This window comes from Mixophyes fleayi, unplaced genomic scaffold, assembly GCF_038048845.1.
Source record: "Mixophyes fleayi isolate aMixFle1 unplaced genomic scaffold, aMixFle1.hap1 Scaffold_458, whole genome shotgun sequence".
NCBI classification, from domain to species: Eukaryota; Metazoa; Chordata; class Amphibia; order Anura; family Limnodynastidae; genus Mixophyes; species Mixophyes fleayi.
In genome coordinates this window covers 1-62,500 of record NW_027448144.1, presented here as the reverse complement: position 1 = coordinate 62,500, position 62,500 = coordinate 1, and the positions used below count along the sequence as shown (strand labels likewise).

Genomic DNA, 62,500 nt, shown 5'->3' with positions numbered 1-62,500 from the left:
GGAATGTTCTTTCCTGCAGAAATTAAGACAATAACCTTTTGTAAAAATCAATACCGTCATGTAGACATTTTGATGTCAAAAAGAAGATGATAGAATCCAGTTGCAAAAGGTTGTTTTAGATGTATATCCAAAGCACGAGAAAAAAATGCATCCACCTTAATTGATAACTACATTTGTTTTTAAGTACATTTCCACTTGCTGGTTAAAATGTAATAAAGTCCCTGCTGTTTATGTCAGAACAGAGACTAATGATTTAGCCACTCTGTTCTTTCCGCATAATACCTTGAGCCAATGGGGAAATTAGTTGTTTCCTTGACATGTGATGCAATAAGAAAACAATTCGTGGAACGGTAGCGCAGCTTTGAAGTTGGACAAGATTTCATTTTCTGGTTGTATAGCAGAGACGTTTCAAGTACAGAATGGGGGATATGAGGTTTTCAGAAATGTCAGACTCCAACATTAGAATCTTCAAAACAGTTTGTATTATGCACTGTGAGTCTGATAAGCTGAAATCAAACCATGCATACTCGGATTTTATATGTAATAAATATATATAAATAGATATATGGATATCTATTGAGGTAGATGTACAGGGATATATATATATATATATATATGTATGTGTATGTGTGTGTATATGTATGTGTATATATATATATATATATATATATATATATATATATATATATAATATAATATATGCATATACATTTTGGGCAGGCCAAGGCCATACATCCTTACAGAATTTTTAGACATTTAAAACATCAACTCTAAACTCAAGAATCAATTGCTATTTGGGGCAAAATAATTTGCCCCAAACAATTTAACATGTTTAAAAGATGCATGCCTTTATTGGACTCCATTTGCATGAACACCCCTTATCCGCCTATCCAGGGGATACTAGTGAGCTCAGAATCCCAGGGCAAGGTGTGGGCATGTAATAAAGAAAAACTCCTAGGCGCTGAACATTCAAACAATCAAACAAAACACAAATAGCATGTAAAGATGATGTGTAATATACTAACATTAGAAATGCTTCTAGCCAGATAACATACAATACAATATAAAATACAATAAAAATTCAATAAAAACAATTATTGTGGATCCGGAACAAAAGGGAGCGAAAAAAGGGGGGGGATATTTCCCCTAAGTCTCCAATCGAAATCCCTCATAGTCTTTCCCGTCTTAATCCAAATAAAGGAGGGATCCGTTACCCCAACCTTCCAGCACAGTATAGGTAAAGTGTAAACTAAGTACTTACAACCACCTAATGAAAGTCCAATGTAGAAACGGATGAACGGATCAGCCCGCAACTCCTGCGGCTGTGATGGATTTGTGTGAAAGTCTCCACCCCTCCAGAACAGCTGATGTCGTAAAGCCTGAACAATCCGATGGGCGGTAATGATAAAGTATAATGAACTGCCGTAATACAGGAATGAATGCCAGATGAGTTCCGATCCTCCCGATGGAAAGAAAATACATAAAAAAGTGCATGCAAAAATTGATCGATCAAACAGAATGTATTAGTCCACGCCTACGCGTTTCGCCTGGTAACAACCACGGTTTCGTCAGGGATCATAATATGGAGCAGTCTAATAAACAAGCGCTTTTTATAGTCTCCTCCTTTCAACAATGATCTGTAATTGGTAGTCAGGCCAACGGGGGTGTGTTCTTTCAACACCAATCTGCAAATTTCAATCAGACCGACGGGGGTGTATTCTTTCCAAGACGGAGAGAAATCAGAACGGATATAATCAACGTAATTACAGCAAAAACATATAAACGTGAATGACCAATAATAAACAGAACAATAAAAATTAGCTGTCCCCAGATCGAGATCCACATTGAGACCCTTAGGAGATAGGGTGCCCAAATCATAAATCCAACGAACCTCTTCTTTGGATATTCTCTTGATAAAATCCCCACCCCTCCAATCTTTAAGGACTTTCTTTATTCCCACAAATTTTTTTATTTTTTTTTTTTTATTTTTTAAATTCTTTATTTGTTAGAAAGAGGAAATATAGTAGTACATAATACCAATTATACAGTGTGTATAAGCATAACGTTACAAATGATATAACGACACAGTGTCCATCTATCGGTAATTATAATAAAGCAAACAAATAAACTCACTGTTTCCTCTTTTTTTTTTTTTTTTTTTTTTTAAATCTAAATGAACAAGCTTTGACAAAGGTAGAGAAGGGAAATAGGGGGTAAGACAAAGACTGGACAAGGGATAAAACAAAGGTAAGAAAGGTAAGGGACAGGAAGAGGGGGAGAGTGTGAGAAGCTCTTCAGACTATTTTCAATTACTTCTGCAGGGAATGCTAATAGCTGAAAAAACATGTCATTAACTTATATGGAATTTGGAATTCAAGGAAGCAGTTTTTAGATGTGAGGCCCTCCATCAACCAGGGTGGGAGTGTAAAAGAGAGTCTTAAATTCTTCTGTTTCCTTAAACTCCAACCATTTAAACCATATGGCTGTGTAATCTGAATATTTGTCGTTCACAGAGAAAATAATATCGTCCATTGACATATAGAACTCCACTCTGGTGAACCAATCCTTGACTGAAGGGGGAGCACGAGATCTCCAGTGCGTTGGAATAACCGCTCTAGCTGCATTGTTTAAGTGTTTTAAAAGTGATTTCTTATATGTTGATGAGGGAATTTTAGACAGAGATAAGAGCCAGAAACCCGGATCTTTGGGAACCTCGCAACCCACGATGATCTTAGATAGCCTGATTACTTCCTCCCAAAAGGGAGCAATACGAGGACATTCCCACCATATATGCACCAATGAGCCAAAGGCCCCATTACATCTCCAGCATAGTGAGGACATCTGAGGGTGGAATTTATGCAGTGTGGAAGGGCATCTATACCATCTTGTTAGAAGTTTATATTGAGTTTCCACAACTGAGGCACTCAAGGAACAACCATGTGTATTTTGGTAAATCTTAGGCCATGAGGTTTGCGTTATATAAGGTGCTAAATCTCGCTCCCAGGGACCTGTGTAGGATGGAGCCACTTGAAATATATCGTTCATTAGAATTTTGTAGATCCCTGAAATGGTATGAGAGGGTGCATCTCTGGACAGACACAAAGCCTCAAAAGGAGAAGGCTCCCTAGTCAAAGATCTGCAACCTCCCACTGACTTGACATAGTGCGCTACCTGCAAATATCTCCAGTACTCATTTGAAGGTAATGAGTATGTAGACTGGAGTTCCTGGAAGGAACAAAGTTTCCCATTGACCACCAGCTGGCCGAGGCCAAGAATCCCAGCTTTAGACCATCTAATAAATGAGATTCTAGACAAGCCAGGAGGAAAATCTGGGTTATACAGGATAGGAGTCAAAGGGGAGGGGAAGGCCGCCACGCTACTCCAGGTGCGAAGTCTATTCCAAACCAACAAGGTGGGTCCAACCGTAGGGTGATTAATCCTAGGAATCTTAGACAACCAGAGTAAAGCACTCAGGTAATTTCCACTACTACTACCCTCTAATTCTACCCATTGCTTAGCATCACCCCCTCTGGTCCACTCTAGAATTCTACTCAAGTAAACTGCCTGGAGATAACTTTGAAACATGGGCAACTGAACGCCCCCTTGGTGCTTTCTTCTGTATAAGATAGAATGTTTGAATCTAGGTTTCCTCCCTCCCCAGACAAATTTACTGACCAGTTTCTGGAGATCATCAATAAATTTCTTCGGGACCTTAATTGGTAGAGCCTGCATAATATATAATACTTTGGGTAATATGTTCATTTTTAGGATGCTCATTCTACCAAACCAAGAAAACTTTGGAAGAGACCATGAATCTAGTTCTCTTTTAATTTTGGACAATAACGGGGAGTAGTTCAATCGGAATAGATGTTCATTATTTTTTGCAATGGAAACTCCTAGGTAGTGTATGTGTGATGTTTGCCATTTAAAAGGGAATGCTCCCTTAAGACCTGCAATCATTTGTTCTGGAGCGGAAATATTAAGTGCATTTGACTTGGAATAGTTAATTTTAAAGTTAGAAAGATGGCCAAATCTTAAGAATTCTGACATCAAATTAGGGAGAGAAATAACTGGGTTGGTGACTATTGCCAGCAAATCATCAGCAAATAGAGCTAAACGATATTCTTTTTTCCCTATCTGCAGACCCGAAATGTCTGGATTACATCTAATCGCCCTCGCCAGAGCCTCCATGCATAAAACAAAGATTAGAGGTGATAATGGACAACCCTGACGAGTTCCATTAGAAATTGAAAAGGAATCAGATAACATACCGTTTATTCTGACTTTAGCTGTGGGAGAGTTGTATAAAGCTAGAATTCTGTTTAAACATGAGGAGCCCATTCCCATATGTTCTAGAATCCCCCTCATGAAACACCAGTCCACCCTGTCGAATGCTTTTTCGGCATCTGTTGACAAGAGGACTGTGGGGATCGAGGAGATGGAGACTGAGTGTATAAGATCAATTAATTTGGTTGTGTTATCTCTCGCCTCCCTTCCAGGAATAAATCCCACTTGGTCATTGGAAATTAAATTTGGCAGAAGTGTTTTTAGCCGATTAGAGATTAATTTGGCAAACAATTTGATATCTATATTTAATAGAGAAATCGGACGATAGCTAGGGCACAAGGCGGGATCTTTCCCTTCCTTGGGGATGACCGTGATGTGAGCTTCTAATGACTGGGGTGAAAAACCATTTACACTTGAAACATCATTGAGAGCATTTAAGAGAATGGGGCCAAGTTTTCCCATGAACGCTTTGTAGTAGGAAATCGAAAAGCCATCTGGGCCAGGGCTTTTCCCTAGAGGAGAGGATTTAATGGCCTCTAAGAGTTCCGCAAGCGTGAAAGGCGAATCTAGCATATCCCTCATTTCTTTTGAGATCTTGGGGAAACTAATATCTTTCAAATATTTATTTATCTCTTCTACCCTAGATTCCTCATTATTTCCCAAGTGTGCGGAACGAATGTTATATAGATGAGAATAATATTCCCGGAAGGCTCTCGCTATAGTTTTGTCAGTATGCTTCAGGATTCCCTTAGTATTCTGGATCGAATGAATATAAGTAAGGGATCTTTGGGCTCGTAAAGCTCTTGCCAGTAGACGTCCCGGTTTATCACCCCATTGGAAGTATTTATTCCTACATTTTCTCCAGGCTAATTTCATCCGGTCATTTAACAATTTATTTAAAGTTGATCGTTTATTTTGTAGCTCCGCTAAAGCCTCAGGAGAGAGGGACTTCTTATGTTTAGTCTCCAATTTTTTAATGTCTAAGAGGAGAGCATCCCTGACCTCCGCCTTATGTTTTTTAAGAAAAGTACCTAGCTGTATGCATTTACCCCGGATGAAGCATTTATGAGCCTCCCACACCACCAATTTAGAGGTCTCGCCGTTATCATTTATAGAGATAAATTCATCAAGAGAGGACTCTAATTGGGCTTTACAATAATTATCTTGTAAAAGTAATTCGTTAAACTTCCACATCCATTGTCTGGGAGGGGGAACAGACATGTTGATCGTCATATAGACTGGAGCATGATCAGAGTCCGTCACTTGCCCTATCCAAGAGTCATCAACCCAGTCGAGAGATTTATGATTGATAAAAAGATAATCAATCCGAGAGTATGATGCATGGGGGTGAGAGAAAAAGGTATAATCCCTATCGGAGGGGTGGAGGATACGCCAAGCATCAGCCAGCTGGTGGTCATGAAACTCCTTTCTAACCCTACGAGCATCCTTCAGGGACATGCTAGGTGCACCAGTAGACGAGTCTATCTGGGGAGTCAAAGCCCAATTCAAATCACCACCCAACACCACTACTCCTTCTAGCTGATCCCCGATTCGCGACAGGGTTCTGGATATGAAGGAAGCCTGAGAATCATTTGGCGCGTATATGTTAACGAAGGTAAACAATTGGTTGGAGATTTTGACTTTAACCATTAGGACCCTACCATCTTCTAAAATGGTTTTAGAGAGTTCTGTTAGTCTAAGGCGTTTAGCAAATAGGATCGCTACTCCTCTCGTCTTACTGGAGGAATAATTATTAAAGACCCCTGTTGGATAATGGTGATTACATAGTTTAGGAGCGATATCTTTTTTGAAATGGGTTTCTTGTATAAAAGCTACATCCACCCTATCTATGTGTAGAGTGTGTAGTAGGGTAGATCTTTTCTGCGGGACATTTAAACATCTAACATTTTTGGAGATAATTTTTAACTTATCCATTGTCGAGTCTTTTCGGAAAGAGCAACATCAGTTCATGCTTTCCAGGATTCTGGTAGAAGATCCTACGTAAAGACGATCTTTTTTCTTCATAGTGTTTCTGAAATACAGCTTCAATAGGTAGAGGGGGGAGGAATGAGGGGGAGGAAAAGAGGGGAAAGGAGGGGTAAAAACAAAGATAGACATGACACATATAGAACACATAAATCATTACAATTACAATTAAGTACAGAAAATCTGCATTGATCAAAATTGTAGACAGCCGTCTCATATACCAGGGGGGAAGAACCCCTGGACAAATTTTACAGGACGGAGTTAAATGGGGTATGGGGGGGTGTCGGGGCAACACCAACCAGGTATGAGTGTGTTTGAAAGAGCAGGGAATAAAAAGAGAAAAATTCAGATAAATAATTTCAACACTCTGCTTGTGCAATGTGAACTGAGCAACTTTATGTGTAAAATTCTAATATATACCCAGTGCCTAAGGTATGCACATATGGGAAGTTGAGAATGTGGAAGGAAATGTATAAAGAAGGAGAGAATTATTTTCTCTATTCCAGCTAAAGGCTAGATTTATAACATTTCAAGAAATATTAACCTAATGTATGTAGGTAAAGTTTAACCCATACCAACATGTAATGTGAGGAGAGAACTTAACCTTATAACAAAAAAAAGGGTAACTTTCAGGGATAAGCCTAAGGTCATCTATGTAGTGGTCTAGAAAGAAAAAAGGTTATGGCCTATGTTTGTTATCTTGACGACTAGGCCAACATTTATGCAACTACATCAAGTGGTGTAGTGAGTATGAGCTGCAAGAAGTGGCGTTATCGCTATAGTCTCCTCTCAAGTCCCCTCTTGATCCTCAGAGGTGTTCGATGGACGGGATCTCCTTCTATTTCTCGTGACCTTATTCCAGACTTTTTGACCACGTGGAGGGAGTGAAGGCAGTAATGATGCTGGGTTCTGCCAGTCCGGAATGGATATTTTAGGAAGGTTGAGATTTTCACAAAATGAATCTAAGTCCGCATGGTTGTGAAGAGCGAAGACTTTACCTTCTTGATTCACTTGAATACTTAAGGGGAACCCCCATCGAAATCTTATGGAGCATTTCTTGAGTTCATCAGTTAGGGGTTTCAATAGACGCCTTTGTTGCAGGGTGGACCACGACAGGTCTTGAAAAATTTGAATCTCATGTCCATTGAACATTAGACTTGATAGACCGCGAGCTTTCTTTAATATTGCTTCCTTCAATATGTAGTAGTGGAGTCTACAAATGATGTCCCTAGGCTTATCAGACTGTGCACCTCTTGGTCGCAAGGCTCTATGGGCCCTATCAAAGATGATCTGCTCATTTGGATCTGCTTCCAGGAGTTCGTTGAAGATCTTAGTTAGCGCATCTATGATGCCCAGAGGGGGTACATCTTCTGGTACTCCTCTGATTCTAAGATTATTTCTTCTCCCTCTGTTGTCGATGTCATCTAATCATATACGAAACTCAGTAGCATCTTTTGCTTGATGTAAGACCAGATCTTGGAGTTTGTCTATACGAGAATCCATCGCCTCCTTGCTTTCCTCCAACGACACCATTCCCACAAATTTTAACAAGGAAGGGTCGTGGTTATGAAATTTAGTGAAATGCTGCGGAACGCTATGAGTTTCTAATTGATTCTTTATGTTCCGTATGTGCTCAGAAATTCTAGTATGGAGGGACCTGATGGTACGCCCTATATATTGGAAGCCACATGGGCATTCGATTAGATAAATCACCCCAGTTGTGTTGCAGGTCATTTTTTCTTTGATATTAAATTCTTTCCCTGTTGAATAAGATTTGAATGACTTTGTAGAACTAGTTGTCTTCTGCTTAGTTGTTCTACAAGCTATACAGTGTGTACAGAAATAAAAACCACCTTTTCTTTCTTTTAGCCATGTTTCTGAAGAGTTCCCAGCATTAGATGGAAGGAAACTAGAAACTAGTTTATTTTTAAGGTTACTGGCCTCCTTATAGACAACCATTGGTTTCTTTGGTAAGAATGAAGAGAGTTTCTCGTCCTTTAAGAGAATATACCAATGTCTATTCAGAATTTTTTCAAATTTCCTAGAATCGCTACTAAACTGTGTAATAAACAAAGGACAGGTGGGATTTTCAATTTTTTTCTTTTACTTTGAAACAATCAATGTGTTTCTCTCCAATCCTTTAATTTCTCGATACGCTGTGTCCACAATGGCTTCATCATAGTCCCTCTCTAGAAACCTATTTTTTAAGAGACATCGCTTGATCTTCAAAGACTTCTTTATCCGTGCAATTACGCATAATCCGCCTGAACTGGCCCTTGGGAATATTATTCAGCCAATTTTTATGATGATTACTAGTGGCCGGTATGTACGTATTGCAATCTACTTTTTTATTATAGGTTCTAGTTTTCAGGGAACCTTCAGTCACATAAATTTCCAAATCAAGAAATTGGATTGCTTCTTGGCTCATCTGAGCCGTGAAACGTAGATTCAAATCGTTAGAGTTGATATATTCGACGAAGGCAGTAAGTTCGCACCGAGGACCCTTCCAAATACATATGACGTCATCTATATATCTGCGCCAAAGAATAATATCTTTTAGGAAGGGATTGTTGTTCCAAATTCGGGATTCCTCCCATTCCACCATGAAAAGATTAGCATAACTCATCGCAAACTTACTGCCCATCGCTGTTCCACGGATCTGTAAAAAGTATTTGCCACTGAACCAAAAATAGTTGTGTTCCAGCACAAACTTCATAGCATCAATAATGAAATCAATTTGTTTGTCTCTCAGATCTGATGAAGTGGCCAGTATGTTCTTGACATGAGTGCACCCAATACTATTCTCTATAACCGTGTATAACAATGTAACGTCACACGTCAAAAGTGTGAATTCTTTTTCCCAAACAAGTACTCAAACTCTTGTCTATTGATGATACCCTCTTGCAAACCACCTGAAAGGAGTTTCTTAAGTTCCTTGTTGAACTTAATAGTAGGATCGTTTTGTAGATGCTTATATGTGGTGGAATACTCCAGTTGGTTAGTCAACTCTTTTTCATAGTCCACTCTATTGAGGATAGTAACCCCTCCCCCTTTATCTGCTGGTTTTACGACAGTCGACCTTTCGTTCTTTAATGTAGTGAGGGCTGAGTTCTCCAATTTGGTAAGGTTATAAGAAATTCTATTAGTTCCCAAATGGAGTTTCTCCAAATCTTCTTCCACAAGTTTCTGGAAGGCTTCAATGAATGGTCCCTTTAGATGGTAAGGGTAGAAAGTGGATTTATTCTTTAGCTCCGTATGCTTAAATGGTACATCAATTTTAGCCTCTGGTGTTTTAAAAGAGGAAGACCTTCCTGTTGTATCATGTAGAAAATACTTCTAAGTCAGTTTACGTATAAACTTTTGTAGATTAATGTATGTATCAAATTTATTCATCCTTGAACTTGGGGCAAATTTCAGGCCCTTTTTAAGTAGTTCAACTTCTGGAGTGCTGAGTTCCCTATCACTGAGATTGAAGATTCCTCCCATATCTACTTTCTTATCTTGGGCCTTGCCCCTAGTTCCCTGTCCTCCACGCTTCCCTCGAGATCGTTTAATTTTCTCTTTAGTTTTGGTGTCATACTTCTGTGCTCTGAATTCAGTTTTGGAGGCGAGGTTTTTTAAATTGGAGAGAAACACATTGATTGTTTCAAAGTAAAAGAAAAAAATTGAAAATCCCACCTGTCCTTTGTTTATTACACAGTTTAGTAGCGATTCTAGGAAGTTTGAAAAAATTCTGAATAGACATTGGTATATTCTCTTAAAGGACGAGAAACTCTCTTCATTCTTACCAAAGAAACTAATGGTTGTCTATAAGAAGGCCAGTAACCTTAAAAATAAACTAGTTTCTAGTTTCCTTCCATCTAATGCTGGGAACTCTTCAGAAACATGGCTAAAAGAAAGAAAAGGTGGTTTTTATTTCTGTACACACTGTATAGCTTGTAGAACAACTAAGCAGAAGACAACTAGTTCTACAAAGTCATTCAAATCTTATTCAACAGGGAAAGAATTTAATATCAAATAAAAAATGACCTGCAACACAACTGGGGTGATTTATCTAATCGAATGCCCATGTGGCTTCCAATATATAGGGCGTACCATCAGGTCCCTCCATACTAGAATTTCTGAGCACATACGGAACATAAAAAATCAATTAGAAACTCATAGCGTTCCGCAGCATTTCACTAAATTTTATAACCACGACCCTTCCTTGTTAAAATTTGTGGGAATAAAGAAAGTCCTTAAAGATTGGAGGGGTGGGGATTTTATCAAGAGAATATCCAAAGAAGAGGTTCGTTGGATTTATGATTTGGGCACCCTATCTCCTAAGGGTCTCAATGTGGATCTCGATCTGGGGACCTTTTTATCTGGGGATAGCTAATTTTTATTGTTCTGTTTATTATTGGTCATTCACGTTTATATGTTTTTGCTGTAATTACATGTTTATTATATCTGTTCTGATTTCTCTCCGTCTTGGAAAGAATACACCCCCGTCGGTCTGATTGAAATTTGCAGATTGGTGTTGAAAGAACACACCCCCGTTGGCCTGACTACCAATTACAGATCATTGTTGAAAGGAGGAGACTATAAAGAGCGCTTGTTTATTAGACTGCTCCATGTTATGATCCCTGACGAAACCGTGGTTGTTACCAGGCGAAACGCGCAGGAGTGGACTAATACATTCTGTTTGATCGATCAATCAATTTTTGCATGCACTTTTTTATGTATTTTCTTTCCATCGGGAGGATCGGAACTCATCTGGCATTCATTCCTGTATTACGGCAGTTCATTATACTTTATCATTACCGCCCATCGGATTGTTCAGGCTTTACGACATCAGCTGTTCTGGAGGGGTGGAGACTTTCACACAAATCCATCACAGCCGCAGGAGTTGTGGGCTGATCCGTTCATCCGTTTCTACATTGGACTTTCATTAGGTGGTTGTAAGTACTTAGTTTACACTTTACCTATACTGTGCTGGAAGGTTGGGGTAACGGATCCCTCCTTTATTTGGATTAAGACGGGAAAGACTATGAGGGATTTCGATTGAAGACTTTGGGGAAATATCCCCCCCCCCCTTTTTTTCACTCCCTTTTGTTCCGGATCCACAATATTTGTTTTTATTGAATTTTTATTGTACCGTATATACTCGTGTATAAGCCGAGTTTTTCAGCAGATTTTTTATGCTGAAAAAGCCCCACTCGGCTTATACACGAGTGAACTTACCTCTCCGGTCCCTCAGGTCTTAACTACCACAGTGGAAAGCATGTGCGTTCCACAGACAGGAAGTTCGCAAACTTGCGTTCCAAATGCCGAACTTCCTGTCTGTGGAACGCACATGCGTTCCACTGCGGAAGTGATAGTTTGAAGACCGCTCTCTCTTTCCTCGACTGTTGTATTGGCGGCTCTTATGTCTTGGGGGTGAATTCGGAGCCAAACTCTGCTTCTTATTTTTGGGGACACCCTGCTGATGATCGCTCCTTGTGTAGTGTCTTTTTAAGGGTCTTCAATACACCAGGGTAACCGGAATTTCCAGCTTGGTATGCCACCTGTTTAATCCCAGTAAGTAAGTAAAATCAATCTCTCTCTCAAAGAGATTTTGTGTACCTGTTCTCCAGTTGAGCAATGTTTCTACTTAATTTCAAGACATTTACAAACACTCATCACATGTAATAAACATTCATGAAAAACATATATCTGGCCATGCCAAGATTCAAAGGTCACAAGACAATTCATCAAGAATGACCCCTCTCTCTCCTCCACACCAGATTAACATTTACTGATAGTCTCTTATTAGTTTACAAACAGAGATTTAATAAAAAAATTGTGTATTTATCTAATGCATTGATGCCACCCCCCAATATTTTTATTTTTGAAATTTACCAGTAGCTGCTGCATTTCCCACCCTAGGCTTATACTCGAGTCAATAAGTTTTCCCAGTTTTTTGTGGTAAAAATAGGTGCCTCGGCTTATATTCGGGTCCACTTATACTCGAGTATATACGGTATTTTATATTGTATTGTATGTTATCTGGCCAGAAGCATTTCTAATGTTAGTATATTACACATCATCTTTACATGCTATTTGTGTTTTGTTTGATTGTTTGAATGTTCAGCGCCTAGGAGTTTTTCTTTATTTTATGTACTGTGAGGATTCGGGGTTTCCTTTTATCTCCTGCTGGCAGCTTGTTTACATCTTGCTTTTTTAGGGAGCGCAGATTAGGACTTTTTTTACTGTTTTTTTTTTGTTGTTTTTTTTCAAGGTGTGGGCATGCACAGTGCAACTCATTTTACGGAAGCAGAAAATTGTGCTGCGCATATGCACTTGCAAGCAATTCTATTTCATTCCTTATATTGGGATGTACTGCATCATACCTTTTCTTTAATTAAAAGGAAAAAAAATCCGACATGAATTTGCAGTTTCATCTTTTTCTTTTCCAGTGCAAATGAAAATCTAGGTTTTGCTGTGTTGTGTAAAATTAAGTATAATCGAACTTCATGTAAAGGCTTTGGGAAAAAATAATTTTGTTAATTTTTTTTATTGCTCTATAGTAGGTCTCTGTAGCCTGCATATGTCGCTGTTGCCCTAGTTATTGCTATAAATGATTAGCCTAAAAGTGTGCATGGAAAACATATGCATTGTACAAAAACAAAATAAGTGTCTGTAACCTAAACAATATACTTTATGGTAAATAATTGAAATTCAATTTTAAATACGTTTCATCGCAGGTTATTAAGACTTTCTGTTAAGAAAAGGCATTGCTTGCTTTATGATGAACTAAATGTAATTTGCAAAGTGATCAACATCTAAACACGTGTATTGATTATGTTTTCTGTCTTTGTTTTTGTAGTGAGTGACAGTTGTTTCAGGAACCTTGCAGAAGATCGGAGTGGCATAAACCTCAAAGACTTAGTCCAAGATCCTTCATTGTAAGTATCAAGGTGGAAATTCTGAAACTGTAGCTTTGTACCCTGGTTGCCATACCCTGGGTTATGTGTTCTTACAAGCTGCACTATATAAACTTTTGCCCAGAGTCTTTGCTGGCTGAAGAGATCAGATGGGTCCTGCTTATGAGGAATAAATACAGGGGGTAGTGTCCTCTACTTGTGCAAGCCATTTTCTATATCTCCTAATAAATAAGAAATACTGCTAAATGAGAACTAGAAGATACTAAACCAACTCTGATTTAGACTTGTGAAATTCTGTTGGCATTTGAAATGCATTATTTTATATGCCTGCATGGCACATTATTTTGTGATATGACAATGTGTTGTTTATGCATGGTTGACAACTTTTGAGATCTTCCCTTCGGGAAGGGAGATGTTGCCGCCGAGTCCGGGGGCATGATCACGCAGATCGTGCCATTAGGCCCTGCCCCCTCAGCTATACACCACTATTTTCAGCCTATTGCAGCAGGGGGTCGAGGCCACAATGATGCGAGCCGCGTGGCCAAGCCCCCATGACACCGTGAATCGAGGCCATGAGCCCCGCCCCTGCCCGCCTTACTAAGGAAGCGAGTAGGATGAAGGAAGTTGCTCTGCACTCCCGGGAAGCTTGGAGGACTCCTAGAAATTCGGGAGACTCCGGGAGAGTAGGAAACTATGTGTTTTTGCTTTGTCTTTTCCCACCTTGCCTTTACCTTTTCATTTCTTTTTGTTCAATGTGGAGTCCAATCCATGTGTAAGCATCAAGCTTTTGCATGACATCCCTCTGTTTAAAAATGTGTTTTATTTCTTTTTCCCTTCGAATACTTAACTGCATTGTAGATGACAAAAATATAGTTTTTATAGAAAACTTGGCCCATATGCCACTTCCTAGTCTTCTTTCATTTTAATCACGCATGTCTATCCAAAGCATACTACAGAGCTGTAATGCTTAGTTACCACATCCTTTGTCTTCCATCTTTAAAAACATTGTTATCCTGCTTGGTGGCCCAGATGTCTGCACACGTGTAGTTGTTCAGAGATCGTTGAGAGCTGATAGTTTTGTATGGGAGAAAATATCCTACTTAAAAAGTTAATGCAGGTGTGGACTTAATACAAGATGAGAAATGTATACATCATCATTAAAATATATTTTCTATGTTTGTAAATTTTGTCAACTTTATTTGCTTGTACATTTTAAAGCCTATAAACAATTACAATTTACGGTCATACAAATAACTTTGAGATCTACAAAAGAGAAAGTTAGGATTTTTAGAATTTAGATAAAATAAAAGGGTCAAAGCAATCTAACTTGTATTTCAAAGGTCCCATATCTGATGCAATTTGATAGAGATACATTGATTGATTGAATACAAGTAGGTGCTCCATAAAATAGATGCAGTTGTATTTGTTTAATACCATGGGCTCTCTGACAGATGACCAGATGCTTCTAGTTGCCTAAGCAGATAATGTTGTAAAATGTTTTGCAGGTTTCCTGCAACTCTAGATGCAATCTAAGCATGTACCAATATTCTTTCCGATCTTTCCAAGAGCTAGAAATTGGTTTCCACAGTATGCACAATAGCAGTAAAAATGTTACCAGAGATGTGTACATACTTGTATCACAAAGCTGAGATTAGACCATACTTGACTACTTTTGAAAAATTATTTCATTGAGATTGTGCAAGGAACACATAGTTCCGGCCATGGGCATATCTAGTGCCACCAGATGGGACCTATGGTACTGTGTGCAGCATATACCGCCAGAGGGGTTTTGTGTATGAGTGGAACAATGCTAGTGGCTGTATAGTCAGGCAGAGCTGAAGTGATGATTATTTTTATATTACCTTAAAAGTTAGGGCAGCGCCAGCAATGATCAAGCTGCACAGCAGTGAACTTACTGCAGATCTAAAATAAAAAAGGTCTTTCATGCAGAAACATGGGGGCCCAATTGCAATAAAAAAAAATCCCTAGTGCTGCAATAAGCAATTTATTACTTTGTTAGAGTTTGAGAAATTGGCTCTAAATTCTTAAACTTTCAAATACATTTTGGACTTGTATCTATTAAACTATTTAAATAAATAATATTTTTTTTTATAAAAGAACAATGAAAAATGGCTGGCTCTATAATATGAGCCTCGTGCTAACTGATTGAGTCACGAGGAACCTCAATCTAATTGCTGTTCCCTGATATATTCACCTATTGGCTAGTGTACCTGTGCCAGACCAGATTCACACACAGCATTGTGCCCTCATGTGCGCACATGCGCAAGCCGGCAGTTCAGGAGGCACAGCCTGGGATCTGGGAGTTTAGGTTACCTTGCCAGGAGGTCTTCCAGACTTTCTGGTAGAGTAGGCAACTATGACTGACAGACAGGGACAATCGTTTCTTGTACAGCTATTTTGTGACATCAGTCCTCCATGCTGGAGAGTGGTGCCCATTTTCTGGTAGAGCACTTCTTTCTGTGTGCTGGAGAGCAGTAGCTGTTTTCTTGTGCTGTACCTTTTTCTGTGTGCTGGAGCTCGACTTTCATTTTCTTGTAGCATAAAGGGGGTCTGAGAGCTTACCCTACCTTCCCTGGAAGCTGGGAGGTCTCCCAATATTCTGGGAGTCTCCTGGACAATCCAGGAGAGCAGACAACTATGAATTAGAAATTTAATTTAGCTTGTTTATTTTGGGTCATTAATGCAAAAAATGATCACTAATCAGCTCTAAATATGAGTACCTGGTGTTCTGTATGATTAAGCAAATATTTACCATTACAGTTTGCAGCATTATACTAGTGCACTAATATTTCAAAGATAGTAATGGAAAAGTGTGCTAGTAATCCCACACATACAGCTACACAGGCGTCCTGAAACAAGGATACATCTAGCTGACTGTGTTAGAAATATAAACACACTATTATTACCTTTTGTATCTTCAATAATGTTCTATTTTCATCTCCCAAAGAACATTAGCAAGGGCTGTTCAGTAAGGTCTGGATACAGTGTTCCAATGTCTGCTCCTTGTGACCTTGGACATTTGATAATCTCCATGTGGCCAAGACACACACACAAAAGCTGTGCATAAAAATTTAATGTTGACATCAGACAATCTTTATACAAGTACTATTAGCGTTATGTTTACACACACACACACACACACACACACACACACACACACACACACACACACACACATACACACACACACACACACACACACACACACTCACTCTCACTGCTGCGGAATTAGTGGCGCTATGTAAATAAATAGATGATGATGATCCTGGAACCAGCTTGAGATGATGGGCCTGATTCGTTAAGGAAAGTAAGGCAAAAAAAGGAGTATGTTTTCTCCTGGACAAACCATGTTACAATGTAAGGGGTGCAAATTAGTTTATTATTTTGCACATAAGTGGCTATTTTTTCATGTAGCACACAAATACTTGATAGCTTTATTTATCTGCCATCACATTTTAAATTTACCTCCCCCTCCAATGCAACATGGTTTTGCCTAGGTGCAAAATTACTCTTTTTTTTTTTTTTTTCTTTTTTTTTAATAACTTTCCTTTCCTTAATGAATCAGGCTCGACGTGTGCTTTGCGACACTTCATGTTATCCTGCTGGAAATAGCCATTACAAGATGGGTAGACAGTGGCCATAAAGAGATGCACACGGTCAGCAACAATTATACTCAGGTTGGCTTTGGCATTTAATCAATGCTCATATGGTATTAAGGGACCTAATATGTGTACCATTTATATAGTATATACTGTATGAAGCATCACGCTTCATATACTGTAAGTGAATGTTATTTGTGTAAATTAGCCACAGTTATTTTTAAACCAGTTGCTGGGTCTACTGAGTATAATGAGTTATAACTAATTATGAATGAGGAAAAAGACAACAACTGAGGCTATGTACAGCACATGTGTTATTGTAAGGTGCAGTTCTGTACTGTACATAGCGTAGACATGGGCAGCGTTTTATATTCATGATTAATGTAGTTGTTGCAGGGTACAGGGGTCAGTTTATTGTCCATAAACTTCAGTATGTATTCCTTAGCTGTATCACTTACCTTTTATAAAGTTACAAATGCAACCACACCAGTGTGGTACAATTCATGAACTAAAGTACTTATTTTGAATATTCTCAATCTCTGTAACATTACATTTGGTATATGAGTTATGAGTACCAGTTAATTGTGTGCTGTACATGACCAAATGATGGCACTGTCCACCGAGAAATTAGCAGGTGCTGCATGTTTGTGATTGGAAATAGACTGCAACAGCCGAAGCAGGCACAGGATATCTATAGGGGAGTTTCCATATATTTGATTCTAAAGAAAATATAACATTGGTGCCTCTTTACCAGCCTCAGTGACCCCTCAGATGCTTCTCATTGCCACACTCGTTGCCCCTTCTCATTACCACCCTCATTGTCCCATTTCAAGCCTCTCATTGTCCACTTTCATGTAGACATGAGCTGCTCGGATTGCGCTAATCCGAGCCCACCCGAACAGTGCGGATCCGACGGGATCCGAGCACAGTTCAGGTATTTCCAGGGGGGAAACAAGACGAAAGTGAGGCTATGACGTCCAAGTCTCGCGTCGGATCTCGCGAGACTCGGATGTCATAAATTCCCCGCTTGCGGCCGCCATTTTCATTAGGGGTCAGATCAGGGAAGGTTGTAGTAGTGGCGCTCCTGCTCCTGTGTCCTGTCACTCTGTCCTGCTAATCCAGTGGTTACTTTGTGGTGTGCTCTGTCCTTCTGATCAGTCCAGTGGTGCTGTGTCCTGTGCTCTGTTCTGCTAAGGCCATTGTTATTTTAAAATGATTAAAAAGTTATAAAAAAAATAAAATAAAAAAAATGATACAAAAATAATTTTCAAAATCTTATAAAAGAAGTATACAAAAATAATTAAAAAAATATATAAAAAAATTATAAAAAAGGCTATAAAAATTTCTACTGCAATATATAAATACGTTCACTGTTCCTGCAATCCAGAAATAATCGTACTGCAATATATAAATACGTTCACTGTTCCTGCAGTCAAGAAATATTCGTACTGCAATATATAAATATGTTCACTGTTCCTGCAGTCCAGAAATATTAGTACTGCAATATTTTACTACGTTCACTGTTCTTGCAGTCCAGAAATATTAGTACTGCAATATATAAATACGTTCACTGTTCCTGCAGTCCAGAAATATTAGTACTGCAATATTTTACTACGTTCACTGTTCCTGCAGTCCAGAAATATTAGTACTGAAATATATAAATACGTTCACTGTTCCTGCAGTCCAGAAATAATAGTACTGCAATATATAAATACGTTCACTGTTCCTGCAGTCCAGAAATAATAGTACTGCAATATATAAATACGTTCACTGTTCCTGCAGTCCAGAAATATTAGTACTGCAATATTTTACTACATTCACTGTTCCTGCAGTCCAGAAATATTAGTACTGCAATATTTTACTACGTTCACTATTCCTGCAGTCCAGAAATATTAGTACTGCAATATATAAATACGTTAACTGTTCCTGCAGTCCAGAAATATTAGTACTGCAATATATAAATACGTTCACTGTTCCTGCAGTCCAGAAATATTAGTACTGCAATATATAAATACGTTCACTGTTCCTGCAGTCCAGAAATAATAATACTGCAATATATAAATACGTTCACTGTTCCTGCAGTCCAGAAATATTAGTACTGCAATATATAAATACGTTCACTGTTCCTACAGTCCAGAAATAATAATACTGCAATATATAAATACGTTCACTGTTCCTGCAGTCCAGAAATATTAGTACTGCAATATATAAATACGTTCACTGTTCCTGCAGTCCAGAAATAATAGTACTGCAATATATAAATACGTTCACTGTTCCTACAGTCCAGAAATATTACTGCAATATTTTACTACGTTCACTGTCCCTGCAGTCCAGAAATATTAGTACTGCAATATATAAATGCGTTCACTGTTCCTGCAGTCCAGTAATATTAGTACCAGAGATTAAACTATAATGGAGTACAAAAATTTGGAAGCTAAAGTAGGGAAAGATCAAGAACCACTTCCTCCTAATGCTGAAGCTGCTGCCACTAGTCATGACATAGACAATGAAATGCCATCAACGTCGTCTGCCAAGGGCGATGCCCAATCCCCTAGTAGAGCGCATGTAAAATCTAAAAAGCCAAAGTTCACTAAAATTAACAAAAAAAGAAAATTGAAATCATCTGAGGAGAAACGTAAACTTGCCAATATGCCATTTACGACACGGAGTGGCAAGGAATGGCTTAGGCCCTGGCCCGTGTTCATGACTAGTGGTTCAGCTTCACCCAAGGATCTAAGCCCTCCTCCTCCCCCCCTCTAAAAAATTTAAGAGACTTAAGCTGTCATCAACAACACAGCAAACAACTCTGCCTTCTAAAGAGATGTCATCACAAATCCCCAAGGCGAGTCCAATGTTGTTGGTGGTTGCGAAGACTGACCTTCCCATCACTGTACGGGAAGAGGTGGCTCCTTCCACCATTTGCAGCACGCCCTCTGCATATGCTGGAAGGATCACCCACAGTCCAGTTACAGATTTGGCTAATGAAGGTGTCAATGTTGTACACCGGGAGGAGGATATTGATGTAGCTGGCGCTGAGAAGGAACTTGACTAGGAGGATGCTGATGTGGTTATCTTAAATGAGGCACCAGGGGGGGAAACAGTTGGTGTCCATGGGATGAAAAAGCCCATCGTCATGGCTGGGCGGAAGACCAAAAAATCCACCTCTTCAGTCTGGAGTTATTTCTATCCCAATCCAGACAACAAATGTATGGCCATATGTACCTTATGTAAAGCTCAAATAAGCAGGGGTAAGGATCTTGGCCACCTAGGGACATCCTATATAAACGTCACCTGAAGAACCTTCATAATTCAGTGTTTAGTTCAGGACCTGTGGGTAGGACCGTCAGCAGTCCAGGGACACCTAAATCCCTTGGTCCTGTTGTATACACACCAGCAACACCCTCCTCGTCAACTTCCTCCGCGAACTCCATCAGAGATAGTCCGGCAGGCCATGTCACCGACATGACTGAGTCCTCTTCAATACGGGATTCTTCCGGAGGATCCTGCAGCGGTACGCCTACTACTGCCGCTGCTGCTGCTGGTAGTCGGTCATCTTCCCAGAGGGGAAGTCGAAAGAACGCTACGTCTTTCACCAAACAGTTGACCGTACAACAGTCGTTTGCCATGAGCACGAAGTAGTCATCCTATGGCAAAGCGGATAACTGCGGCTGTAACAGCTATGTTGGTGTTAGACGTGCGTCCGGTGTCCGCCATCAGTGGAGTGGGATTTAGACGGTTGATGGAGGTTTTGTGTCCCCGGTACCAAATCCCGTCGAGATTGCACTTCTCTAGGCAGGCAATACCCGGGATGTACAGAGAAGTACGAAAAAGTGTCCTTAGTGCTCTGAAAAATGCGGTTGTACCCACTGTCCACTTAACCACGGACATGTGGACAAGTGGTTCAGGGCAAACTAAGGACTATATGACTGTGACAGCCCACTGGGTAGATGCATCGCCTTCCGCAGCAACAGCAGCAGCTGCATCAGTAGCAGCATCTCCACAAGGCCTGCTCGTTCCAAGGCAGGCAACGTTGTGTATCACCGGTTTCAGTAAGAGGCACAACGCTGGCAACCTCTTAGAGAAACTGAAGGAAATAATTTCGCAGTGGCTTACCCCACTTAGACTCTCCTGGGGATTTGTGGTGTCAGAGAACGCCAATGCGGGCATTACATATGGGCAAATTCCAGCACGTCCCATGTTTTGCCCACACAATAAATTTGGTGGTGCAGCATTACCTGAAGAGTGACAGGGGTGTGCAGGATATGCTTGCGGTGGCCCGCAAAATTGCTGGACACTTTCGGCATTCTGCCAGTGCCTACCGCAGACTCGAGCAACATCAAAAAAGCCTGAACCTGCCCTGCCATCACCTCAAACAAGAGGTTGTGACGCGCTGGAACTCCACCCTCTATATGCTGCAGAGGATGGAGGAGCAGCAAAAGGCCATTCAAGCCTACACAGCCACCTACGACATAGGCAAAGGAGTGGGGATGCGCCTGAGTCAAGCGCAGTGGAGACTGATTTCCGTGTTGTGCAAGGTTCTCCAGCCGTTTGAACTTGCCACAGGCGAAGTCAGTTCCGACACTGCCAGCTTGAGTCAGGTGATTCCCCTGATCAGGTTGTTGCAGAAGCAGCTGGAGAAAGTGAGGGAGGAGCTGTTAAAGCATTGCGATTCCACCAAGCATGTAGCTCTTGTGGATGAAGCCCTTCGTACGCTTTGCCAGGATCCGAGGGTGGTCACTCTTTTAAAGTCAGAGGAATACATTCTGGCCACCATGCTCGATCCTCGGTTTAAAGCGTATGTTGTGTCTTTGTTTCCGGCAGACACAAATCTACAGCAGTGCAAAGACCTGCTGGTCAGGAGATTGTCCTCTGAAAAGGACCGTGACATGCCAACAGCTCCTCCTTCATTTTCTTCCACACCTATGGCTGCGAGGAAAAAGCTGAGTTTTCCTAAAAGACCCGCTGGCGGGGATGCTGAGAACATCTGGTCCGGACTGAAGGACCTGCCAACCATTGCAGACATGTCTACTGTCGCTGCATTGGATGCTGTCACCATTGAAAAAATGGTGGAGGATTACTTTGCTGACACCATCCAAGTAGACATGTCAGACAATCCTTATTTTTACTGGCAGGAAAAAAAGGCAGTTTGGAAGCCCCCTCTAGTGTGTACTTGGAAAGAGTTTTTAGTGCATCGGGGAACCAAGGACAATTCCAGCTTGCACCTGTTTTTTGGCCATTATGTGCTCTTTGGGGCCTAGTTTTTCAAACTGCCATCCTGTCTGCCACTGCAGTGCCACTCCTAGATGGGCCACGTGTTTGTGCCGCCCACTTGTGTCGCTTAGCTTAGACATCCAGCTACCTCGGTGCAACCTTTTGGACTAAAAACAATATTGTGAGGTGTGAGGTGTTCAGAATAGACTAGAAATTAGTGGAAATGAATGTTATTGAGATTAATAATAGTGTAGGAGTGAAAAAAAACCAAAATAATGGATTTTAGCACTTTATATGCTTTTTAAAAAAAAAATCAGAACCCGAAATCAGAACCAAAACCTTTCGTGGGGTGTTTTGGCAAAACAAATCAGAACCCAAAACCTCAAGCTAATCAGAACCCAAAACCCAAAACACCTAAAGTGGCCGGTGCACACCCTTACTTTCATGTTGCTTCACCTCACTGCCCATTTACATGTCTCATTGCCATCCAATTGCCCCATCTCATGCGTCATTGCCATCTTCATACATTGATCCCTATCATGTTTGCTGGAGAATATACAGGAAGCTGAGTGTGAGCCTTCTGCCGATAGCAGAAAAGAAGTCTGTTGACAGGGGATCTGCTGGTGCACTGGAAGCTGCCACATAGCAGTTTGCTGCCCATTGCATAGAAAATGTATGTGTATTTCATGTCCAGTAAGATGCAGTCCAACACTACACCATTATTATTATTATTTTTTTATAAAGCAGTACATTGTGGGCAGGCGCGGGCTGGGATGCTGCAGGCAGGGCGGTACACAGGCGGCCGCATCTCATTACAGGGGATGCGGCCGCGTCAATGATGACGCGGCCGCATCCCCTGTCATGGGATGCGGCCGCCTGTGCGCTGACGCGGCCGCATCTGATGACATCAGATGCAGCCGCAGAAAAAAATCAGAAGAAATTGCATCGGGGGCGGCCGGCCGGCCTACCCCCGGCCCTAAAAGTGCAAAATCTGAGCGGCTCGGGGGGGCCGATGCCCCCCGGCCCAGCCCGCCCCTGATTGTGGGCACTATGATACAAATAACATGAAACAGAGGATAAAGATACCCCTGTCTAAATGAGCTTACAATTTCTTACAATTACAAGAGGTGTGGGGAACAATTGATACATAAGGTTGTGTAATAACAATTGTAGCTCTTGGTGGGGAAAGTGTGTGTGGGTTTTTTTTTGTTTTTTTTTTTGTTTTTTTTAGATTTTCCTGTGTTGTGGTACAGTTGAAATAAGGAAAGACAGTGAAAGTTGGAGACATGAAAGATGAAACTAGTCTCAGACAGTGAGCTGCTGGTAATAATGACTGCCCATCACCATTTACTTTAGTTGAACCTCCTTCATCTTCTGATTCTGGAGAAGACTACAGACGTGCTGTATTTGAGCTCTTGTGATTATCTGCCAGCTCGAAATAGCTGTGTGCCCAGCATATTTCTTTGGCATCATTCTTGCTGCTGGCCACATGGCCAGAACACTTGTTTCCCTTGTTCACAAAAGTTTTGTTGGCACTTGCAACAGAGGCCACACAGATGGCTAAAGCAATGACAGTTGAACTCTGTGCAGCAGCTGTGCTGCAATGGGTATTTCAGTAGAGCTTTGAAACAATCCTGCTATTTGTATGATGACACTCCTCTCTACTACTCTGTAAATTTCAATTGCTGTCAGTTTAATATTTGTAACAAGGTGATCATATGAGGCAGTGAGGGGGAACAGTGAATCATGATATAGACCCAGCAGTGTTTCCACAGTGTTTACAGGGTTTTTTCCTGGTCCCCTATTGTTACTCTTCTGTTTAAAGCTGTCTCTCTATCTAAATATATATTGTAGCACGAGCGCCCCTTCTTGTGTCACAGGCACCCTGCAAACATCATTCACACGAAGAACTTCTTGTTGCAAATCAAACAGTGCTTTATTGTTGGTATCACAATAACAGCAAAATCAAACGCCAGGACGACACCAGGAACCCTACTAATTACTAGTCCCAGTTCCCTAACTGGACACCGGCCACTAACTAGCATCGGTCGCACCACACAAATTAATCAGTCTTTTATGAATCAGTCTTGAGACTCCTTCCACAGGCTTGGCTTCCCAGACAGGCGACACTCCCATCTTGCCTTTAAAAGGAGTTCCCTGCAGATGCTCTCTAACCCCGCTTGACTGCAGACATCTTCACAGCTTTGCTGTTGCTGTGAAAAAGACTGACTGTGAAAGCATGTACGTAAGTCACACTTTATGCTTCAGCTTTGTAACACATATGTCTCAGACCTGCATGCAACTAAACTGAAGTGCGGTGCTACACCTGTATGTGACTTGGTCTGCAGACTGTCAGCCAAATAACTTATTCCTCACTTAGAGCCTATGGCAAGCCACTCCCTTTGCCACAATATGTAATAAAGTGCAGCTCTCTCTAACTGCCATCTGCTTGTCACTGATAGAAGTAATTTCTATGCGGTAATGGCCTCTGACTACAATGATGTGATGGACAACCCCTGATTCTCAGATGAGATGCTGGACACATTGGTAACATTAGCACTTTTAGATGCAGGAGAGCGGAGGCTAGACAGCAGCACTTGACACATTGAACACCTGACAGATTCAGTATGCTTCCACTTCTGAGCACAGTGGAAATGCTGGTAATATTCGGTAGAGCTCTGCACGAAATTCCCATCACTATCATCAGCCTGGAAATGGACAATCTCTTGTTTTTCATGGGTCAGGATTACCTAAACAATTGCCTCAGACTCTCATTTTAACACATCAGTAAAAATAAAATGACATTTTTCGTTTTTCTGTATCCTGTGTAGCCCAAATGACTTAAAATAAGACTGGAGATATCTCATTTAAAATGAAAAACAACCCATCTGACTGCTGTGAAATGATGAGAAAGGATTCCCTGGTATTTGTGAAACCCGTTTATTTTTTTTACTTTTTTTGCCAGTCCGTTACACTAGCTGGTTTGCACTATAGCAGCGTGACTGCATAATAGTTGCCTCCATGTACTAGTGAAACTCAATTCAGACTGTCTAGCATGGAGCTGGTTCAGGATCCCCATGTTTTTTTTCTTTTTTTATTATTATTTATTTATTTAAGTACACAGTGCACTGTGTGTATTTGGCATTTGTCATGCCCTCTGCACATCATTGCATCTGTAAACACAGATTTGTATTGGTAATCAGCCCCCACCATTCTATCTTTGTGTGTAACGGTCATTGCATTTGCCTTCCAAGGCATGACACAAGCAGATGGGGGGGGGGCAGGATTGATCACAAGGTACAAAGCTACAGCAGGACATAGTACTGATGCGCTATGTTGGACTTGTCAGTCTTTGTCTTATGCGACTAGAACTGGTGTGCTGGCTGTACCATTAGTGAGCTATCTATGCAAACATACAGATGTAACAAAATAGATTGGGATAGGCTGTGTGATCTACTTCCTGTCTTGGCACTGAACAAGCTACTCACTTTTGGCTTTGTCCCAATATGGAGTGGGTGTGGATAGTCTAGTACCATCCAGCGCATCCTCCCCCGTTAAGAAGATGCCAAATTGTGACTGTGTCCCTTTCTATCTTTCTTGTATGTTTCTGTATGCATGCAAACACATGTTTCTGCTATTAAGCAACAGCGTTGTCTGGCAGATACTTGCAAGCATACCACAGTTGTTGCCAAGTCTTAAAAGCCAGGCAGCAGACCTGTGAACAATCTCTGTTCTAAAGTTGTTATTGCCCCAAGATGCATGCACATGCCACTTTGCTGCTTAGGAAATGACTGCATGATGCCCAGCTATGGACATTTAATGGTTCAGATTCAAACAATAACTTTTAACACCAAATATAAGGGAATTCAATGATATGCTAAAAAGAAACAGATGGTTCTGCTGCGAGTAATCCTTTGCAAATCTGTGAGTTCTGTGATTCATTTCAAAGTAAACTTGGCTTTTCTGGCTCTTCAATTGAGTTTAGGGAAATTGGAGCTTACCATAAAGAGCTTAACATGCAAAGCTAGATAACTGTTTTGGGAAATTCCGAGTTGCTCTTTTTATTCTGACAATCTAAACATACTTAGAGATCTGGTAAGCTGGGGGAATGCACAGAATTCTATTTCATGTGTTATTGCATTTTGCTCAACAAATAAAAGTTGTTAACAGATCAGTAGCTCCTACTCATTACAGAAATAACACATAAGAATAGTGTTTTTGTGTCCTGGTATATGTTAGCCAGGACAGATCTTGTATTGTGTCTGTAAAACAATATTTGGTCTAATTCCTACCTAAGCAATCATTTAATAAACATTTATTACTCTTCATTCTACTGCTACTTTGATTACATATTTAATTCCTCAGAAAGCACAATACATTTCAGTTTGTTTTTCTAACCTGTGCAACATCTACCTGGTACCCTGTGTGTGTGGAGCGGAAGGTGTGCATTCTAAGGTACACTCATGACACTATCATTGGCATAAAGTTTTAAAGCTACATAATAATTTTAAAACAAATACCAGCTACCGTGTACAGAGTAACACTTGTAACATGTTTGCTGAAATATATAAAACTTGTTTCAATCATTTGCTTATGAAATACCAATAAAAAAAATACAATAATGTGTTAAGTTATATTGCAAGTATATAGTATTAATGTAAAAGTGTGTCACATTTCTTAAAGGGTAATCCAATCTTTTATGTTTATGTAATAAAGCTAATATTTGCCCAATTAATGTTGGTGCATTTTGATTTTCAGTTTTAACCCCAGTAATGGCTTGTGGAGGTGCTTCAGTGAATCCAAGATGGAGTTTTCTTGCTTTCTATCATTATAAGATGCTGTCCTGGCAGGGGAAGAGTTGTAGGTTTTGTCACATTCATTGCTTACATTGCTGTGTGCCAATACAGCCTGTCAACTGTATAAATCATTACCCATAATCTGTTAGGAACTCCCAAGCCAGTACAGTGAAACTCGGGGACTACTCTGAAGGCCTGGTATTCGCTGGAGCCCCTAGTGGTGGGGACAGACTTGGCTGCGGGCCGACCGAGGGTCGAGTAACGTGTACTGACTTAAAGGAGAACCCAGGAGTGAGTGATTGGCAGGCCGAAGTGAGGAAGAGATCCAAGGTCAAAAGGACACTAGCACAGGTACGAAATCCAGGGACAGGCGAAAGGTCAGGTGCACAAGCGAAAGGAGCAAAATTCGGAGTTCAGGCAAATGGTCAGGGTCAGAAGCGAGGGTTCAAAGGTCCAGGAACAAGCAGAGGTCAAACACGGGTAGTCAATCAACGGTAATAGTAACCAAACAGAGGGAGCACAAGCAGGTAGCAGAACTGAGGACAGAACGCTATAACCGGCAGTGAGGCTGCAGACCTCACTGCCTTAAGTACTAGTATCAGCCAATCAGAGCTTACTCTGATACTAGTCACAGCCCCTGCCTGATTGCGCCAGAGTGCGCATGTGCCCTACTCTTTAGTGCGCCCAGAGCGCCTAGGCAACCCTCCCGGCGTCCGGCCGTTGCCCTGGCAACGGTCGGGCCGGATTTCCGGAAGTGACATCCCGGTCGCCATGGCGACGGCCAGGACATCTGAACACACAGGTACCGAGTCGCGGCGGCGGCCGCCGCGGCTCGTGACATAATCTGGTTATGTGGCTGACTTACAGTTGTAGAGAAGGTAACACAGTACTTAAGATACATGGTATCTTACACAAGACACTACAAAAACTTTAATTCATGCACTCGTCATCTCCCGCATTGATCATTGCAATTCCCTCCTTACTGGTCTTCCCCTAAACAGACTCAAACCCCTACTATTTTGCACGCAGCGGCCACACTGATTTTCCTTGAAAATCGTTCTTCCTCTGCTGAACCACTTTGTCAGTCTCTACATTGACTGCCTGTTTTTTACAGAATACGATAAAAAATTCTTCTGTTTACGTTCCAAGGCATCGACAAAACTGCACCAACATACATCTCCTCACTTGTCTCAAAGTATCTCTCAACTCGACAACTCCATTCTCCACAATATCTGCATCTCTCATCCACTCTCATTACATTTTCCCATTCCAGTTTCTAGTACTTTTTTCGAGCTGCACCTACTCTGTGGATTTACCTCCCTTGCACAATAAGACTTTCTTCTGGTTTACAAACTTTTAAGCGTTCTCTGAAAACCCACATCTTCAGGCAAGCTTATAATATTCCTTAATCACCCTCTTAACATCTCTAGGTTACTCTATTACGGCCCTTTACACACAATTCACACAAGACAACAGCCCTGGGACTGCAGACCAACATTGCTGTATGTAAATTTAACAGGTTTACTCCACAGGAGGTTGTTTGTTGTTTTGAGTCCTGAGGTCACCAGTTGAGTGCTCACATAGCATGTGGATGGTAGTGGAAGTACTCAAAGCAGTTTAACTTCCTACCTTTTGGCTCCCCTCTTCCTATTAGTAGTAGTGGTATTAATATATATATATGTGATGTCAATATATTGTGCAACGCTATACAATCAGTCATATGAATGATGCAGAAAAGGGACTAATAAAACAAGTGAAACATTGCATATATGTCTAACAGATTGCATTGCACAGTTCATATTTAGTTAATGTTACCCAACATAGGAAAACTTGTGGATGATCAAAGTCTAAATTGACCTAGCATATTGTTTGTTTTTGTATCCCAACAAAACGCCTCTGTGCTTGCACACTTTCCGGTAATACTGTCAAAGTAGGAATTGCTAAGCTTCAGGAATTGTTAACAAATCGTTTTTCAGCATTGGATTGTACTTGGCTTGATTCTTCTCATTGAATATATAGGATCGTTTAACACATTTTAAGATGCTGTGTGTACGTTTGACAGCTCTGCATTTATGTACATTTACCACTGGGTGAATACTAGTAATGAATACAGTGGCTGTAGGGATTATTTCTCCTTATGGCAACAGAATCAAGTAGTTGTGGTTTTGGTCTCACAAGAGAATGCACACTCTAGTTTTTAAAGAATGGACAACTAATCTTTGTGTAGTTATAGTTTGGATCATTGTGATTCCAATACTGTTCTTCAGTTCAGTAATGCATTGACTTCATGCAGGTATCATGAATCTTTACACCAATAAAACAAATGTGAAAAGCCTAGGCACTGTTGAACTTTTTCTCCATATCAATCTAGACTTATTTTTTCTTTTGTGTCTTTTCTATTCCTCTATTCTTCTTTAATTCTCCATGATGTACAGGATTAAAGACAATAAAATAACTTTAATGTAGTAAATGCTCATGGAAACATACTTCCAATGTGTACTGTGACAAAAGAATAATCCTTTAAATTACATGGAAGAAGTGATTCTCTATTTCCCACTGTTACCTCAGAGGAAACTCCAGTTGCCAAGATGCCCCCTTTTTTAATGCACTTAAGCTGGGTACAGTTATCGTTCAGATCACATGATTCACAATCAGATGTTACAAGAGTGTGTGCGCTCCCACGATAATGTTTTATCGCACCAAAACACACCGCATCCGTTGATTAGGTTTTATAAACTTCCTAAAAATCACGCGCAGCGATGAAACTGTCTTTTCAGCAGAGGGTTATGAGAGATGAAGACCACAGATCTGAAGGTAAATTGTGTAGGTGTGTACACATAAATCAGCATGATCATCAGGACTTTCAATCAGTGGTGAGACATTGCATGTGAAGTATGATTGCATAGGTGCGTACCCAGCTTTATTCTGTAATGAATGGGGCTAAGCCTTAATCTCAGTCTCTGTTATTTGAGACAGCACCAGTTATACTGAAATATTCACTCCCAGTTTCAGATGCAGCAGTGCAATTCCATATATTTAGTCATTAACACTAAAACACTGATTCATTTTTTATTTTTTTTGCATGTGAATAAAACAGAAATCATAAACACCAAGTTCCAAAATAAGAGCCCCACTGAAAACCAGAAATCCTAATTAGAATCTTGGGAACGAATGCAAAAGTATGCTCTAAAATTAGTGCACGGAAGTGTATCTCAAAGTGCTACATGGAAGAGCAGTAACTAAAGACAGTTTGTGATCGTACCATGTTATCCAGGTCACTGGACTAATAGTATATCAAAGACATAAACAGACATTATAATTATAATTGTGACATGCGGGTGGCTGTTGGAGTAAGCTGTACACTGGCTCACCTCTTTGCCCAAGCTCCCACTTTTCCTTATTCTCAGAAATATAACGCATTGGATATTTCTTAATATTGTTGGCAAACATCCCAGCTGCGCTGAGGATGGACTTCATACCAAAAAATAAGGCTGTTTTAGGATCTGCTGAACTACCATCTCTGTTCTGCAGTGGGAACCACAAAGCTCAACTGTCATTGCTGTTTCCACATCTGTTCAGCTGCCCACTGAGCTCAGTTGTCATTGCTGTTGCCATCTCTGTTTGGCTGCTGGGCCCTCTGCACCGAACTGTCTGCATCCTGGACTTTGGTGTCAGAGCTGTAGAAACTACCTACTCTATTAACCCAAGCCAAGGGACGGTAAAGTATTCTTCACCTTTTCCATTGCCCTGCACAAGTTGGATGAATTGTTCCTTTCCACTCATTACCTACCCCACCTAATACATATTCATTCACTCCATCACGCACCTACTCAATTTACAGTCTCTCCTATTCACTGTCACCACACTTCTCTTTCAATGCCTCTTCTTTCTCTATCATCCTATTTCTCCCACCCCGATTATGATTTCCCCTATACTACTTTCCTCCTCACTAGTCTGTACACATGAACTGTTTTGTCTCCTGCACCCACCACACTCGCCAGCCTAGATAAATAGAAATAAACCTCACAGTCACAAATCCTCCTCACATGTCCTCACCCTTCTCCTTCTCATGGATGCTGGACCCCGTACAATTCCCACTCTGCTCATGCTCCTTGCTCCATCACAAACCTTGTCCTTCCATCATGTACTTACAATCCCGCCAACCTTATCCACATATCTCCACTAACCTCTCTTCCCTTCTCCTGTGCACTATGCAACGGCAGATCTGTTTGTAGCAAACTTTCATCCATTCAGAATTTATTCATTTATAAATCCCTAAACCTCCTTGCCAGTACAGAAACTTGCCTTGCCTATTTTGACACTACAGTCCCTGCAGCTCTCTTCTACAGGGAACTCTCCTTCAGCCATACCGCCAGACCCAGAAACAGACAAGGTAGTGGAGTAGGCATTCTACTTTCTCCACGTTGCACATTCCAAGTCATACCCTCTGAAGCTCACTTTCATTCTTTTTCTTTGCAGTCCACGCTATTCGTTTATTATTTCCTCCCCACCTTCATACTGTTGTCATTTATCACCCCCCAGGTCCAGTTTCACAATTCCTTGACAACTTTGCAGCCTGGCTCAATTATTTCCTTTGACCTGCCAACTCTCATACGACGTTATTTAACATTCCCATTGACAAATCGACTGTCTCTTCTACCACTAAACTTCTTTCACTTACTTCCTCCTTTGGTCTCTCCCAGTGGACCTTATCTCCCACCCACTGAAATGGACACTTCCTTGACCTAGTCTTCTGCTGCTACTGCTCCATCTCTAGTTTCACCAGCTTACCATTCCCACTCTCGACAACCTTCTTTCCTTCAGCATCACCTTACTTCATTCCCTCCCCCCTGCACCCAAATCCACACGTACACAATGACACATAAATACTCTTAATCCAGTCCACTTCTCATCTTCACCAAAACAACTATTTTCTACTGTGTCTGTGTTGTCCTGCCCTAATCATGCAGTTTCTTTCTACAACAAAACATAGACTTCAGCCCTAGACAATGCAGCACCAGCTACCACATACAATCTCCGATGATCCAAAGCTCAACCACGGCACACCAAATAGACCCGCTACCTCACTGCAGAGTGTCACTGGAAGAAATCTTGTTCCTATCCCGATTTTCTTCACTCTAAATTCATCCTTTCATCTTACAGGACTGCTCTTTCAATTGACAAACAACCATTCTTGCAATCTCTAGTATCCACCCATTCTTCTAACCCACGTCACCTCTTTGCCACCTTCAACTCACTTTTCTGCCCACCTGCACCTCCTCCCCATTCCTCCCTCATGGCCCATCTCTGCACTCATCTTATTGTCTCACCCTACAACCTGTCCCCCCGACCTTCTTCTCTCCCCTTCAATGTATTCCCACCTCTTCATCCTGTCTCTCTTCACTGGCACATTTCCATCCTTCTTTAAACATGCGCTCATCTCACCAATTCTAAAGTAACCTTCTCTGGATCCAGCCTCTCCAACTACAGCCCTATTTCTTCTCCCCATTGCCTCCAAACTACTTGAGCGATTAGTGTACAAACGCCTGTGTCACACGCCGGTCCCTTAAACAGGTACCGGCGCTGTTACCTTCACCTGGTAAGCAGTGATTGAACTTACTATTTTGTTCTAAAACATCACTTTGACTAAGGTGCTCCTTATTTTCGTTTTGCACCTCCTTTCCATTCTGATTGGTTCTGGTAGTTTGGAATAACTATTTAAACCTCCCATGATTTTCTGTTCCTTGTCTGATCTTCGAGTTACCCACTCAGTACTAGGATTTGGCTTCCATAGGTCTGACCTACCTATTATCCATTTATCGACTGGAACCCGCTGGACTCTACCGTTATGGTCCCTCTCACCTGGACTCATTATTATAGCAGAACTTTACTCCGCTGCTAATTTGCAATTGCACTATCAATGTGAACTGCCTGTTACACCTGTGTCTACTGCTGCAGCTCAAACTCAATATCGCTACTGTCTCGTTATTGGATTTACTCCTGAGTTACCTGTCACTTGTAGTTCCACGTCTGGCTCAACAGAACTTTACTCCGCTGCTAACCCGCAAGTGTACCAACAATGTGAACTGCTTGTTACACCTGTGTCCACTGCTGCAGCTCAAGTTCCTCACGTCTGCTCGCTTGGTTCAACGCTGCTATTTCCTCACCGTTGGATCTACTGCTGAGTTATCGGTCACCTGTAGTTCCACGCACAGCTCAACTAAACTTCACTTCTCCGCTACTTCTAGGTAACAGACTGCCTGATAGACTTGTATTCATCTCTGCATTTTGGGATTGATATTAATTGGTTAATGGTCTCAACGCCTTGTCTTCGGTATATGGGGAATACTGCTATCCCGGTGACTCACCTGCGCTACATTGAATCATCTATGTTTACGGAGCAGCTAGTTCTATATTCTCATTCCACTTGAACTGTTGCTGTATAAGTGATTTGCCTGTTATGTTGTGTGTTACCTTATTGGATCTAGCATTCTCCCTCATTCATCTAAACGTTGAACTGTTGTCCTAACTCTCAACCTGCAGTTGTCAAGGGTTACCAACTCTAATGTAGCGTGTAGTGTTTCATCTCCTCTTCTGATCAAGGTGCCGTGTGCTCAGCCTATTATCATCTCAAGTTATTTAACCACTCATTATCGCAGTATCTATTTCAATTACTACGCAGCATTCTTTGAGTTTACAGCTACTACTTGCCAGTATTACCGTTGCCTGTAATGCCTGTGAGTTATGAACTTTTAATTCGTGTATTGGAATTCTCCTGTTTATCCATTGTGTCTAAACTCCCCCACTCTCTGCCAGCTCTCGTCTAGTAGACCGCAACCTGCGGGATAGGAGCAGCAAAGTCCATATTCCCTTGCGGGGATCACTGGCGAAGACCTCCTACCAGTTAGACTCCGCACTCCTGGGCGAGTTCCATCTCAGCAGAGATAGGGATCTATTAATTCGTTCAGACTCGTGACACTTTCTCTTCTCTCAATCCGTTCTCAACTCTCTGCAATCAGGTTTCCATCCCCAACATTCCACTGAAACTGCTCTTACAAAAGTGATTGATCTACTTACTGCAAAGTCTAAATGTCATTTCTCCATGCTCATTCTCCTGGACCTCTCTGCCACTTTTGACATGGTTGACCACCCCACCCTTTTTTTTTTTCTAGACACCATTCACTCCATTGGCCTTTGTGACTCAGTTCTTTCCTGGTTCACTTAAAACCGCTCCTGAAAAGTCTCTACCACTGGCACTTCCTCCCCTCCACTCCCACTATCTTTTCGGATTCCCACAAGGCTTTGTTCTTGGTCGTTTACATTTTTCATTGTACTCCACTTCTTTTGGGGCACTAATTCGCTCATTGGGCCTTCAGTACCACCTCCAATCTGATTACACATAAATATATATCTCTTCCTCTTCCTTACTATCTCGTGTAACCAACTGTCTTTTAGGTATCTCCACATGGATGTTGCAACGCTGCCTAAAACTCAACATGTTCAAAACAGAACTTATTATCTTCTCTTCCCTCCTGCCAAAATCGCCACCTTCCCTCAAATTTCTCTTACTGTCATTAACACCACAATTTCCTCAGTCTCCCAAGCCCACTGACTTGACTCTACCCTCTGCTTTATTCCTCTCTCACTGCTCCACATCTGCTGCTATCTTTGCATATCCCTAAACTGGCTCTCTGTGTCCTCCAGAATCAAATTCAAATTATTACCCCTTACCTACCAAGCCCTCAACAACACCACCCCTGCATACATCTCAAATATCATATCAAAATACCCTCCCTCCTGGCCCTCTTAGATCTATCTCTGACCTGCACCTTGTATCGTCTCTGGTAATCACATCTCACTCCCCACTTATGCAAATCCCTACCATTCCCAATCACGTTATCCCCAAGAATACTTTTCAAACTAATACACCCTCACAACCATCCTAATCTCTACTCTGAGCATCACTCGTGCCTCCTGTTTCAGCTGTACCCTCTTCCACTCAGAATGTAAGCTCTCTAATGAGCAGCGTCCTCCATACTGTTTTCACGTCTGCATTTTGTCTCTCTGCCTTGTATGTCCCTGTTTTATGTATGTCCTGTTTTACTTACTGTACTGCGCTGTGGTGCACTGTGGTGCCTTACAAATATACGATAATAAAAATACTTACTTTGAACAGTAGTTTAAAATAGTGCTTTTGAATTTGGACATAACTAAATTTATAATTGTAATTAAATATGAAACTCCACTATAAATAAGTAGCAGTACAAGTAGTAATTTAATTCACCACACAGTGACAGAAACTACTTTTGTTGTATAACAAAGTGCATACAATATCTGTATTGATTCTTGGTCCAGTGCCTAATGCTACATTGAAAATGGTTCTTATGTATCAACAGGTTGAGGCGTGCAAAGTTTCCCTAACCTAAGTGGATTGCCATTGTATTGCAACGAAAACCTAAATGTCTCTCTTTAAAATGAGTAAGATAGATGGGTATACTACTCTTACTTTACCTAGCAATGCAGATTAACAAATGTATATATAACTAAGCAGTGGATATTTTTCATTTGTCATAAATCCCACATTTACCTTTATAGTGACCATTCATGTTATGATTTCAAACATCAGTACTGATCTGCTTGCTAGATTTCTTTATTTTAATGTTTTGGTTTTTTTTAAAGTCACTTATAAGATCTGGTAAGGCTGCCTCTTAGTGAATCTTTCAAGTTTATTATTTGCCTCAGTGAAATGGTTTTTGCTAGATGTTTCATTTCAGAAATGGTCTTGTTTTTACCTTTTGTATTTTAATGGTACATCATAGCCATGAAATCTACTGATTAGTTAAGTATAAAATAATGTGTTTAAACCTTGAAAGGATCATTTAATAATTTTGAGTTAATGTCTGCTTTTTGTAATACTTAATTTAGTGCCCATTAAAAGACACTAAACATAATTAAAGATCCAAAACTTAATGAAGTGGGCTTATACTTAAGTCTAGTGGCATGTCTGGTATCACTGTAGCCTGAACTGAGCTTCATCCATTTAACTAAATGTTAGGGTAAATATAAACATGTTTAATGTTTTTATCTACTCTGTGGTCATTGAAGGGTGAACACACTGTGAGCACTTGTCAAAACAGAATTCTTAGGCTGGGCACACACTACAGGGTTTTCAGCCAAGTATCGGGGTAATGACACGATAGCCGAGTGTTCTGCCCACTTTAGCATTAATGTGTCTGCTGCAACAATGAACGATTATCATTTCAAAGCACATTGTATCATTTAGTTTGAGTTTTAAACTGAACTAAAGATCTCGTTCAACAATGGAGCAATGTCGTTACAATTCTGCTGTGGATATGCATTCATGACTGTCAGTGTCCATAGATCTCTATGGAGTGAGCAGAGTCATAATCTTTTTAGCCAATGGTTATTATTATTATCATAGATTTGTAAGGCGCTACGCAGCGCTGTATGGTAGGGTAAACAAAACATACATAAAACAGGGACATACAAGGTAGACAAAATATATACAGGCAGGAAAACAAAGGGTATAAAGGACCCTGCTCATTAGAGAGCTTACATTCTAAATGGAAGAGGGCACAGGTGAAACAAGAGGAGTAAATGTGGTTCAGAGTGGAGATTGGGACAGTTGTGAGGGTGCATTAGTGTGAATAGTGTTATCGAGGATAAGGTCATCTCTAAAAATAAAAGAGATGGATTTTCAAAGAAAATCTAAAGATGTGAAGGCTGTGGGAAAGTCTGATTGAGTGTGGTAGAGAATTCCATAAGTGGGGAGCAGCAGGTGAACTTTTGTAGGTGGGAGTAAGAGGTGGTTACCAGAGACGAGACAAGGCGGAGGTCAGAGGTAACTCTAAGGGGGAGGGAGAGTTTTTTGATATGAGATTTGAGATTTTGAGGGCTTTGTAGTTAAGGGTGAGTAATTTCACTTGGATTCTGGAGGACACAGGGAGCCAGTGTAGGGATTTGCAAAGTGGTGCAGCAGATGTGGAGCGGTGAAAGAACATGATCAGTCTTGCAGCAGCATTTAGGATGCATTGAAGTGTGGATATATGTTTGTCAGGAATGCCGGATAGCAGGAGGTTGCAATAATCAAGACTGAAGATGATGAGAGAATTGATAAGAGTTTTGGTAGCATGTAAGAAAAGGGCATTTTCTGGCTTTTTTTAAAGTGGAGTCGACAGGACTGGGAGAAAATCTGGATGTGAGGAATAAAGTAGAGGGCAGAGTCAAGTGTGACACCAAGGCAGCGAGCTTAGGAGACTAAGGAAATTGTGGTGTTATTGACAGTGAGGGAGATTTGAGGGTAGGTGGTGACTCTGTCAGAAGGGGAAATAATAAGCTCTGTTTTGGACATGTTGAGCTTTAGGTAGCTTTATGACAGATGGAGGTAAATCGTGTAAAATGTGTTTAGTGTGTACGCATGAATCGGCATGCTGATTGGATTTTTTTACCTTTGTTGACTGCTGGTCAAATCGTCAAGGATGTCCCTGCTTTCATCAGGGGCATAGAAGTCAGGATGTACTTAAACAATCGTCGGGCAGGACATGACATTGATTTTTATGACTGGTACTGGTCTCTTGGAATAATTGTGGATTTATTTTCTCTATATGGACAATGGACAATGAGTTGGTCCTCCTTTTGCAGTGTTAGCAGCTTCCACTCTTCTTGGAGGGCTTTCCATAAGATGCTGGAGTGTTTCTGTGAGAATTTGTGCCCATTTAATCTGTAGAACATTTATGAGGTCCGGTACTAATGATTGACGAGAAGGCCGGGCTCACAATCTCTGTTCCATTTCATCCCAAAAGTGTTTGATGAGGTTAAGGTCAAGGCTCTGTGCGGGCCAGTCAAGTTCTTTCACACCAAAGTTGTCAAACCATGTATTTGTAGTCCTTGCTTTGTGCACTGGGGCACAGTCATGTTGGAATAGCAAAGGGCCTTGCCCAAATTGTTTCCACAAAATTGGAAGCATAGCATTGTCCAAAATGATTTGGTATGCTGGACTTCTCCGCGGCCTTCAACACTGTCGAAGACCCCCTCCTGTTGCAAACCCTCCTCTCTCTCTGGCTGTGTCCTCACTTGGCTCTCCTCTTACCTCACCAACCGCTCCTTCTCTGTATCCATTTCTGGTTCATCTCCCCTCCCCTTCCTGCCGTGCTCCCTGTAAGAGTTCCTCAGGGCCCGGTTCTTGGCCCTCTACTCTTCTAACTGTACACTACCTCCCTGGGTGATCTCATCACCTCCTTCAGTCTCCGATATCATCTGAACGCTTATGACATTCAACTCTACATCTCCTCTCCCGATCTTTCCCCCTCTCTTTTCTCTTGTGTATCTGACTGCCTTTCTGCCATATCCGCTTGGATGTCTTCACGTTTTCTCAAAATCAACATTGCCAAAACTGAACTCATCGTCTTCCCTCCTTCTAGATCTTCATCCCATCTCGATTTCTTCTTTCACTGTCAACAACACCACCATCTCATCTGTTCCCCAACTCCAATGCCTGGGCATCACCCTCGACTCCGCCTTCTCTTTTACCCGCCGCATTCAATCTCTCGCCCATTCCTGTCACTTCGAACTCCGTAATATCGCCCGCATCAGGCCCTTCCTTTTCCAGGATGCCACCAAAACCATCATTCATGCTCTCATCATTTCCCATATTGACTACTGTAACCTTCATCTCACTGTCCTTCCCTTCTCCCACCTCGCCCCGTCAGGTCAATAGTCAACTCAGCTGCGAGACTCATCTTTCTCTCCCGCCGCTCCTCTTCTGTGTCCCCCTTCACGGGCTCCCCTTCCCCTACAGAATCCTTTTCAAACTCCACACACTCACCTACAAGGCCCTCTCCCACTCCACTGCCCCTTACATTTCTAACATCCTCTCCATTCACACTCCATCCCGTTCCCTGTGGTCGGCCAATGACAGTCGCCTCTCCTACACCCTGATCACCTCATGCCACTCCTGAATCCAGGACTTCTCCCGGGCTGCCCCTCTTCATTGGAACGACCTCCCTCGCTCCATCTGACTGTCACCTAATTTAGGCTCCTTCAAACGGGCACTCAAAACTCATCTTTTCCTCAAAGCCTACCAGCCATCCACCTAATCTTCTATCCATACTTTATTACCTTACCTTCTCTCTCCCCCCTTTCTTGCTCTTGATCCCCTCCTCTAACTCCCTTTGTGCCTCCTGTCTGTTTACCCTCCATCTAAGATGTAAGCTCTTATGAGCAGGTCCCTCTTCCCTCTTGTTTCTCAACCTATTCTTCTGCTCCCATGTCACTATGCAAGCTATATTTGGAGTGTTTGAAGTCCTGGTAGTATTTGTTTAATGTTCGGTACTGTATCTACCCTGTATGGTCTGTATGGCACTGCAGAAATTTTGTGGCGCCCTATAAATAAAGGCTAATGAAAATAATGCTGAAATTTTAAGACTGCCCTTCACTGGAGATAAGGTGCCTAGCCCAAACCCTAAACGACAGAACCATACCATTATCCCTCCTCCACCAAACTTCACAGTTGGCATAAAGCAGTCAGGCAGGTAACGGTCTCCCAGCATCTGCCAAACCCAGACTCGCCTCTCTGACTGCCAAACAGAGAAGCTGTGATTCGTCACTTAACAGAACACATTTCCATTGCTCCACAGTCCAATGTTGGTGTGCTTTACACCACTCCATCTGACGCTTGGCATTGGTCTTGGTGATGTGAGGTTTGCATGCAGCTGCTCAGCCATGGAAACCCATTCCACTAAGTTTCCCCTGCGCAGGTTTTGTGCTTACATTAATGACAGTGGAAGCTCGGAACTCTTCAGCTATGGAATCAGCAGAGCGTTAGTGACATTTACGCACCATGCGCCTTAGCAGTTGTTGACCACACTCTGTGATTTTACGTGGTCTTCTGCTTTGTGGCTGAATTGCTGTTGTTCCTTTCTAATATCACTTACAGTTGACCGTGGAATATCCCGCAAGGATTAAATTTCACGAACCGTCTTATTGCAAAGGTGGCATCCTATCACAGTACCACACTTGAAGTCACTGAGCTCTTCAGAACGACCCATTTTGTATCACAAATGTTTGCAAATGGAGACTTCATGGCTAGGTGCTTGATTTTATACACCTCTGGCAACAGGTCTGATTGTAACACCTCAACTCAATAATTAACAGGTGTGGCCAAATACTTTTGTCTATATAGTGTATGTATGATGACCCCACAAGGGCTCTACAGCGTCGTACATACGGCGTTAGATCATACAACCAAATTAAACATACAAGGTAAAAAAGGGTCAAAATTATATAAATACAAACAACAAATTTGCATATTATTCTGTTATTTCTTCAAAATCAATTAATTATACAATTGACAAATAATGCTAATTTTTCTGAAAGGCAGAAGGCAAAATATATTCGATAGAATAAAATTGGTACCCTCAATTAACTTGTCCTATTTCCACTGTACCCATTTTATGCTTTTCTTGTGACAACTTTCCTTTCGGGAAAAACTACAGAATTACTGCGATTGTGTACAAGAATATTTTACTTTCTTGAATGTCAAATGTAATGAGACTTATTTCTCCAATTTTAGATTGGGCGGGACTATATCTGCGTATAAGATTGTGCCAGATGAAATAGACGATATTAAGGTATTGTATAATTAATAACAGTAAAGATATACGGCAATGCATGAATTTGTCTTATAAACAGTTGTGCACCATATGCCTAATTGTGAAAGAAAACATTTTTTTGTTGACTGTTTCTTGTTTTACCTAAAGTCTGAGTGACATTCATGTATTATTATTAGTTATTTGCTTTATATAGCATAATTGTACTACACAATGCTTTACAGAGAATGTTTACTCATATCAATGGACCTTACAGTCTAAATTCTCTTCCATTCACACACACAGGCTAGGGTCCTTTTCATCCAAGCTAATTAACCTATCAATATATATTTTAACTGTGGGAGGAAGAAACCGAGAGCACCCAGAGGGAATCCCAGGCAAATATGAGAACATACAAACTCTGCACATAAAGTGCCCTAGTTTTAATTGCTCAGCAGCGGTTAGACCGCAATACTAACCACCGTGTTACAGTGCCGCTGGAGCTTAGTTGGGTTATTCAACATCAAATCAAAACAATTTTAGAAAAAAATTCTACCTTTCATTCTCTAATTGCAATTAAATTTGGTATAATAAATTCTGCCATGGGTGTGAAGAACCCCCAAATCTTAGACTGATATGTACACTGGTTTTGAAGTTATATGTCTTTAAAGCTGCAATTTTTTAACAAAAAATGTGCTTGCAACATTTTTTTAAAATTGCATTTATAGCTCACCTGATTGAGCTAGAGAGTTGGGAAAGCTCTCATTGTAAACCTCTTCTATGGGCTATCACGTGACATAACAGCAGTATGTTTCAATGAAAATTAAAATTGTAAAATTTTCAGTATCTAAATTTTGATTTTCGCAAAAAGCCATATTGTGCAATTTTTGGAAAACAACATCTCAAAAATTGTGGATACCTTTGCTAATAAATCCCCAAAGTTTTATTTTGAAATCATGATGGGATCATCTGCTACAAGAGCTTTCATTTTTGAGTGATTCATGAAAATTGAATTTATTGAGGCACCACACATCTGAGAAAATCAACAAAACTATATTTTTTCCAGTTCACTTCATTAGAGGAATACACGTTCCTCCTTAGGTGTGTTTGGGGGCAAGATTCTGTAGACAGCACCTGCTCGCACTTCTGCGCAGGCGTGCAACTTAAGTGGAAAGATGCCACACGTTGAAAGACACTTCAGTTGTGTTGTATAGGTCCGCCTTTTACAGGCACAGGCTAGGTTTGGGTGGGCTTTAATCAGTGTTGAAAAGCTCCTAGGTCACTAATTTAAGCCCACCCAACCCTAGACCATTTGTGTCACATTTGAAAAAGAGGAGTGTTTAATTACAGTGGAGTATCAGACCTGGAGAATGTGTGCCAGAAGCAGGGAGAAACAGCAACTTGCAGAAAGGAGTACACAACATAGTGGCGGTCTACTGCTTCCAGAGGAAACTTGTATACTTGTTGAAGACAAAATTTGAGAAACAACTAAAAAAGATTTTCTATTTCTCTGTTGGGTCAGCAGGACAATTTAAAAACAAGAAAAACTTGCCAACTTATGCTCTTAAAGATGATTTTGGTATAACATTTTTCAGTGTCTGCACATGGTAAAGGATCTTGTGATGGTGTAGGTGGCACAGTGAATAGGTTAGCATGCTGAGCAAGCCTGCAACCAGGGGAGGGCTGTCCAAGTTTTAGCCTGAGGGGCAAGACTCTACTCAGCAGCCTATTTTGAAGGAAAGAAAATGCAGGTGGTCCAGTGATCCAGCCCAAGGTAGCCCACTATTGGATCGGCCCAGGGGGTAGATGCCCCCGAGCCCAGCCAGCCCCTGCCTGCAACGTCCATATGATTATCAGATTCTTACACCACAACAACTTTTTGACTGGGCAGAGGAAATTATTATAGGAATGCTGTTTACTTTCTCAACACAAGAAGAACATATAGAGACAGCAATATTTATAGATGATCACTTCAAAAACACAGTAACAATTCCTGGAAATTCCATGCTTTCATACCTGCAGCATCCACAACTAAAAACTTGGTAAAGATGTTTTCCTCCTCTTAAAATTTATTGTAACAGAGAGTGGCAACATCCCAACAAAAGCTCCCACTTGCTGACATCAGAGGGTATATAAAAACATGAAAGATGAAAACATTGATGACGTGAAAGTGACATTCCTCCATCTAGCTGGTCCGTCACCATCTTTTTCATACCTTAAGAAGCCGGACGTTTTATGGATTACTGTGGTAGATGTTCTGTGTAAGGTGAATCCGTAAACTACAGCAGGTCGAATGTACACCCTTTCTGAAATGGAAATACTAAAACAAATAAAGCCTTCGGCCAGTTCCAACCCATAAAGTAACACCATCCATCAAGAGCAGCAGCACCAGATGGTAGTGATCTGTATTAAGCTTTATTATAGTATGTGAAAGGCATAAAATAATCACAAATGTTTTAAATAGTTCAGTATTAACATACTGTGTCATTGTACATAATATACATCAAAGGGATTGTTTTAAGGAGATAAATTAACAATAATGAACAGGCCTAGATAGTTCTCATTTACATTATTTTAACAAACAGTCCCAAGTGAAAGTACTTGTAGCAGATGATCCCATCATGATCCCAAAATAATACTTTGGGGATTTATTAACAACAGTATGAACAATATTTGAGATATTTTTTAAAGAAAATAAAAAAGCATGGCTTTTTGTGAAATTTGGTTTTGAAAATTTTTCAATTTTAATTTTTATAGAAACATACTGCTATGTTATATATCATATGAAAGTCCATACGAATAGGTTTAAAATGAGACCTTGCCCAACTCCATAGCTCAATCAGGTGAGCTACAAATGCAATTATTTAAAAAAGTTGAAAGCAAATTTTTTATTAACAAATTGCAGATTTAAAGGCGTAGAACTTCAAAACCAGTGCACATATCGGCCTAAGATTTGGGGGATTTTTTTTTTACACCCATGGCAGCATTTATTATACCAAGTTTCAGTACAATCTGAAATGGTCAGTTTGAAACTCCCTGTTGAATTGATGTGAAATGACCCGGTTTATTAATTTTCAAATCGCCTTATATAGATGAAATTGAAGGAAAACACCAAACCTCTGATTTAAGATATTACATGACTTCTGCAGTTTCTGGTACAATACATTGTCCTTTTGCTTTAATTTAAAAATGATATTCATTTTACCAACATTTAAGGCAATGCTTGAGTACACATGTGTGAAAATCAGAAATGATTATGAGAAAAATTAAAAAATTTGAAAATATAAATATGCATTAATTTTTTTTTGTTTTAAAATTAAAAATGGGCATATTGTTTACAATGCAAGCCACAAGTAGGAATCCAGGAAACAGAAACCTAAAATTTAAATATATACATTTATTTGTATTAAATTAAGCCTTTTGTTTGATTGCAACAAATATAATGTATGGTTTATTTGTTGGAGGAGAGGATAATTAGTATACATAGTAATTTTTAGCCATATTGCATAAAATCATTTCTTTTAGGGGGGTTTGTATTATGAGTTCACCCAATTTTGTATTGATGTGAGTTGTACATCAAGAAGTAAATAGGTTATAAAAACATATGGTTAACCAATGAAAAGTGAACAATCACACAATAACTTAATGCAATACATATATATATATATATATATAAAATACAAAAAGACAGGGGGCGCCACACATAGTGTATTATCAGTGATATACAATATACAGGTGACTCCAACGATAAGATAGTCCCGTACCAAATATATGATGAAATTAGGCAGATGTAATAATCAGGCTGACCATAGTATGGATCCACCTCAGATTAGGATAGCAGGATTCCACGATCACAGACCAAGTAATGGAAGACAATCTGCGGACTCAAATAAATCCACAATAGTGTGACACAGTATAAAAGGAGACCAAATTGGTCTCAAATACCACAAATTTATTGGCACCACATAAAAAATATTAATGCCCGTACATAGAGCACAATAAAACAAGCTTATCTGTCCACTGGCACAACATGGAAGAGAAGGGTAGCAGGCGGCGACACCTCAGATCATCCAGCAATGAGCACAGGGACCAAGAACCTCTCCAACGCGTTTCGTCTTGTAGGTAAGACTTTATCAAGGAGTAATGAATCTAGCATCATTGCAGGCTCCTAAATACTAGAATCCTTTTACATAGGAGCCAATGCGAGCATGACCTTAGCGTGTGGGCGGTAACCTCCGACTCCCGATACGTCACATCCGGGACTCCACTTCCGGTATAGCGGTTTTATGTGAAGATAGATTTTATATATTAGATGACATCAGGAGGGGATATTCCCAACAACTCCAGCTCCCGATGTGTCACATCCGGAACTCCGCTTCCGGTATAACGATTTTATATAAAGACAAACTTAAATTTACATTTACATAACATCAGAGGGGGAAGCCCAATGTCTATCAGAATATATATGATAGAAACTATGTACCATCACATCACAACCCGTTCGTCATCAGCAATATGAGTATAAGAAGAACTGGATCTTAGTCCAATGCCTCAATAAGCCATACATCATAAAAAACTAATAATACATACACAAATAAAATATAGCGTCACACTATCTAATACAGAATACAGCTAACTAGTCAACATTATCACATAATACATAAAAATTCTAAATATTCCCAGAACACAACAATGTAGTATTTAGCAACATCCAGACCGCCCCTTAAAGAGACAGGCAGATGATCAACACCCAGCAGTGGGCTAAAAAAAGGGGGACAATAGACCCTACCAATACACGAGAATGGCACTACAGAACCCCATATCAGAGTTCCATATGAACCACCTAAAGGGAAGAGAAAATATACCTAAAAAGAAAAACCGGCATTAGTATACAAATCAGTACATAATTACATCAAAAATGAAGCCATTTCGAATGCTTCATTTAGGCCTCTAGGTGCCAAAGTGTCCAGTTTATACACCCAATACATCTCTCTACAGGTAAGTTTTTTAGCCAAATCTCCACCTCGTGCACCCAACACCACATGTTCAATACCTTTAAACTTGAGACCACTAGGGTCAGCATTCTGACAGGAGATGAAATGTCTAGGTACTGTATGTAAATCTGATCTATTTCTAATCGCCCTCACATGCTCCTGAAGACGTATCTTAAGGGCCCTCTTAGTTTTACCAATATAGACTTTACCACAAGGGCATTCTAGTTGGTAAATGACTGACTTAGTAAGGCAGGTTATACGATCTTTCACTTTATATTCCTTCTGGTGCAATGAATCATAAAAGACTTTATTCAAAGGAGAAACAAATTTGCACATATTACAATTGTTGCACTTGAAGGAACCTTTCCCCAGATTATTGAGAAATGTAGTCTTATTACCCTTTTCCTCTTTAAGTAAACTGGGTGCTAGTAAGGATTTTAAATTCCTAGTTTTCTTGAAGATGACATCCGGTTTCAACGGAACTACCGGACCTAAAATTGGGTCCATACAAATTAAACTCCAGTGTTTATTCAAGACAGATTTTATCTTCCTTTCATCTTGACTATATTCCGTAATGAAGGGAACTAATGTTTTATATCCTTCCTGTTTTCTATTCTTATAAACCAACATCTCTCTTCTATCTACATTATTAGTTTTTATTAGTGCTTCTGAGATAATAGGGTCAGGGTATCCTCTTTCCCTAGGGAAAGAGGATACCCTGACCCTATTATCTCAGAAGCACTAATAAAAACTAATAATGTAGATAGAAGAGAGATGTTGGTTTATAAGAATAGAAAACAGGAAGGATATAAAACATTAGTTCCCTTCATTACGGAATATAGTCAAGATGAAAGGAAGATAAAATCTGTCTTGAATAAACACTGGAGTTTAATTTGTATGGACCCAATTTTAGGTCCGGTAGTTCCGTTGAAACCGGATGTCATCTTCAAGAAAACTAGGAATTTAAAATCCTTACTAGCACCCAGTTTACTTAAAGAGGAAAAGGGTAATAAGACTACATTTCTCAATAATCTGGGGAAAGGTTCCTTCAAGTGCAACAATTGTAATATGTGCAAATTTGTTTCTCCTTTGAATAAAGTCTTTTATGATTCATTGCACCAGAAGGAATATAAAGTGAAAGATCGTATAACCTGCCTTACTAAGTCAGTCATTTACCAACTAGAATGCCCTTGTGGTAAAGTCTATATTGGTAAAACTAAGAGGGCCCTTAAGATACGTCTTCAGGAGCATGTGAGGGCGATTAGAAATAGATCAGATTTACATACAGTACCTAGACATTTTATCTCCTGTCAGAATGCTGACCCTAGTGGTCTCAAGTTTAAAGGTATTGAACATGTGGTGTTGGGTGCACGAGGTGGAGATTTGGCTAAAAAACTTACCTGTAGAGAGATGTATTGGGTGTATAAACTGGACACTTTGGCACCTAGAGGCCTAAATGAAGCATTCGAAATGGCTTCATTTTTGATGTAATTATGTACTGATTTGTATACTAATGCCGGTTTTTCTTTTTAGGTATATTTTCTCTTCCCTTTAGGTGGTTCATATGGAACTCTGATATGGGGTTCTGTAGTGCCATTCTCGTGTATTGGTAGGGTCTATTGTCCCCCTTTCTTTAGCCCACTGCTGGGTGTTGATCATCTGCCTGTCTCTTTAAGGGGCGGTCTGGATGTTGCTAAATACTACATTGTTGTGTTCTGGGAATATTTAGAATTTTTATGTATTATGTGATAATGTTGACTAGTTAGCTGTATTCTGTATTAGATAGTGTGACGCTATATTTTATTTGTGTATGTATTATTAGTTTTTTATGATGTATGGCTTATTGAGGCATTGGACTAAGATCCAGTTCTTCTTATACTCATATTGCTGATGACGAACGGGTTGTGATGTGATGGTACATAGTTTCTATCATATATATTCTGATAGACATTGGGCTTCCCCCTCTGATGTTATGTAAATGTAAATTTAAGTTTGTCTTTATATAAAATCGTTATACCGGAAGCGGAGTTCCGGATGTGACACATCGGGAGCTGGAGTTGTTGGGAATATCCCCTCCTGATGTCATCTAATATATAAAATCTATCTTCACATAAAACCGCTATACCGGAAGTGGAGTCCCGGATGTGACGTATCGGGAGTCGGAGGTTACCGCCCACACGCTAAGGTCATGCTCGCATTGGCTCCTATGTAAAAGGATTCTAGTATTTAGGAGCCTGCAATGATGCTAGATTCATTACTCCTTGATAAAGTCTTACCTACAAGACGAAACGCGTTGGAGAGGTTCTTGGTCCCTGTGCTCATTGCTGGATGATCTGAGGTGTCGCCGCCTGCTACCCTTCTCTTCCATGTTGTGCCAGTGGACAGATAAGCTTGTTTTATTGTGCTCTATGTACGGGCATTAATATTTTTTATGTGGTGCCAATAAATTTGTGGTATTTGAGACCAATTTGGTCTCCTTTTATACTGTGTCACACTATTGTGGATTTATTTGAGTCCGCAGATTGTCTTCCATTACTTGGTCTGTGATCGTGGAATCCTGCTATCCTAATCTGAGGTGGATCCATACTATGGTCAGCCTGATTATTACATCTGCCTAATTTCATCATATATTTGGTACGGGACTATCTTATCGTTGGAGTCACCTGTATATTGTATATCACTGATAATACACTATGTGTGGCGCCCCCTGTCTTTTTGTATTTTATCTCTTAGGTGTAACACTTGCAGACAGGTGTTGATTGACTGGGGAGCTGCCTATTACATTGAGTATAAATTTCCTATATAATTCACTGTGTCCACTTTTACTAAGCGCTGGTTAGCTTAAAGAACTTTTTGGGTGTCATATATATATATATATATATATATATTTTTTACACATGCACACACCCTGTGGTTGAATTTTAGATATGGCAGTATGGAAAATGTAAGTAATTGGAACTTGATAGTGTCACAATGAAGGCAATAGGAGAAGCGGCAGCATGGCGTACCACCTTATAGCAGCCCACTTTGACCACTGTATATAGCATACATGTGTTCATGGCACATGTATATCATTCATCACAGGGTACATGTTTGTATTTTTGTGTGGTTTCTTTAAGAGCCTGCAGTCAACATTTTCATGGAAAACAAGAGTCCTTCCTACTCAGAACGCTCTGGTCCTTTCAAATATAATCCTTATGTTCCATTCTCTCCGCCCTTCTCATTTTGATTTGTCCTATATATGGAGATACTGGAATAGAAACTGGGCACATAAGGGCTGATGTCTTTGCTGTTAACGGGTAGCTTTTATGTGCATGTGCAATACATATTTGTGACTAGTGCCTTAAGTACATACGGATCAACCAAATGCTGCCAGTGTTCTAGAATGCGAAAAAGCTATGCAAGTCCAATTCTTGAGAAGGGTAATTATCTGTCAAATGGTAAAAGTATGCTCACATAATGATTGAGTACTGAACTAAGTTAAATTATTTGTTCTCCTTTCCTTTAGTGGCACCATGCTAATAGAAAGTGCCAGTTCATGGCTCATGTGTGATTCACTGTTCATATAATTTACTACTATATGTCCTTCTCCAGGCCCTATGTTATAGGTCCACGAATATGGGGGGACTGAGATATTACGGTGAGATATTAGTCATCATGAGTTACCGCTGTGGAATTTAGTCCGTTTACTTTGCTTTGCTAATTTGTCATGCAGTTGATAAAATGAATTGTACTAGTTGCCTACTGTGTGAAAGGAAAGATTATGGATGCTGAAAAAGTTAAAATTTGGAGCAGTCACTAACATTTTGTTTGGTTACGAACCCTGAAACAGAGGAACATACAATCTACTTTTGAACACTTTAGCTATTGCATATGCTTTATTTAACTTTCTGGTTTAATTAAAAATAATGCAAACATTTCAGGAATCGCCTTAAGACGTGTCTAAAATGTAACAAAGTTGGACTGCATAGTTCTGCCTTTGTGTTTCAGCCAGATTCACTGTCATTACAGCTTAAATAAGTATGCAGAATTTTACTTTTATCTTTTCCAACAAGATGCCCTCCCTGACATTGGTATCTTTTGCCAGGAATCATTAATAGACTGGTGCGATGAAAAAGAACTTAACCTGATTCTAACAACAGGAGGAACTGGGTTTGCCCCAAGAGATGTTACACCAGAGGTGAGATATTCATTAATTATATTTTACATGGAATTAGAGTAATGCTTCCACAATGTATTTAAATTGTTATCTAAAGCATTGGGTGGGAGTCAAAGGAAAGTAGTGCATTCCTGCACCTCATATGAACCTTACACATTTTCTATAGCTAGTAAAGTTTGTGAAAAGCACACAAATAGGATTCAGCCTAGGTTCAATGCTGGCTGTGCCATTCTCATAGCTACACAACAAATCAAAGAGAGAGGGCCAAATAAAGGACAAACAGAGATCTCAAACAAATGTGTAGAAAGCATTAAAAACAGCCAATCACTTGTGATGATTTAAAGTAGATTCACACACTCAATAACCTTTTAAGAGCTCTTATTTTATACTGATCGTTTATAAGACAGCCAAAAACTGTCTTTGCAGTAATGGTGTGGCTATACAAAGGGTGATGAAATGAATACATTTTACATACTTGGTGATAAGTGAGGGTGTAGTAAATAGTGGTACACTGTAAAAAGTTTTATTTCCCCAGATAAAAATGCATGTAACAAGAATTGTTATATTACGCAACTCCCAAGTTAGCACTTGCTTATGGTTTTTTTACATACAGCTGTGTTTCAGTGCAAGTTTTCCGCCAAAGTGCATGGGTCTAAAGAGCAAGATGTTAGCAGTTGCGGAGTAGCAGAAGTTTACTATAGCAGGCGTTATTCCTTGCAGAGTATGGTGTAGTTTCAATCGGGTGCCTATTTTTGTAGAGCAGTGTAAAAATAATGTTTTAAATTTGTGGAGTGAGACTATTAAAATGAGAAAAATGATAGTTTGTAGGGACGTATTTTTCTGTGTCGTGGGGCTTACAGCTATTGCAATCCCAGTGATGGCATTAACACGCTATAGCGTGTATCTTGCCCTAAAATACAAGTAAAGGACCGCTTTCAAAACTGACTGGGTCCTGCAGGACGCGATAATGCTGAAAAATAAGCGGGGAGCCAAGTTAGTCAGCTCACAATGTGCGAGGAAGAGCATTGGCCGGTGTCATAATTGTCTGACCTTTGTGCCGTTCTTGTCTGACAGCAGTACACTACAATTTCCGGTTTTCCTTGCAGCTATACCTGCTAGGTGAAGCCTCTCTGGACACTGTATAGCTGTAAGCAAGGTGTCTTGTTGGGGATCTCAGCTGGGAGGTACCATGGACATAGTACTGATTGTCAAGCAGGATGTGTCTATTGTCCAAGATAATAGAGGACATTGAGCCTGGGATGAAGGTTCTGCACATGGCCAAAGTAAATTGCTGGGTGGGAGTTTTACTGTTCTATATCTATGGAGACTTTAGGGAGTATCGGTCAAGTCACATACCTGCAATGCACATAGTCTGAGACCAGAAATTAGGATACCTCTATTCCTCCTGAATCAGGGGTATATTTACTTGATGTGACTGGTCAACACCACTCATCATAATAGATCTTAAGTTAGGAGTTGTAGTTCAGTAACTGCTTTGTATCCAAGTTGATCTAAGTTTAGGGTGACTTTACTGAGAAATACAAAAAACTGTAGTTCCCTGTGTAGTCTCTTCTGTTTCATATTTCTTCTTCATTTTGTGCTATCTGGCTTATTTAAATTGTAGTTAAAATTCAGAGCATTATTCTAACTTTCTGTTCGCTACTACCTTCGAACAGAAAGTGGGGAGCCAAATCAGTCCGTGTACAGCGAGAGTGGAGCTGGTATGAGTAACCATAACCTAGGACTAGCAGGCCATGAAATGTACAGGCCAGCGGGGTAGGTGTGTGGCGGTGCTGTAGGTTGGGACAGTTTTAGATTTTACACAGAGGAAAAAAAATATGAAAGGATCCAGAAATAATGAAGTAGATTTTAAATGATGGGTCCCCAGGATCCACAAAATTATGAATGTGATCACTGACTCTACAAAAGGACAAGTACCAGCACTGAACCGGTAGAGATCGGGGGTAAATTCATCAGGCTGCAGGTTTGAAAAAGGAGAGATGTTGCCTATAGCAACCAATCAGATTCTAGCTGTCATTTAGTAGAATGTACTATATAAATGATAACTAGAATCTTATTGGTTGCTATAGGCAACATCTCCACTTTTTCAAACCCGCAGCTTTATAAAATTAACCCCTAGATGTCAGTTTAAACCTTTAATAGGTTGTCTCTTACTCCTTCCAGTTAGACTAAAAAAAATAACATTTCTATGCACAAATTTGCCCAAGCACACAAGGAAAGATGCGTTTGATAAAACATCCTTTATGTCGTCTGACTCTCATCATTAATTTAGGCTGTAAATGAGGCAAAACCAAGCAGTATTTTAAGAGAAAAAAACAAAAAGATTAATTTAATGAAAAGTGGGTTTAAAATAGGTTGGACTTTTTCACAGTACTCCTGTTCATGGTTTTCTCCCGCTCTGCCCACTTAGAAGCACTTCTAGCTTGTGTATTTACCAAGAGCAGGGAGTAAGCATGCACTGTGATGCAGCCCATCTAGAGCAGTGATTCTCAAACCCAGCCCTCAGGACCCCTAACAGTACAGGCTTTCCTGGTGACAAGGGAAATAATTATACCACCTGTGGAAATGTAAAAAGTATAAGTTTTGGGCTTGCACATCTCTTTGAAGGCGACTGTTACTCTCTTTTATAATTCTAATTTAAGTGTGCAGACATCTAATTCTTGCTTTTATTTTATGCAGAACTTCCATAGCTCCCGTGCTTTTTTCTGTACTTACATTTTATCATTTGAGTTTAAAGTGCTTGTGCTATTTCATGATTGCAAATACAAGTCAGTATGTGTGGGACTTCAGTGAGGGCTGACAGATTGCAGAAGAGTACATGTTAGAGATGTTCACTGACCTCCGTGTTCTGGTTTTGGTTCTGGATTAACCGGCCTTGCGTGTTTTGGTTTTGAATCCCTATTTTTTTTTTCTAAAATCACATAATTTAGATTTTTTCCTCCCTACATTATTATTAACCTCAATAACACTAATTTCAAGTCATTTGCAGTCAATTTTGACCAGCTCACAGGTCACAATATTATTTTCATACACTTTCAAACAAAGACTGCAGCAGTTCTTGCCAGTGATAAGAAGAAGGCCATTGTCATGCTTGGGCATAAGAACAAAAAAAAATCACCTCCTATGTGTGGAATTATTTTTACCCAAATTCTGACAACAGTTGTCTAGCCATTTGTAACATTGTAAAGTCACAGTCAGTAGAGGTAAGGACCTTAACCATCTAGGAACCTCATCCATGTTACGCCATTTGAAGCGAGTTCATGGAAAGCTTTTGTAAAAATCAGAAACTTATGCAAAAAAAATAACAAGCAGTCCAGCATCAGCTACCTCCCTTCTCTCAGCTAGATCCCAGCACCTGCAATCTACACCCCCAACACCTTCATCAGCAATATCCTCACAAGTGATCGGAGTTAGTCCTGCATCCAAATTTCTAAGGCGAGATGACTCCTCCCCTATCCAGGACTCCTCAGAAGAATCCTTGAGCGTTAGGCCCACTGCTGCTGCTCCTGCTGCGGGGGGATAAGGATAAGGTCAACTCAGAAGCCGACCAAGAAGAAGACTACTAGTATTTTACAACAATTGACTGTTAATCCTTTGCAAGAGGAAGCAATTATGAAAGCTGTCACCCAGTCGCAAAGCGGATCACAGACGCCATGGCGACTATTCTAGGGCAGCATGGTGGCTAAGTGAATAGCACTTCTGCCTCACAGCACTGGGGTCATGAGTTCAATTCCTGGCCATGGCCTTATCTGTGTGGCGTTTGTATGTTCTCCCCGTGTTTGCATGGGTTTCCTCTGGGTGCTTCAGTTTCCTCCCACACTCCAAAAACATACTGGTAGGTTAATTGGCTGCTTTCAAATTGACTCTACTCTCTGTGTATGTGTGTGTGTGTCCGTTTCTGTGTGTTAGGGAATTTAGACTGTAAGCCCCAATGGGGCAGGGACTGATGTGAGCGAGTTCTCTGTACAGCGCTGCGGAATTTGTGGCGCTATATAAATAAATGATAATAATAATAATATGCTAGTATTAGATCTGCGTCCAATATATACTAGTAATGCAGCTGGTTTTAGACAGTTACTTCTGTCCTCTGTTACCAAATTCCATCACAACACCATTTTACTAGTAAAGCTATTCCTCGCCTCTACCAGAAGGTTCGTAAAAATGTAATTATTGGGCTACAAAATACCATTCTACCCACTGTACACTTAACCACAGATATGTGGACAAGCGGAACTGGGCAAAGTAAAGATTATATGATTGTGACAGCCCACTGGGTTGGTGATTCGCCTTCACCAGCAGGGACAGCAGCAGCATGGACGGTGCATTTTTCAGAGGCATGCTACTCTGTATATCATCTGCTTCACTAAGAGGCATATTATTATTATTATTATTATTATTATTATTATTATTATTATTATTATTGTTGTTGTTATTATTATCGTAGATTTGTAAGGCACCACAGTGCTCCACAGCGCCGTACAGTAGGGAAGACAAGGACATACATAAAACAAGACATACGTAAAACAAGAACAGACAAGGCAGACAAAATGAATGGAGATATAAAAACAAAGGCTATGGAGGACCCTGCTCATTAGAGAGCTTACATTTAAAGGGAAAAGGGCACAGCTGAAACAAGAGAAACTAGTATGGCTCAGAGTGGAGATTGGGATAGTTGTGAGTGTGCATTAGTGTGAATAGTGTTATCGAGGATAAGGTCACCTCTAAGAAGGAGATGGGTTTTCAAAGAGCATCTTAAGATTTGGAGGCTGTGGGAAAGTCAGATTGAGCTTGGTAGGGAATGGGGGGGGGGGGGGGCAGAACGGGAGAAGTCTTGAAGGCGGGAGTGAGAGGTGGTTATCAGAGACGAGACAAGGCGCAGGTCAGAGGTAATACCGCTGACAACCTGTTTGAAAAACTAAGAGATGTCATTGCAACATGGCTTATCCTGCTTGGACTCTACTGAGGATATGTGATTTCTGATAACGCCACCAATATTGTTAGAGCATTACAGCGGGGGGAATTCCATCACATTCCCTGTTTTGCTCACACAATCAGCTTTGTGGTACACAACTTTTTAAAAAATGACAATGGCATGCAGGAGATGCTGTGTGTGTGTCCCGAAATATTTATGGTCATTTTCGGGATTATGCAATAGCATGTAGGAGAATGCAGCAGCTGCAAGAATAGAATTTAGCGGGAATGTACTTTAGTCCAGCGCAGTGGAGAATACTTTCCGTGTTGTACAAGGTGCTGAAACCACTCGAAGTAGTCACCTGTAAAGGGAGTGCAGACACTGTTAGCTTGAGTCAAGTGATTCCCCTAATTAGACTTTTTGAAAACAGCAAGAAAAATTGAAGGAGCAAATGAAACAAAGGATTTCCGCTAAGTTGGACTTGTAGATTAAATACTTTATTCGGATCGCCAGGTTCCAAAAGTTATCAACATCTTTAAATTGGATCATTAGATTTTGGCAACTGTGCTTAATCCTAGGTTTAAGAGCTATGTATTTTCTTTCTTTCCATCTGACCCAGATCTCAAGAGATGCAATGAGCTCTTGGTCAGCAAGCTGACAGCTCAAATGGTACATGACACAGTAACGTCTCCTCCTTCAGTTTCTCTGGAAATTGCTGCTAGGAAAAAACGTAGCTTTCCCCAGACACCCAATGTTGAGGCAGATGTGTCTGCACAACATTTTGACATTTGGCCTGGTGTAAAATAATTGCCCAAAAATCATGACAGCTCTTCCGTAAAATGAACTACAAATTCCATGAGGAAGCCCATTACCCGCAATTACATCAAAGTACACAGACTTCTGTGATGGTGTATTCCAGCGGGGATGAATTAGTATTGTTTGAGGATGATGTAAACCAGGGTTGTCCAACCCACGGCCCGCGGGCCGCATGCGGCCCAGCACGCCTGTAAATGTGGCCCAGAAGGAGTTTTGGTGGTGGCAAGGGGGCAGCACTGTTAATGGGAGAATAAAAATCCTGCAAATAAAAGAAAAGAAAATACTTACCTTGCGGTCACGTCAGCTGGTACTCCGGCTCCCTCCCTTGTCTCCTCCTCCGTGAGGTGCTCGCAGTGAATGTCCATCACGCCCAACATCCATTGCGGAGCGCAGCACAGAGGAGTCACCCGCGCGAGAAGAACAATCAGCAGCACAGAATTGGAGAAGAGAAGAGGACAGGAGAACAAGCCGATTAAAAGGTAAGTTAAGGGGGATTTTTTTTTTATTATTTCAAGGGACGCTGACCAGTGAATAAAAGTCACCGGGTCCTGGAGCATCATGGACCTTATCTCCCTGCTACATACTTCTACTTGTAATTCTAATGGGGCATTATATATTATTCTTTGGCCCATTATAAGTTGTTATCCCTTAACTAACAGTGGTGTAATTAGCAAAACAGGTCACAATTTGGGGTCACAGTGATGTATATGTCAGGCACCGCAGGCCTGGTCAGGGCACCCTGATATACAATGCCTGGCTTAAATGCACTTTACTGATATTGCATCGTAACAATACAAAAAGTGATTATATTATAATAACTAGAGAGGATTTTTTGAACAGGGTGATTGAAAGGTAAGTATAGGGGGATTAGAAAAAAAGTGATATATATATATATATATATATATATATATATATCACTTTTTTTCTAATATTTATATATGTTAACTGTTTTCTATGTTTTTTTGGATGATCAGCTATCGTCATTGTTAGTGTATCTTCTGTGTGGCCCAAACCCACTCGTCGTCTTCCAATGTGGCCCAGGGAAGCTAGGGAAACACTGACGAGGATGAATATGATGACAGTGTAGGTTGCAGGTGCTGAGATCTATCTGAGAGAAGGGAGCTAGCTGATGCTTATGTGTTTGGTAATATTTTGGGTAGAATGACATGTTGGCAATTTTATATTTTTATACTGTAAACTTTCATCTGTATTTGAGGTGTTTTTTTTTCTTTACAAAGGTACAAGCTTTTGTTAGGGTAATTTTACCTCTCCTTTATCAAGTCCCTTCAGATAAGATAAGATGCTGGTTAACCAGGAGATCAGTAATCAAGACACAGACATGCCAATGTCGAGATGGAACTGAGCTGTGCTCATTTATTAGTGGGCTACATTTATACATGAAATGATCTGGTTATAGGATAGAAACACATGATTGGTATTTTCCTGAATAAATATAAATCTTCTGACAAAGCTAGTTCGTTCTCCATGTCGCTTTTATGGCTTATTCTTATCAAATTTCACTGGAGCCAGTAATCCCAATGTCATTATCCATTATCCCGTGTCCTAGGCCTCCATCCGGGGTCTTTGAGATAGTTCAAGGCTGCAGCTGGTAATTGTGCTGAATGTATTTTTAAGGCAATACCAACATTTTTAACTCCTTCACATATCATTATTACCACTTAATGCTGGGGAACCTAAAGGTCCTTTCACACTTTTTATTTACATTTTTGTTTCTCTGACTTAAATCCACTATGCACTTGAACATAGACTTTAGCACATGCGTTAAAGGGATTAGTATCATCATGACTGAGACTGGAGAGTGACAAGAAAAATGCCACCCCTCCTGTTTCTGTATGAGCTATGGCACAGTAGAATGTCACTAGAGACTTTTAAGAACACTGACAGCCCTATTATTACAATTTCTGTTTCAGCACTGAATCCTGCCACCTCTCCTGTTTCTGAGTGAGCTATGGTACAGTAAAATGTAACTGCGGATTTAGAGCAAGACTACCAGGCCTATTATTTCTATTTCAGCAATGACAATTAGCAATGGAGCTCTCCTCTTTGTATGTTACCTATATAACACAGTACACTGCAAATTTAGAAGACCAAGCCTGCCAGACCTCATATTTCTATTTCAGCAATGGTGTTCTCCTGAATGTCACTGGAGACTTTGAAGAACACTGCTACCCCTCCTCTTTCTTTTCTACCTATGACGCTGCCCAACTGCACTAGAGACTGCTAAGAACTGTGCTACCCCGTCTGTGTCCCTCTGTGAAATGGCGCTGGATCGCCGTGTAGGGCGGTACTTATAAAATCCAAGTCTCACGAGATCCGACGATGTAACAATGACGTTTTGCCTCGTTTTCAATTCCGAGGGCATGCGGAAGTACCGAGACGGCTCGGCTCGGTTGTGTTCGGTTCTCGGGGGAACCGAGCATGAGCATCTCTTGTACATGTATGATCTTGTGGCATGATTATTTGTAGTAAAGGCTATCCTGCCATATGACTGTTTAATTACTGCTGTCCTAATTTAGCATAACAAGCTCAATGTAGCATTTCCTATACCACTAGACATATGACAAGTTAGTAGGTAGTGGATTTTTTTCTTTGTTAAATCCATGTTTCTGCTCACATAGATGTTTCTCTGTATCATGAAAATACCCAGACAGATGATAGAATGTGACTTTTAGACCCCAGTTTCTTACAGTGTGCTAAAGGATGACAAGATCTAAAGATAATGAAAAAGGGGCACTTTGTGAAGCTGCGCTTTCTAAATGTCATAAAAAATATACAGAAGACATAACGGATATAAGGTTCTGTCTTGGTATATGAAGCTTAAAGCCATTTTTCTCAAATAATAATTTTGGTTGTGCAAAGTTCGTTTCCAGTAGAGACAGATATTATTGTACACTATGTATGGCAGGGAGAAATTTACTGAAGGCCATATCACACATCAAAGAGCATGATATTTTTTTAACTGTAAGGTTTGAAACCCCCATCCCAATATGTATGCATGCGAGGTATACAAGCCGTCTAATGGATTAGCTGCTTATTAGTTTTTCAAAAAATAGAGGTGGTTCAGACAGGTGAGAGAGCTCATACCGCATGCTGATACTGCACAGCTATCTTGCATATCATAATGTGAAATAGATATAAATAAATTAATTTACAAAACCCTACCTTTCATTTCATAAAATCCCAGCATTCTCAGCGCCTGGCCTGGTCCTCTAGGGAAAGGACCAAATAACTGATCGGGCCCCTGCACCTAAAAAGTTCCAGCCGAGTAGCACTGACCCTCACCTGGATCGGTGGCATAACTTATTGTAGTGCAACATAGCCACCGAAAAGGACGGGGCCACACCATGTTGCTAACTCCTCCTGCTACACAAGCAGTCAAGGCCCCCAGAGACGCGTAGGCCCTAGTATTTTGTACCTGCTCCCCACCTGTTAGTGCTGCTGATTATGTTAATATTAGAGGTTGTCCTGTAGCACAGATCATGCCTAAAACTATTACCAACGTGAAATTGTATATCCATAACCAGTATTTTATGAAATATTTATTAACTGCCTCTAATGTCATTGTTTTTGGTGTAACGTGACAGTTTTTGTGATTTAACATATATTTGTTAATAATAGTGATTATTGAAAACTTTGACATTTAGGGGCTGATGCAGAGTGAGACATATGCTAGTTTGCACAGCGTATTTTGTGGGATATAGCTCTGTGCATACCCAACAATTATGCTTTCCTTCGCATGGAGCGATGCGTCAGGAGAGGGAAGTGGCATTTTAATGTAGGCCAAGTACAGTAAGATCATGTTTACACAAATGTGGCTCATGCACATCTACAGAAACACGCATGCATGTTTGTTCGGAGGCTTATCTGTTTTACTTGACACAGGGCAGGTGCAAATACGCTGATGATGATGACATGTCATAAATTAGACGCATATGTTGCATCTCGAGATGTCTACAGCTCTGCATATGGGTAGAAATACTTCTTATTTATATTTATATATAGTTATTTGAAAAGACTGCACTCACGTATTCAAGTGAATCCTACTTTGAGGCGCTCCACAATAGCTCCCAGTATCATAGTAGCTAGTACATATTCAAAACGTAGAGAGGACACTCACCATTTAAAACAAATAGATTATTTTTTATTTTCTGTCTATTTCCTCTACATTGTAGTTGACATTACTGTCTCACATCCAGACCTTTTTCAAGACAGATTTACATAGAACAACAGACAGAATAAGCATAGACAAGACAACATTATAATTTCCTGACAATATATAGTGTCTAAGGGTTGTCATCTGTAGTAGGAAATTTTCAATTCCAGTGCATGTATCCATCCCTCAATATGTGTTCCACCCTGGAACACACATGGAGGTCACATGGTTTCAGACTTCAGTTTTTAAAGTAAATACTACATTCTACCACTACACAGTAAATATCATTTCCCAGTACTCCACCAGTGAACTGATCACCTTCTCCAGACTCCATTTCTAGCTGCACAACGATTTAGCTATAAATTCTTTAATACAAGTTTGTAATTTTAGTTCCATCATGCGTTCCACTGTGGAACGCGTAGCAGGAAGTCTAGGAAGGCATTTCCGGTTCGGAGTCTCACTATATACATTCCGTTAATGGGGTCAACAGGTGATGTATCAGCTTCATCCAACAATAAGATGTGTCTGGTTAGAGACATCACTTCCACAGCTGGTGGTAGAATCGAATTGCTATGCAAACGCACAACAGGAATTAAACAGATAGACTTCCAGTTAGTACTTAAGCCAACCATATTATAATTTTTAAAGCTTCTTAATTATGTATCATATTTCCCACAATAAAGCAAATTTAATTGGGAATATCCAATCCTAGGCATAATCTAATTGGGACTAGTATTGAATTGCTGTTTGTGTGTGTGTGTGTGTGTGTGTGTATATATATATATATATATATTATTTTTTATTAAAACTCGCCAATTTTGTCACCGACTGCACCAGCCCCTTAATATCTGATCTTGCTCAGCTGTAGTGACCTAGAGAAGGGCGAAAAACAAAATGTTGAGCAAGACAGATTCCAATTTAGCCTAAATAGTGGTAAGTGAATCATTCCTAACCTTGTAAACGGCAATCAGATTAATTGTTCCGATCAGTCACATACTTGAAAATGGGCCTGAAGAGGCTGGGTTTATGTATCCGGGAATGTTACAAGGTATGCAGACATCCCTATTATATTATTTACTAATTATAAATAGATATGTACTATAGATTTCTTGCTAGAATGGCACCCAGAGCATTTTTATATCATTGTTGTGAGTTTTCCACAAACATTTCATTTGGTAATTCACCAACCATACAGAGTTTCCATCTCCCTGGTGCACATTGCTCAAAATAACAGAACATAACATAGGTGGATCACACATGTCTGTGTCATTTAAATAAATGTTATGCATATGATATAGCATTGTTTCAATATTCAGTCTGGATTACACAATGGAGTCTAGCAGCCATTGTTGCAGCTATTTACTTTAACTTTAATGAAATTAAGTGTTGCAAGAAATGAAAATGTTTCTAACGTTCATGCTTCATGGAATGTAACCTTTCTCCAAGGCTGTACTGTCTAGTACTAGTGATTATTTAGAAACATTGATAAGAGAATTAGTGTCTCCAAACCTCAGAGACAAGGACTCATATTTTAAACAAACTGTGGTTAAGGAGGCACATTCTTTGAGTAGGGGTGCACGTAATTAATAGTTATCTGATCAGTGTAAATGCCCCTCTGCATAAGGGTGCCAAGATTATTGCTTACAAAACATTTGGACAAATGTATTATTGTTACTATTCTCATCTGCTTAGTCACAAGCTCCGTGTCCATGCAACTTAATAGATTTAACTCTATCTAAAAATAGCAGATCCTCTGACTGCTTCATTTTAACAGCTACGACATATTGATGCTGGATTCAAACATGAGAGCATTGTTAGCGAGATATGTAAATTAACAAATCATATATTAAAAGCAACCAAGCATACTTCACTACTTTACTACTTCAGTTTTTTTTTTCTTTTAGCAGCTGTGGTTAGTAAAACGGGGTGTGGCTAGGCAGATTGGGTCACTGCTATTGGTTGACTCAATTTCTTTTTCTTTCTTCAGTCTCCTACTTAACTCCCTTCCTGCTCTTCTGACTCTTCCCCTTCATTCCCCTTTCCTTCATTCCCCTCCCCCTCTCTATTCCTCCTTCCCTCCCTCTCTCCCCTATGTCTCTCTGTCAGTCTACCCCACCCCTTAGATTGTACGCTCCTTTGAGCAGGGTCTTCTCTCCTCCTGTCTTCTCCACTTTCAACTCTGCTCGCCAGCTTCCCTGCTTCCTCCTCGAGGACCCTCTTCCCCCGCCCCCTCTCGCTCCCTCCTCTTCCCCCTGGGGGTCTCCCTCTCATCCGTGCCCTCCCTCCTAGGTGCCATTGTTGGCAGACCATCCCCTCTCCTCTTCCCCCCTCTAGCTGTGCCCTGAGCTCACTGAGTTATTGTGATTATTGTTTACTGTACTTTGCTGTCTCACCTCGTATTGTAATTTCGTTTGTCCCTGTACGGCGCCGCGGACACCTAGTGGCGCCCTATAAATAAAAATTAATAATAATAATAATTTCTTGTAATGTGTTGAAAAGTGAAGATGAAATTGAGAATTCTTTTTTTATGCGTATTTCTTTATAACTTGTTTGCTCTGGGGGTCCATTAAAGTTACAGGGTTTTGGGGGTTTGGTGCAATTGTACCAGAGTGGCCTCATTTGGAGTTGGACGAACATCCATTTTTGTGCCCTAAATATACACATTTCTGTACTGTGCATGTGTGTCCATATCTAGATTTGAATATATATAACTTGATCCCCTTATAGTTGGAGAGGAGGAATGAGGGCGGCCTAGAGTAAATTGAAATAAATAACAGCTTTTACACTCAAGTTTTGCACACCTTCTACAAATGTAACCTAATTAGGTCCCCTGATAAGCTTCTTATAAGGGTTATCTTTTGGGGATTCTTCTTGGAGGCTGTGTGTAAATATATGTGATGATGATGATGACACAAGCAGCACTATCTAGCAACTTCTGCTCTTGTTACTTATGTACTGACTAACCTATGTTGTTTATTAGCGTTGCGGCTATAATATATGTTAAGTTGCACC

General features: G+C 40.4%; 1 long non-coding RNA gene across 3 annotated transcripts; it reads left to right on the top strand.

The window, feature by feature from the left end:
• The first annotated feature begins 13,118 nt into the window (after window positions 1-13,118).
• On the top strand, window positions 13,119-59,045 carry LOC142134212 (uncharacterized). 3 transcript variants are annotated; one of them, XR_012686996.1, is made up of 5 exons: window positions 13,119-13,199; window positions 40,397-40,454; window positions 48,915-49,046; window positions 49,494-49,586; window positions 57,456-59,045. It is a non-coding gene; the product is annotated as an uncharacterized LOC142134212 (long non-coding RNA). The 3 variants fall into 3 exon arrangements; XR_012686997.1 differs by lacking the exon at window positions 48,915-49,046 and adding an exon at window positions 16,765-16,876 and having other exon boundaries at window positions 13,125-13,199; XR_012686998.1 differs by lacking the exon at window positions 48,915-49,046.
• Window positions 59,046-62,500: the final 3,455 nt, after the last annotated feature.